At 36.5% G+C, this 72,089-nt stretch overlaps 1 protein-coding gene, 1 long non-coding RNA gene and 1 pseudogene across 2 annotated transcripts; all 3 read right to left on the bottom strand.

Moving 5' to 3' along the window:
* LOC121259747 overlaps nucleotides 1-13,665 on the bottom strand; it is a 14,201-nt pseudogene extending 536 nt beyond the window's left edge.
* A 21,460-nt stretch (nucleotides 13,666-35,125) lies between these two features.
* Nucleotides 35,126-63,294, bottom strand: LOC121268452 (U-box domain-containing protein 33-like). Its single transcript, XM_041172744.1, is given in 10 exon segments — nucleotides 35,126-35,451; nucleotides 35,454-35,964; nucleotides 36,109-36,543; nucleotides 36,662-36,778; nucleotides 37,269-37,701; nucleotides 59,880-59,930; nucleotides 60,720-60,824; nucleotides 62,100-62,221; nucleotides 62,522-62,646; nucleotides 62,959-63,294. Coding segments are annotated over 10 exon segments (2,277 nt in total). The 5' UTR covers nucleotides 63,161-63,294; the 3' UTR covers nucleotides 35,126-35,275.
* Nucleotides 46,209-50,026, bottom strand: LOC121268474. The gene is made up of 3 exons (XR_005941165.1): nucleotides 49,810-50,026; nucleotides 49,588-49,649; nucleotides 46,209-46,229 (listed from the first exon to the last, which is right to left on the bottom strand). It is a non-coding gene; the product is annotated as an uncharacterized LOC121268474 (long non-coding RNA).
* Nucleotides 63,295-72,089: the final 8,795 nt, after the last annotated feature.

Below are 72,089 nucleotides of genomic sequence, written 5' to 3'. Positions count from 1 at the left end.
ATTAACTATTTTTTTACAAGAATAATGTTATTATTTTGTCTCATTTTATTTTTTTATTTTGACTGTTTATATATTTAATTTTTTTTTTTTTACTTACTGAAGTTATTGTTAATGTATTGATTTTTTTATATTTTTTAAAAAATATTAAAAAATATGAAAAAAAAAAAATTTTACTTTAAGGGCACGCCGAGCGATTGCTGCTAGGCGGCACCTTATAGCACTCCCTATTCTATATTATAATTATAATTAATATTAATATTAATTTTTGTGGGGACATAACTTTGGGATTCTATTTAATAATTTAAAACATGGTTCGGATACCATTCGTGAATAAAATACGTCAATATTGATAAGGGTTCATCAGAGGGGACAAAAAATCCCCCGAGGATTAGAAAATAAATGGCTTACGAAAAAAATGACGGCTAATTATGTCTCATTATGTTTGTATTATTGTTAAAAAATAATTTATTTTTCTCTAATGTCAATATATATGATCTTGTGATTAAAAATTAGAAACATAAACAATATATGCATTGCTTGTTCAATAAGAAATTAGAAGTTTGGATGCTCTATGAGACTCGTTTGGATAGTGAGATGAAATGAAATGATTTTAGATGAGTTGAATAAAATATTATTAGAATAATATTTTTTTAATATTATTATTATTTTAGAATTTAAAAAAGTTGAATTATTTATTATATTTTATTTAGAAATTTAAAAAAATTATAATAATAAAATAAAATGATTTCTATATCCAAACGTTATATAATCTCACAAAAACACCGTTAATTCTTTCTATTTTGTTGTCTTTCGGAAATCTCTAGTAATTTATCAGAGCTTATGCATGCACAACAAAATGATAATAACAAAGTCCAAAAACTGCAACAAAACCAGATTCCACACCAAAATAAGCCCAAACAGGTGTTACTCTAGTAAAATTATAAGCTCCGCCAAAGAATGAAAAGACATGGATCGGTGCAATAGAGATACCTATTTATATATATTTCAGCCGAATCTTTTAAACAAAAGGTGTAAACAAGCTGGATAGGTGTGTGTGTAAGTGAAAAAAAACAAAGAGAAATTAATAGGTGCAAGATCTCACAATATTTCAATTTGTTATGCCTGTTTTGCCATTCCTGGATAGTAGATCGAAGAGAATAATTTGATACAAGATTGCAGTATTCATGTAAGGCCCAAGTGTTGTGAGGCCCGGACCGTGTGCAAGGGCCCAACCCTTTCCTTGGAGGAGTGCGAAACGGCGTCATTTGGGGGTAAGTTTCCCTTCTCTCTCAGCTTCCCCGATTCCTTCTCCCCCTCTTTCTCTTTCAGTTTCTTTTCTTTTTTATATTTCCCTTGTTCAAACGTCTCTCTCACACATAACCCACATTTCACTTCCTGATTTCATCTTTCCCTTTTGTTTGGTCTGTGTTCGTGAGTCCAAATTCCATGCCCTAACTTTTCTTCATTTTCTTTTCCCTCACTTTCGGTTTTCTCTCAAAGTCGACGTCTCTCTCTTGCATTCCTCCATCACTGTAGTTTAGCATTTCTCTCTTCAAACTCGTCTCTTTTCTCCCTCTTACGCAGTGTAGTCATCTTCAGGTATCTCCCTTTCCTCTCAAGTCGACGCCTTTCCTTTTATTTTTATTTTATTTTTTTTTCTTCATTTTATCCTCTGTTTCAATGCGCTGCCGCGTGGGGTTTTTTCCTGGTGGTGTTGATGCGTTCACTCCCTACTGGTAGTTTGGCTTTTAGATGCTCACCCACTCTCGCTTCTCTTTTGTTCTATCCTGTCTGTGAAGTGGTTAATCTCCTCGCCATAGTGTTGACGCCGAGCTCTGTCAAACGGGTAAGGAAACCGAGTGCTGTTTTACATTCCCTTTTCATGGTATGAATCTGGGGCTTTTAATGCTATGATCATTGGAAAATTTCTACTGTTTATAATCAAATTTGGGGGCTTTGTAATCTGATGGTGTTTTGTTGTTGAAGAAGAATTATAAAGGGTGGCTATTGGGTTTTGACGAGATGGTTTGGGAGGAGTTCTGAAATTGTATAATGTTGTTTTGGTTAAATTGTTAGTGGTTGCTTAGGGTTATGAGCTGCTGAAATGAGTGTGAATTATTGATTATTTGAGTTGACATTGGTTTTGGTGGGCGTATAGGACAATATCAAGATTAGTATATGGTATTTTGGGTTGAAGTGCGAGCTGTCCAGATTACAATATGTTTGTCTTAGTGAGTTGTTTTCGCTATAATATGGTTTGAGATTATGGGTTTTAATTATTTAGATGGAAGTTGTGTCAATTGTCTTTTAACATTCAGTGTATATTTATTTTTTATCAATAGGTGACGAGATATTTAGAGGTCGAATTCAAGATATAGATAATACGCTGCAGGAGTCAGATAAGCGGAGTTTCTATGCTAGGTTTTATACAAGTTAATAAGACTGAGGTTGACTTTATGAAAACTTGCATATTTGTGATGTAATGGGAACTTGGGAAAACAAAGATCAACCTCGGTCACTTATTTGCATTATTCATGAAATCTGTGTGAAAAAAGAAAAATATGTTCTGACATGCATTGTGTAGACATGAGCTAAATTCTGTCATGTGATTTCTGAAATCTGAAAAAGGAGCAATATTGAGAATCTGAAAAATTGTGCTTTTATTTAGAAAGATGTTCTAGCTTTTGTTTTCAGTGTGTGTAAACTGGCTGATTCTATTTTGGTATTCTGTATTATTTTGATATAACATCTGAAAACCTTTGGCATGGTGTATTGGTTTTTGTATCTGACTCTGTCTCTGCTTTGCTCTGTTATGCTCTGTTCTGTTTGGGTTGGTACCAATTTCTCTGTCTCTGAGTGCACCCACTTTGAAAACAAAGTGGTTTTATTGTGATCTTTCCTGTGTGCATACTTGGGGCTCCGAGAAGAATAAAGGAAAGATTCACCTTTGTCTCTACTTGGTTTGGCCACCGGGGTTAGTACAACCCTACCACTGGGGTGAAACATGGTCTCTGCTCTGTGTGATGCTCTGTTTTGATGTGATGATGATACTCAGTTTATGTTATGCCAAAGTACTACAGGTTTTATTTGTCTTAAAACCATCGCTCTGTTACTTTTGAAAAATATATTTTGTTCTACAAAATAACTTTGTAAAATATTTTATTCTGTATACTGAATTTTGTAAATGCTCATGTTTGCATGCTAGCATATGTCTCACGCTTACCGAGTTGTTGAAAACCCACCCCCTTTCTTCATAATATTTTCAGATGATGTGGATAGTCTAACTAAGGATCGAGATTAGTTTGGTGAGCATGATTAAGCTGAGGAGAGGATGTTAAAAGAAGGAATTCTAATGTCCTTCAGATTTAATGTCTCTTAGATTTAATTTTATCTTGAGTTTAGTAAGACTTGTTAAGTTATTAGTTTAGTTTGTTATGACTACCGGGAGATTGTGGACTCCTTAGTTTATTTTTGTCCTGTTGCGGTAATGACTTTGTGGAATTTTCAAGGTATTTGTTTAGAAGGCATGAGATTAAGTTTTGCTAATAAAGATTTTTTTGGAGATTTATTTTAGTTGTGTTAGGAAATATGTTTATAAGTGAAAGGTAATAATTCTCCAAGCCACTCGGGTTTGGAGGCGTTACAGTTCAAACTTAAGATTTGTCATGGGTGAAGTATAATGACCACTTTCCAGACATTTTCTCAAAGCCACTGCTTTATAAGTATAACCATCTGCCATCACAATATCAAAGCTATCTTCTTCACAGATTAACATGCAAGTTGTAAGAAAGGGGCACCTATAGTGGACACCCCTTCACCTTTTCTTGGATGTTATGAAGTGGTTCTTAAACTACTTCATGAAACTTGATGGCTTGCCATTAAGGGCCAGTTGGGGGTTACACTTAGAGGGGCTACTCTCTCCTTAGTATGACTTACTTGCATCAAGAACGATCTCTTTCTCAAATGGTTCTCTTTAGTCACGATATTTAGGCTGTGAAACGTGTGAGTATTGCTCTAGTATTACCGTGCAGCAGACTCCACCATCGATGTAAAAATTGTGGATGAACAATGATACTGGAGAATCCGTAGAACAATCGCACTAGATCTGATATATTTCCGACCAAGTAATATCGCTTCTGCTGTACATTCTAATATAATATTTTTAATATTGGTATCAGAGCATAATGATCGGTAGTTCCCGATTTATGACTTGTCGTGCTGTTTTTCTTTTTTAGGAATATTTTTTCTATGATGTGAATTTGTATTCCTATGATTTGTAACCATTGCTGTCAAGGTTGGTCGTTGCAGTGGTAGCGTCACTGCATAAGCAATGGCTGTAACCACCCACGCAAAGCAGCGTGGACCCCTACACGTGGAGGCTCTCCAGATCTCTTCACCGCACCATACGAGGCAGTAGTGTGCGCTTCAGGGTGCTACAAGCACCCTGAAGCGCTGCAAGAGGCAGCAGGGCGCACCGCTTGGGTGTTGCGACACGGGTACCGTGTTTACAGTCTCGGTGCAGCGATCACCATAGGTGTAGGGATGCAGTTCTACGTTGACAGGGCAAAGCTGCACGCTGCCATAAGGGGAAGCGTTGGCCGTTGAAAGCAGCGAGACCACGTGCGCACAGAGCCACAGAACAACCATGCACGACGAGTTCTGTTGTGAGCAGTGCCGCACACCAGGGCGCGAGCTGCTACCTTGAGCGTAGAACTGTGCTCACTACCGTGCGCATGACAGGTGAAACTCTACCACGAGGTAGCGAATCCCATCGGCACGGTGCAACACGCAACGTCGTGCGCCTCACGACCATGCGCAGCGAAATTTGCTCCGCCCGAGCAGTGGCGTACGTGGTGCTGCGTGATGAGCAGCACCGCACATGATGCTGTGAGCCAGACCTGCACCGTTGAGGTGCAGGGCGCACAAGGAGCAACGAGCACCAGGTGCTGCGCACACCAGTGAGAGGCGGGAGCCCCTCAGAATGAAGCTGAAAGGGTGGTCCCGACAGTTCGTCGGAAATCATGCACGGCGATGGTTAATATGTTGGCGGCGGTTACTTCCAAAAATTATTTTTTCTTCCATTACATTGAAGAACAACTGTAACGTGAGGAAGAAGATGAATAGTTCCTTAGTTTGTGGTGGAGTTTGGGCTAAGATTTAAAGGGAGTTGGATCTACTTTTTTAAAACCAAGTTTTGGGTCCGGCTCATGTTTTTTGTTTTAGCAAAATCCTTCTGTTTTAATTAAAGGAAAACAGTTTGGTTTAAATTATTTACGGGCTGTGGGCGGCAAATCTATTGGTTTTATTTCGGCTGAAACACTTCGGCGATCTTTAAAAAAAAAAGGCCAACTATTTTGTTTCATTTCGGTTGAAAAAGAAAATGGCCTAGCTCATTTTTTTTATAAAAACAAAAAGAGGCCACTAGGAGATTTGGGCCATGAGCCCAGTAGGCAAAGGCCTGCTTTGCAGTTGGGCGCCCAAGAAGTTGCAGCCTATTGGCTGTCCAAGAACAGTGACATAAATTGTTTTTTGACAAAATGTTTAGGTGGTATTTTAAACCCAAGACCTCACACACAAGGACTATAAGTTTAACCATTTGGGCTAGAGCTTATTAATAGTAAGTTGATTTTAGTTATTTATTCAGAATGTTATTGTGGCATAAATTTTTTTTTGAAATATTTTTGCATGTGATTATGATTATTAAATACATGCTTGCCATGATATTATTTTTGTCACATTTGTTTGGCATTTTATTTTTTGTTATAAATTTATTTTATCACTTGTATTGTTAGATTATTTTTAAGAATTGTCTTCAATTTTTTAAAATGTGATAAACTGGAGGATTAAGTGACTCGAGTTTGATTAGTCCATGCTTCTGATTGGCTCAAATGAATTTCTTCGAGTTGAGAAGAATTTGTTTTTTTAATGTGACTAACTCGGTAGATTGCTTATCCTAGTGGGAGTATGGTTGAGATTGATTTGGAATTAATCTCCTATACGATATAAATTTGTGCAAAAATTAAGTTAGAAATTAATAATTAGATATTGAGGCGTAAGAGATGATTAGGAAGCTCAACGAATTTTCGATCTTGTGACATGTATTAATTATGTTTGTTCTGACTTAGATTAACGCAGCAAATTTCTTAGTTGTGTGTGCAATTAAATGCGCATAGTTTAGTAACTTTGAGATAACTATGAAGAAAATCTAGAGATTATTTATACGACTTAATCGTCGCATTAATCTTCTCCATGAGCAGTAGTTGAAAACGAATAAAGATTATCGTGAGTGTTAGATAGTCTTAAACCATCATCATTGTGAAACCTCTAAAAGGTCTAGTGTAAAATTGGAAGTGCGCGTAGGACGCATACACTACAATTTTTATAGAAGTTGATGGGATCACATGTCAGATAAAGCTAAGCCATTATTTAACTTTTGAATTTTGTGGGTAATAACAGAAGTTGCGTGTTGTTTTATAACATAAAGATTAATTGCTGCTATATTTAAGGTTGAGCATTATAATCTTGAAGCAACTTAGATTAACTCACAGATAAGCACATACTCTCTCTACTTGCTAGTATGTCTGGCAAGTAAGGACATTAAAATTTGAGTGTGCAAGAGTGTTGGGGACATTCTTGATTGACACATTCATTTTTTTTTTTAAATTTTTTATCAGTGCACCTTTATGTGGTATTAACATTGGTAATCTTGCTCAAGTTTTATTTCACTCTAACGAGAACAAATAGGTTTTTGCAGAAATATGAACTTAGGAGCACCCCTTGAGAGTAATACCAAGCACCTTGGTGGTTTGTATGGTAACTATGGCAAAAAAAAAAAAACTTGAATAATTAGGTATGACTTAATTAAGTCTAAAAATCTTGTCCGTGGTTGCACTGATGCAAGATAGGTTTTAGGCTAAGATAATTTCTCGTAAAGTTTTTTCTTTTTTCTCCTATAGTAGATTGGAGAATATGAAAAATATTGAGTATGTAAGAAATAAGGATATATCGCTAGTTAGCAGCTAAAACGTCACATACTGCATTTGTTGCACAAAACGATATTTTTATTAGCACTTTTAATGCAATATTAATGAAGTCTATACCTAATTTGATTAAAGACTCATTGAAAATAGTGGTGTTAGTGAGAATTTCTGGAGGTTTAGAAATTGGATGGTCACTCATTGACTTAGTGATATTATTTCTCGGGTGGGGAAATGATATACTAAAATATGTCATGGAGGCATAGGATGATGGGTGTGAAGCTTGAGAAATTGAAGATTTTCTCGCTAATGAGATTCCTCTCCTTGTTTAGAAGAGTCAAAGAGAAAAAGACAATATGATCATTTTCTATGTGAAAGTTCCTATACATGCACACTAAAGATTTAGATAATAAAAATATTGTTTCATCATATAAATACGATCCAAATTTTTTTTAGCAAAATATATTTTTCGGTTAAAATATTTTCAAAATCGCAATCATATGAGTTATATGATGAGAACAATTATCTCGTAGTTTATTGACTTGCTGAGAATGGTGTTGTTGGTGCAAAACAGTTGTTACATCATACTTGGGTTGATGTAATATGGGGTTGCGGCTGTAATTCTTATTTGTCGTCCTTAGATTGAGTTCATTCCTTTTTTAGAAAGGTTGAGTGATTATTTTATGCAAATTTGAATTCTATTAAAAATCCAGATGATCTAAGTTTGATCATTTTTTTGAGTCAAGAAAATTACTCTTATATTCAGCCAGGGTGGAGAATTGTGGATTTTTTTATAAACACTTATTTTTGGAAAGAACGTTTTCATCACGTTGCATTCCTCATTACTTTAAGAACGTTTTCATCATGTTGCATTCCACATTACCTTAACGTTAATATTTTCAAATTTTTTCTTAAAGATCGCCGAAAACAGTGGGAGTAATTCAACAACTAGTGTGGGTATACATTTGAGTCATGGTGTATCACTAGTGATAGTGACTCCAAAAATTCATAGAATATAAGGATATTCATAAATAGCGTGGTAGATTTACATCAATATTCTCCCGTCGTTTAGAGAGTAAAAGAGATCTATTTGTAATATGGCTCTGCTAAAGGTTTTGAGTTCACAAAGTAGGAATCCCAACGTACAATCTTAGATTCGCTTCACTTACATGATCCAACCTGTGATTGTTGATCTAATTGACAGAAGAAAAGTAAAGTTAATAGAGGTATAGATCCATCTCTTAGCACTAATTGAGTTGTATTTAGATAACTATTGATCGCATATTTATTGAAACTTTTCTTAAAAAAATTAAATAGCTGATTCTCATAAGAGAATTAGATGGATAGCTTTTGTGATGTTTATGCATGAAATACTCCGAGCGCATGATTGTTGCTAGTACTATTTTGGTACAGAAAGCGAATGAATGTTGCTGGTGCTATTTACATGCGGCCTAAACAAACCATCTATTCAAAGATACCCAATGTACCTAATCGGTTTTTTTTATTAAACGACTTATTGAATAAAATGAGATTCTTTGAACGTTGTTGACAATATTAGAAAAGTGTCATCATAAGAGATATTGTGAACTGATTGTCTTAAATAATTAATTGTCGCCTAATAAGAGGTTTTCCATATTACGAGGTGATGGACATGGGTTTGTGAAAAGGCTCAGTCTTCATGTCTTGTGAGACTGTTTATGAGAAAAACAGTTTCTAGGAGCTCTTGATCAAAATCCATAGACAATGAATTAGATAGAAAATACTAAAGAATCTAATTTTGCCTATACTATTTGGTATTTCCATTATGGTTTGCTCATAGGAATTAGAGGTTAAGTTTTTGTTAGAGGGTATATATGGCTTACTTGATTAAGTGAGTTTGTGATGCGATTGTCGTTAAAAGTAATGACTAGACTATTATGATTGTCTTTGGGGGTAAAGACCCTAATCGCTTTACCCTTAATGAAAAATAAATTATGGTTATCTCACATGCTTTTGTTGAGTACAAGATATTTATATGAAACCTTGAAGTGACAAATTAAGTTTGCTGAATGATTTTTTTTGGTCACCTTGTAGGTTCTTAAAAATACCAGTTGGACTTGCTGACTAGAATTTAAAGTTTATGTTGTGAATTTGACCTTAAATAAGATTTGAGATAAGTCGTCGCTGACTTCATAATTGTGCAAATAATTTTTATATATAAAAGCAAAGTCTCTTGGTAGGCACATGTTTTGGAAAGTTAATACACATAAAAATGCGCACGGAGAGAAATAGTCCTAAAACTTCACTTGAGAGTTGTGATGTGATTGTTTTTAGTTGACCATGTAATTTCTCTCCGTCATGGTTTTGCTCGTTGTGCACATGACACTGATATGTTCTATAATCATGTGGCATGGCTGGAAGCATTTTTTGGTAAGCACAACATAGTCACTATAAATTTGTAAGTTATGGTGAAAAATGTATATTGATAGGCTTAGATCGGCTCACTCACACTAGCAATCGCCTTTGGTACTACAAAGAGGTAGCGAAAAAAAATGAGACAATGTGTCATTCGGTACTTATCCAGAGAGGGATAAGTTGGAAGACACAAAAGATATGTCGCCTTAGTGGGAGTTAAGATGGTGTGTAAGGATCGTGCATGGTTACCCACAATCCATGTAGCTTGTGATTTAGACAGATGTGAGACCCTCTTTGACGCTTTGGATAGCGAGCAAATGGAGGGACTCGGGTTAGGCGCTGAGATAGCGACTAGACTAAGATCTGTACGGTGTATTGAGATTAAATATACGCTCTTTCTTCAGAAAGAGAACTCCACCGTAACATGTATTTCATACTACGTGTACTTTTGCGACCAATAGTAGAGGTGAGTGAATGGTTTTCTGCTTCCTCACTGTGTGAGTCCTGTAGGTCATAATTGATGACTTTAATTTATTTATGCTCTTAGGAGACCTTTGACTATGTCACAAGGGTGATGTTTTAGTGTCTGCTACTTTGGCGTGTTATCTATGGCCATGAATGATGCGGTCTAAAGAGGCATTGCTTGGAAAGTGACTGGACTGAAACTAAATGACATAAGCGCAAATGGAAGACTATTTGGTAACACATCGATAATGGTGTATGCTCACTGTTGGCAAGTTATGTTGCTTCTTGGAAGTTGCAACATAGCTATGAGTACATCATGTTTTATGGAGATTGAGCATTGCTCTGAGTTATTCAGACTCGGGAGGGATTAGGGATGCTTAATCTGATGTGACAAAATGAGTTGGGGCATAATAAGACCCTTTTAGGGATGTTGCTATGCTGGTCATCTCTTCGAGAGATTTGGTGTAGTGCTCCCATTTTCTTTTACAGCTATGCTCAATGGTCACACGACCTATTTGCTAGTATGAACAAGATTGAGAACATATCAAGAGATGCAGACCTGAGGTCTTGCCCACTATGTGTGAGTGGGAGATGTAAGAAAGGGGCACCCATAGTGGACACCCCTTCACCTTCTCTTGGATGTTATGAAGTGGTTCTTAAACCATTTCATGAGACTTGATGGCTAGCCATCAAGAGCCAGTTGGGGGTTACACTGAGAGGATAGTCCTTCTCCCCTTAGTATGACTTACTTGCATAAAAAATGATCTCTCTCTCAAATGGTTCTCTCTAGTCACGGCATCTAGACTGTGAAACGTGTGAGTGTTGCTCTGGTATTACCGCGTAGTACACTCCACAATCGATGTGAAGTTCGTGGATGAACAACGACGCTGGAGAATCTGTGGAAAAACTGCACTAGATCCGAGATATTTTCGACGAGGTAATATCGCTTCCGCTGTACATTCTGATATAGTATTTCTAACACAAGTTCATAAGAATCTTTGAGACTTAAGATGATAAATATTTAACTAACTTATAGGTACCTACGTGGATTCCTTTAGATTATTGGTATTAGTCATCTAAGGATTATTTAAGTTCTCAAATGGGGTTGGGGTCTAGATTATGACTCAAACTCAACCTGAGAGAGTCCCTATGACTTCTTGTCATCTAGGCCTCTCCTGTTCAGTTCTCAACGGATAGAGTGCTAATATGGCACGCCTAGGTAGAGGCTACCTCTAACTAATTTATCCTACTCTTTTTACAGATAAAAAAAAAAAAAAGGAAGAAGAAGAAAAAAAAAAAAAGAAAAAGAAAAAAAAAGGAAACTTCTTGGATACTTATATTATAGTGGAGAACTATTAGGTCTACAAAAAGGAAAAAAAAGAAAAATTACAATTAACATGGTGTGATGCTAGACACCGTATCTACTTTACAATAAAAAAAAGAAAGTTTTACATACCACATAAAGTGGCTTTAGTTTGTAAAGAGATTTTTTTGTAATTAAAATATTTCTCATTTAAGAAAGAAGAGAGAAATAGCCGGGAAATGGGACAGATAAGATATGGAGGAGGTTTAGGATGCTCTTCTGCAGATCCCACTTGGGTTGTTGGGGTTGGACCTCCACAAGAATACCTCATTGGTTCAAGCAATGTCCAGACCTCTGACTCAAGATCTGGTTTGTTCTTTTGCTTAGGAGCACAACACCTCAATGCCAAGTGAGCAACCTGTTCAGCCTGCTCCAATGGCCAATCACCAGCCAAAGGATCTAGGACCTCTTTCAATTTATCTACATCTAATGCATGCTTCACTTCTTTTATTATTCTCAAGGCTGACCTTCCTGTCAACAACTGCAGCAATATGATACCCAATGAATAAACATCTGACTTCAAAGTAAGCTCTTCTATTGAAAGGAACTCAGGATCCATGTATGCAAAAGTTCCCTGGTTTGTATTCTTTGAACTTTGATCATGCGGTAGAAGATGGCAGATTCCAAAGTCAGCAAGTTTGCTACCCAAGTTTGCATCAAGGAGGATACTGCAGGGTGTCAAATCACCATGCAATATGCCTATAGGTTTGGAGGAGTGAAGAAAGATGAGGACAGAGCACAGCTCTGCCGCTATGCTTATTCGAGTTTGCCATGATAATGGGGGAGTCTTGTCCTTGTTGGGGTATATGTGGAGACTGATTTAGAGCTGAAAAAGTATTTGTTGAAGTTGGCTTGACTGTTGGCTCGAGCCAAGGTTCGCTCAACAGACCGCTCGAGCAAAGACAAGTCAGAGAGAGTTCGCTCGAGTCCCGCTCGACACTCCGCTCGAGCTAGACACAAACCCTAGTGTTCGCTTGATACTTCGCTTGAGTCAATGTTTATTTGGCTGTTCGCTCGAGTAGCGCTCGACACTCCGCTCGAGCTAAGTGTGCAGTTTTTGCCTTATTAGGGTTTCCAGCTCCATTCACTATAAATATATCATATTAGACTTGTGTTGGATGACCTCAAGCATATTTTGAGAGAGAACAATTGTCTAGTGAGTGCATATTGTGTAAGAGAGCAAAAAGTCCTAGAGAGTGTGAGTTGAGATTGAGTGATTGTAATCTCCTCTGGTTAATAAGATTTCTGCAGCTCCTGTGGACGTAGGCAATTTGCCGAACCACGTATATTGTGTGTCGTGTTCTTGATTGTGTTGCTTTTACTTTATTTGCCATCGTTGGTGTGTATGCTTTGCATAGTATTTCACAACAGTCCTTGCGTCTGAGTCGATCGTTAAGGCTTCCATTGGGTAGATACTCGTAGATGAGGGCAGATGCTTCTTAACAGGATCCAATCAGTGTGACAAGATTTGGATGCCTCAGCTTACTCAAAATATCAACCTGCAAATTTACACCCAATTACTGCTGTGAGGCAATGAGGATGGATACTAATAGAATTTATTTATTTCAAGAATGAATTTCAATTCTATTACCATAATTTCTTTTAAGAATTTGGGTAACCATAATGTATGCGAGTCCTACAATAAAACTTCTGTTTCTTTTGTATAGCTATAAATTTTGATTCATCATGTACCATTACATCTTTTAAAGTTATGTTATATACTGCACTTCTATACTACACCGAACTTCAGAAGCCATACCAATTTGAGCATAGGATTGAGTAAAACCTGACAACTAAAATGCATTCCTGATAATTTAGATTTTCTTACTTTTGAATAGATATAAAGTTTATGAACCATGATATGATTTAGAAGAATTATTCAACTTGATTCTCATCTTAATACCCTTGCTGGAGATAGTCATCCTACCTCCCGATGTAATCCTAAGGATGCCTGCAAGCTTCAATTGTGTAGCATCTTTATAGCCACTTGGGTGTGATGCAAGAGACCTTTGTAAATGCTCTTAGACCTTCCTTCGCCAATTTTCATTGATGGATCAAAATTTTGAGTTGCTTCCTTGATCTCTGAGTATGGGAACTCAGAAACGAAGTGAGGCACAGCTGTACCTAAGATTTCTCCTTGTTTTCTTCTCAGCTATTCAACTTGTTTTAAAGCATTGTCATGCTCTATCTGCACCTCATCTCGGTTTTTCCTGAAAGTTTGCAGCAGTTCCTCTGCAGAGGTAATTCTCATCCCCAGACCTTTTACCATCTCATCAGTTTCTGCAATTTGGTTCTCTTGTAATGATTTTTGATCTAGGGCGACATGGAGTTTTCCATTACTTCATCTTCTTGTTTCTTCATCATTTCAAGTTTTTCATTTTCTTTTGCTAGCATTTCCTGTATTTCTTTTCTTTGTTTCGACTCCTTAGTATGGAAGCCTTCCAACACTTTAGTGCTTCTTGACATAATTTTCATCAAGATGAACATGAATGTGTTATGAATGCTAACTTACTCAAGGGGATCATCTGTGCAGGCTGATGAACATGAATGAAGCAAAATCATTTTTCCTCCAGAGTTTTGTAATGTCCACAACAGGATTGCTCTGCTCTCTTTCACATTTTCTCCCACTGCAACATACAATGTATTTTCCATCTCTTCGATCCACAGCTATAGAATGAACAATGATAGTCTCTACAACTCTCTTAAAATCTTTTGCTTAGAAGAACTTGAGGTGACAGTTTTTGAGAAGAACATAGGAAACAAATTCCCAAAGGAAATGACAGATTTGAAAGCCTGAATTGAGGCAACTTTAGCGAAGAGATTTCTTTATAATTTATATAAGTGGTCCAGATGATGCCACATCATGTATGCAAAATGGTTACTCTCAACAGTGACTTCTATCTATATTTATTCATATATATATATACATATGTATAAGAGTGTCTATATATAATACGTTAGTTATGACTTTCAAAGCTGTATTATATTCATGATTGATCTCAAGAGTAACAATTACGAATTTACGAGGCTACAAGAAGAATAAAGATGGGAAGTTTGGGTTGTAAAGTGATTTTTTTTTAAGAGAAATGTTTTTTTTTTTTTTTTGTTTTAAATACATTTAGGGAAGGAGGTTTTAAATTCAAGACTTTCATTTTAGAGGCTGGAGTTTATGTCAATTAGGTTAAAGCCTTTGACAAGAGAAATGATTTCTTCAATGAAGAAAATGATAACGCTCTAATTAGAAATTGTATTTATTATGACAAAATGTACATTTTATTTGCAAAATTAGAAAAGAAATCATTGGTATTTATTAAAATTGAGAAAATCATGTTATCCATACTCTAAAAATATCTAATAATTTTCCTTTTAAGTAAATGAGAAATGTATCTACGTAAGCTCTGGAATTTATGTTTTTGAAATTATTTTATTATTAAGTCCGAATATAAAACATTTTATTCATATAATTTAAATAGTAAAATTTGATTTATAAAATTTATATTTTAAAATTTATATTTTAAATTAAATTATATTATGTAAGTAATTTACTAGGTATTCTTTAAATACCGCATACAAATAGAATTTTTCATACTTTGAGTAATATATATATATATATATATATATATATATATATATATTTATATAAATATTGTCATCTGGACAGATTTTTCTCGACACAAAAATTAATGAGAAAATGGATCGATCTTGATAGTATGGTATCAAGAGATGGTATATACTATATCGACTGAATAAAGAGGGAGAAAATATACTAAAAACAATGTTTTTTGTGCAAATAATAATAAAGGGAAAAAAAAAAAGAAAAAAAAAAAAAGAAACCTAAAAAAGAGAGCACCGAAAAGGGGCCGTGGCATCTGGTGGGCCAACCTATGGGGGTTTATTCTTGATCATTTCCTCACGTAGGCACTCTACATTTGTGCACCTCAACCAGACAGAAGTAGTTGACTTCTTAAGAAAACGAATTGGAGGTTTGTTGAAGACCGAAAAATAAAAAATTTCCAATAAAAAGGAAACTAAATTTTAATAATGAAATATTGTTCTCGCCCATATTGTCTGTGTGCAGCGTGCTGGATGACGTCGTAGCATCTCCTTTGAAGAGGTTTTGACCATCTAAAATACGTTACTTTAAACAAATTAGGTCAATTGGTTTACTTTTTTCCCCCCTACAAACAAACGATATACAGAAAGAAAATACAGAGTAGCTAATACAGAGTACTAAACAAAACTATGGGGAATCAAATCCAGAGTGAGTCCAATACAAAGAATCATGAGTAGCAGGATCCTAAGTGATGCTGTTGCACTAGAGTGAATTAGGAACCCTTTGAGCAAGCTCATATGTGCTGTCTGGTTGGCACTTCGGGAGACATATAAAGCTCTCCAATTTATAGTCCTCTATGATGGTTTGGATTGGCCAGTCTACATCTTCAGTATAACCACTGATTGCTTTGTAGACTAGCAGCGAGTCACCTTCAAGATAAATAGAATGAACATTAAGTGCCAATCTCTTTAATTGCTAGTAATGTTGTTTGTGCTTCTCCATAGAGTGGGGTAGATGCTTGAATTCTTTTTGCCCATGACTTGAGAATATCACCTCCAGAGTTGCTTATAAACCTGCAATGATGGTGAAGTTTTCCCAAATGGCGGCATTGTAATTTGTTTTCATGGAACCAATAGGAGGGGTTGTCCAGTTGGCCACATGGGAGTTATTGGTTTTTGTTGCCAAGCTAGGGAATGTTCTTTGAAAAGGCGATTGACCAGCTTTGGAATTTCTACAGAGGAGGGGATGGTTTGCCCATGGTTAGCTTTGTTTCGAAACATCCATATTTGATCCATAGCTATCGATGCAAAAATTTGGAATGTATGTATTGAATCAAGTGAGAGGTTTAGAGTGGGGTTGGGGGAGATGATGATGTTGATCCAATTTTGGATGGGTTGAATGGAGAAGGTTTCAATATAGAGAGGCCAAGGGGATTGGTGCCAAAAACATGAGATACATGGCTTCCAAAGAAGGTATGTTATAATGTGTCAGGGGATGATTGGTAAAGAGGGCACGAGATATCCGTTGTGGATGGAAGGTGGATGCGGGAGGCAATTATGCTTTTTGTTAGGAGAGAGTTATCAAGTGATTTTCCAGAGTAAGAGTTTGAGGCTAGCTTGAGTTTGAGTTTCCAAAGATTTTTTTCATTGGGTTGTGAAATGGTTTGAGTTTTGAGAGGCAGAAGAATGTTTGGAGATGAGCTTGTATGCAAATTTGATGGAGAACTTGCCAGAGAGGGATGGGGCCCAGATGAGTTTGTCACTATTGTTATGTTAAGGAAGATGGATGTTGAGGATTGAGTTGGCAATGTTGGGTTCAAAGGATGAGTAAATTTTATGTCTATCCCACTGTTTTGGATTGGCCTGGATGTAATTGGAAACAAGAGTTGAGTCATCAAGGTTGGTGTTAGGGATAATTGAGGGGTGGTGGGGGATCTAACTATGAGTTAAGTCTTTGATGGATGGCCCATTCTTAACAATGAAAAAAGCTCATTGAGAGATGACATATTTTGTTTTGCATAGTCCTTTCCCAACCAAGAATCCCAAGGTCTCACTTAAGAGTCTAGAAAGGGGGCATTTCTCATGTATTTGGATTTAATGTTGGTGGCCTAGAGACTATTGGAGCCTATAAAAAGTTTCCTACTGAGGTTGGAGACGAGAGCAAGGTTTAGGTCGTGCATCTTTTGGATGCCAGATTGAGTCCCTACTTTTTAAGAAAATGTGCTTCTCATTATCCAATTTGAATTTCCACCAGAATTTCATTAGCATGGTGTCCAAAGTATTACAAAATTTTTTGAGAGAAGAAACGAGGACAAACTATAGGTAGGAATAGTTGAAGCCACTGAAGTGATGAGTGTGGTTTTGGTGGCTTGGGAGTGAAGTTTTGCTTGCCAACTTTCAACTTTTGTGGTAATACGATTTTTATGGCTTTGAAAGCTTCAGTTTTATTTTTTGTAATGATGAGGGGGTAGTCCGAGGTGTTTAGTTTTGGTGGGTAATCTTTTCATATGCAAGGTGTCGAGAAGGGATAAGGTTGTCTGATGGGGTGTATTCTTGTAGATGAAGGCAATGGATTTACTATGGTTGATGTTTTGTCCTGACCATGCCATGTAAGTAGTGAGAGTGGATTGGATTGTGTGCGCTTCTTGTAGGTCAGATTTTGAGAAGAGAATGAGGTTGTCAGCAAATAGGAGATGAGTGATTGGAGAGCAAGAGGGTATTATTTTGATTCCATGTAGGAGGTTTGAGTTTTCGGCATTGTTGAGCGAACGAGACTTCGGTTCCCAAGATAAAAGGTAAGGGGGATAATGGGTCCCCTTACTGAAGACCTCACATGGGGGAGAAGAAACCAAAAAAGGAAACCATTGAGGAGAATTGAGTATTTCGGAGTGGTGATGCATTCTTTGATCAGTGGTATCCATTTTTGATTAAAACCATTGCAATTTTTGACATAGAGAATGAGATCCCATTTTAGCCAGTTTTCCCCTGTTTTTGGTGAATCTTGTGAAAGATTTTATGAGCAATAATGAAGTTTTCTTGAATGATTCTCCCCGAAACAAAGACAGCTTGCAAATGAGAAATTATTTTCTGAACCACTGTTAAGAAGGACTTTTGAAATGATTTTATAGGTGACATTACATAACCTAATGGGTCTGTAGTTACTCATAGTGGTTGGAGCTTCATTCTTGGGGATGAGTGCTATATGGGTGTGGTTTATCTCTCAAAGAAGATGGCTATCTTGAAAGAAGTATTTCACAGTTGCTGTGATCTCTTTGCTTGTAATCTGCCAACTCATTTTGAATAAATTTGCTGTCATACCATTCGGTCTAGGGACTTTATACGCACCTAGGGAAAATAATGCCTCTTTTATCTTAGGCTCTTCAAGGATGCTACAAAGGAAAATATTGTCAGATGGTCAATAACTGGGGGTAGAGATTGGAGAGGTCTAGAGAAAAAATTGGGCTGCTTGATGTACATATCTTTTTGAAGTGATTCAAAAAGAGTTCTCCAATATTTGTCCAACTTGATCTCCAGTTACCATCTTGAACCTTTAGCATATCGATGGAGTTCTTGCAACATCTAATTACCGTGCTAGTATGGAAATATTTAGTGTTGAGATCATTAGAGGAAAGCCATTGCTGTCGTGATTTTTATTTCCATAATAATTCTTCTCTCTTTAGCTGTTCATGGAGTGCTGTGTATAAAGCATCATCTCTTGTTTTGTTATCACCTGTAAGGGCTAGAAGTTGAACACTTTTTATTTCTAAGTTGAGCGATTTGATAATCTGTTTTAAATGACCAAAGTGCTTGTAGTTCCAGTCCTTAATGAATTTTTTGACCACCTTTATTTTTTGAGTGAGAATGTCGATCGAGGATCCATGACACGTGCAGTTCCAAGCAGCAAAGATGGTTTTTAAAGAACTTGGGTCTTCAAATTTGAAGGGTTTGTGAAGGTTTGCAAGTGTGTCATTGGTGTTGAGGAGGAAGGGGTGGTGGTCAGAGAAGGTGGCTGGGAGATGGGTAATGCAAGCATTGGGAAAACGAATTCTCCATTGATCATTGGCTAATAACCCTCTGTCTAGCCTCTCATGGATGTTTGCCTTCCCCTCTCGTTTCTTAGACCAAGTATAAGGGCCCCCTGAAAACCTAGGTCGATTAGACCTTCTTTGTGGATGAATTCCGTAAGATGATTTTGAATAATGGATGGGGAGGGGTGCCCCTCTCTTTTCATTCATGTCTCCTATACATATCCAAGGTCCTAAGTTGAAATTGGAGATGATTGACATATTTTTCCAAATATTTTCTTCCAGTTGCTAGTAGCTAGGCCATAAACAAGAGACATTATGTAACTAGAAAAATTTACACCATAGTACATCCAAATATTGATAACATTACTAGAGATATTATTAACATCAAAGTGGAGTTTAGGTCTCCATGTAAACAAAAGTCCTCATTTTCTATTGGGAATGGTGTATTTAATAGAGTGAAAACTTGTGCTTTTTACAAGCTTTTCAATATTCTTACCTGTGGTTTTGGTTTCACTAAAAAAGATTGCATTTGGATCATAGTTTTTAATTGTAGCTTTTAGCGATTTGGTTGCCGAGGAGCGAGCTAGTCCTCGACAATTCCAGGAGAGTAACTTCATGTTGATGTTGGGGCCTTTTTTTTGGCTTGCCCTGACCACTTCTTCAGTAATTTTCCATTCCATTGTAGTCCCCGGCTTGAGAGTATGTGTTGTTGCTTTATTAGTCCTTTGAGTTCTATGGGTATGCTTTTTCCTAGCCCCACTTTTCTTCTTTGCAATATTATTTTTGATATTCTGAAGGAGAGAATCCAATGGGGTGTTTTCGAGTTCAACTTCATCCGATTCCAACTTGCATTTATTCCTAGCTGGTTGAAAGTTCTATTCCTTTGGTTTATATCGTTTTTTAGTTTTTTGGATAATGCTCTTCTCACGGAAGCAGGTTCATTCATTGTGAGGATGTGTGTTGCTCTTAAAGAAAAAGGAAGGTGGTCTATTATTTTTCGAGGAGGGTTATCAAAGATTTCCATAATTGAAAGATGGGAAAGGCCTTGGGGTGATTGGACTAAGGGGATGAAAGGATGGTGAAGGATGGGTGCGCTAGATGAAAGGCTTTGCTGGTTAGAAAAAAAAGGATGGGTTCTCCTCCTGAGTATGAGTTGGGTCGTGGGATAAAATTTTGGGTCAAGAGTAAGGTTGGTACCTATGTGAGCGAGAGACAACATTTTTGGCATTGAGTGGGGGATATTTTGGGAATTTTGTTTTGCTTCGCTTCCTTGAGGAGGGACCAGAAGGACTGGGTCTTTGTACTTGTGTCAGTGATGGGCATAATCTATCTCGTGAGAAAGTAGAAGGCCAGTCTACATGCTTCATCAAAGACTTTTGTTCTATTTTACCATAGATGTGCCAGTTGTCATGTGTACATTGGATGTGTGTATCGACATATTTTTACTGGCATTAATGAGAGGGAAAAAGTGACTCATTGAGTTTGAGGAGAGGGACTTGAGTTGGGCGACGAGCTTAGTCATGGTTTCTGTAGCGTTGCACTTCTCCTTTCTTTTGGTCTTCTCCAGCAATGGCTCTTGCCTTTTTGGCATGCAATAATTGCTTTGTACATTGATGGGACCATCCTTTGACTTTATTGGGGCTTTGTTTCAAAAGTAGGTTCTCTGGGATCGATTTTGACAAAAGTGGTATCTCCATATTTGTTGGCTTGAGATGGACTGAGGGATTGGAGGTTGTTGCAAAGTGGCTATGATGATTTGTTTCTACCAGATCCTTCTACTCTCATCCATGGGCCAAGTTCACCTTCGTTAGTAGGGAAAGATTCTTTCAGTAGATGTTTAATGCGTGCCCTAGACAACCATAGTTAAAGCAAAAATTTGAGAGCCTTTCGTTCTTGAATTCAATCCAGACTGGGAGTTTTTCAATTCTTGGTAGCAAAATCATTACTCTAGTAGTTTGTCTAAGCTGATTTCTACTTGACTCTAAGATGGGGCCTACTATGCATTTCAAGGGGGTCCATGCTTCCATCTACCTCCATTGTTGTGCCCATACAACTACCAAAATGGGTGGCATTTTCTGGGGTCATTTTTTTTCTTGACAGTCCATGGATTTGTATCCAAAATTGTATTGTGGAAAAATATGACTCATTAAACGTGGCATCAGGGGGGCCATTCTCGTAGGATCAAGGGATAGCCTTTGATATTCCATGGGGAGATGGAGATGATTTTTTCCTTATCTTTTTCTCCAAGGCAAAGTGGAACAATAGTTTGTTGGCATCGATTTATTCTATATGCAAATTTTTCACAAATTGCCAAAATGATCTGATTGTATTGCAAATCGTGGGTTTTGGAGGAATTTTTTGTGAGATGATCTTGCCAACAGGGTTATGTTGTAGGCTATGGTGGCTTTTTCTCTATTAGTTTCGAGTTTAAAAGGGAGGTCTGTTCATGATAGTGATTTTGTCTTTTCTATGATGATGCCTATATCCTTGTTTGTATCCATGGGATTAAAACTGGGAGGGGGATGATTAGAGAGAAGACATAATGACGATTAGGAGGACAAAAGTTAAGGACTTAAGAAAAGAGGAAGATGTAAGAGACTTGAGAGAGAAACATGTCGTCTCAGGGAGTCTCTAGAGAGAGAGAGAGAGAGAGAGAGTGGTGTTGAGGTGTAATTCGGAATTTGCTTGTCACTAGTCAATTGGTTTACTTGAGTCTAGAGTTTCTCCGTTGTAAAATTATTCGTTAAAAATAATCTCTTATGCTAAGTTTTTTTTAGAGAAGCTCATACTAGGCTGTTATATATTTGCATAAGACATTACAAGATGTTTGATACAATCTAAAACCCTGTCTAGAAATATAGAATCACTAGGTGCAGAAATTGCTGTTTTAGCTAAGAGATGAGCTACATGGTTAACATCTATTGGAACATAACAGAAGTCCCAACCAGAGAAGACAAACAACAAAGCAAGAACATTTTGTATGAGATGACCGCAAGAACATCTTGTATAAGATGACCACAAGAAGAATATAAACCAAAAGTAGTTTTAATATAAGCCACAAGAAGAACATCTTGACAATAGGGGCTGCCAAACCTGAACAGGAGCTTGCTCTTGCATAATATTATGAAATGAAGATTGAATAGTTAGCTAGAACTCTTCCAAAGAAAAATTAGCCATCTAAAATAACTGAGAGGGATGCTGGAAAACACCATCATACAAAAGTTTATTACGTCTCAACCATAAAAGTCTAGCAATAACTAAGAATAATTCAAAGTTTGTAGTGTCTAAATACTATGCCATAGTTAGCACCATGCCCATGAAAATAAGAGCAAAAAGACTACACTTTTGAAGTTTTTTACAACAAAGAGCCCACACATCCTTAGTAAAAGGCATCCCCAAAGAATATGTGGCACAATTTCCACTTCAGTTACACAAATAGGACATAAGTCCTCATGCAGCACATGCTTGAGTTTAAGATTGCTTTGAGTAGGAAGTATATGACAAGCCTTCAAAATAAAAGATTTCACCATTGGTGGTGTGTTAGAATTCCAAACTTTCAGCCACATGTTATCAAACACAGTAACTTGAGAAGGGAGCATGAAAAGCTGGAATTTAAGTCGAGTTGAAGATAATATGCACTCTTAACATAAAATCTCCCACCATTAGTACACATCCATACCATTCTATCTTCACTTGCCAAAGGACTACATATTAAGAATCATTTTAGCATCATCTTCATTAAAAATAGTCTGCACCAAAGACTTATTCCAAATAGTTGTACCTGGAAGAATAAGTGTTGAAACCAAATCATTTTCACCAAGCTTAGAAATTGGGGATTGAACCTTATAAGTAATAGGTTTTGGAAGCCATTTATCTTTCCATATTCTAATACTATTACCATTCCCAACTCTCCACCACAAACCTTTATTCAATAAGTTCCTAACTAAAAAAAATACTTTTCCAAGCATAGGAAGCATAGTCGGGTAACACCGCCTCAAAAAGGATGAATTAGGAAAATACTTAGGTTTGAGAATCTCAGTAGATAAAGATGAAGGTTATTTTAATATTTTTCATAATTGCTTAGCTAACATAGCTGTGTTGAAAGCCTCCATCCAAGTCCCTAAACCCCAAACCTCTAGATCTTTTTGAAGGACTCATTCTTTTTCAACTCAACCAATGTATCTTATGATCATTTTCTTGATGACCCCAAAAGAATTTCTGCATCATTTGATCAATCTGACATCAGAGTCTTGGGTAGTCGAAATAAACCAATAAAATAGCCTGGAAGAGCTTGAATGATAGCTTTTAGTGATATTTCTTTTCCAGCCTGGGATAAAAACTTAGATTTCTAGCTATTGAGCTTACCCCAAATTCTATCAACAATACCTTTGAAATCAATAGTTTTGTTTCTACCAACTATTGATGGTAAACTAAGTTATTTCTCCAAACATCCAGTTGATCAAAGCCCAGACATCTATTTTATAGTGTGTTACACCAGTTAAAGAGCCATGCATATGAGCATGTGAGAAAAGACCAACACAAAGAATAAATAAGTATAGGGTAAGGGGTCCCCCTGTTTAAGATCCCTTGAAGGTTGGAGATTTTGTTGTGGTTCACCATTCACTAAAACTGAGTACGAAACAGAAGAGACATATTTCATAATCAAACTTACCCATCTCTGCCCAAAGCCCATTTTTTCCATCAAACTTAAGAAAAACCTCATTCAACCCTATCATAAGCATTACTCATATCAAGTTTCACAGCCATAAAATCCTCTTTCCCTTTTAAACAAAAACTTATGGTATGAATTGTTCATAGGCAGCCAACATATTATTAGTAATTAGACGACCAGGAATGAAAGCACTCTGACAAATAGAAACAATCTGAGGGTGTGTAAGTTTGAGTCTATTGGCTAAAACTTTAGATATTATTTTATATACTACATTACACAAGTTGGTAGGGTAAAAATCTATCACTTTAGTAGGCTTTTTAAGCTTAGGAATAAGGGTTATATAGGTTTGATTAATAGAGGTTATAGAAGTACTAGAATTTAGAAATCTCATCACCATATTACACACCTTGGCTCCAATAGTTTCCTAATGGATTTGGAAAAAAAAAAAAAGGCAGAATAACCATCCGGGCTTGTGATTTATAAGGAGACATTTGAAAAAGAACCTGCTTAACATCATTCTATATGAAAGGCTTAAGCAAAATAGAATTCATATAAGCTATCGCCATCTCTTCCAAAACTGATAAACAAGCAGAAGCTCCCTCAGGATTTGATGAAGTAAAATGAGTAGAGAAATATTGAGTAAAAGCAGCTTTGATGTTATTATCATCTTGCAAAAGCCTCCCAAATTCTGATTCAAATTCCTTTATAAAGTTAATACTTCTCCTCTGGTTGACACATGAAGGATAAAACTTGGCGTTTCAATCACCAAATCTAAGCCAATTAACCTTAGCCCTCTGCTTCCACCTACTATCATCCTTCTCCAATAATATATTCTTCGCTAATGGCAATACCTTCAATTAATTCCAATATACCTTAGTACATGCATTCTGTAGAGCCTCCATCCTTGCTTCTATTTTCTATAGGTCTTTCCTTTAATTGACCATTCTATTTTTACTCCACCCTTGCAAAGCTACTCAACAGTTTTGCAATGAATTATTAAGTCTGCTAAATTATCACAAGATGAAATACCAATATTCCAACCACGTTTAATAACTTCCTTACAATCAGCATCCAGATTTCAACTAGCTTAAAATCTCGTAGTTTCCTTTGAAAAGAAGAAGCCTGAACATAAATTGAAAAGTAACATAAAATAGAAGCATGATCTGAACAAGAGTTTGTCAGAATCTAGTTTGTCAGAATCTGTGCAGGAGTTCTTCCAAATAAATTAAGCCACTCATTATTAGCAAGACTTCTATCCAATCTCTCCAATGTAAAATTATCATCCATTCCATTATTGCACCATGTAAATTTAGAGCCCTTATAACCCATATCACACAAACCACTATCCAATAAAGAATGCTGAAGAATCTTCCATCTGTTTCATAAATCCTTTGGCTCCACCTTTCTTATTAGAGAATGACAAGATTTCGTTAAAATCACCCATGAAAATCCAAGGGGAAGAAATATCTTGACTTAAAAATCTTAGTAAGTCCCAATTGAAATTAGCAAAAACAAATTCGATAACCATCAAAATCAGCAAAAAACCAACTGGGGCTACTGCTGTGATGTGCAACTCGAACATGAATATGTCATAAAGAATAATTAATAAAACTGACATCAACATTATCATCCCAAAATAATGCTATACCACCACCAATTCCTACACTGTCAACACTTTCTTGCATGGTAAATAACTCCACAGCGAAAGTAGATTTGTGGTTGCTGTTCATACTGAAAGGGAATCCATATGGAATTTCCTTGTATGATCACAATTCTTCCTTCAGATAAGGGTTGGGTTACAATTAAAAGAACTTTAACCTGTAGATACTTACCCTAGCTAGTACCACTTTCATCGACATCAACTGGTTGAACAATCCCAGCCATAGAGCCAATTTGTTCCCAACAGTTTGGTTAAAACAACCTAGAGGTAAATCATGAAGTTGAATAAGAAAAGAAACCAAGCTAAACTAACGTCTTTCGGAGAAGTAAGACCTTCAAAAACGTGAATACTGAATAAAATTCTGTCAAACAGCCATGGATAGCCCAGTAAAACCTTATCACGATTAGTAACATTAGCAAATTCAATAAGGAAGAGATTGGATCCAACAACAGTAAAAGACAGATCATCTGAGAGTCGCCACACTTTGCACATAGTGGTCTGGACGATATTCTTATGCATAATTTTATTAGTGAATAATTTACCAAGCAGACAGTAGTGACTTTTATACAAAGTATCCGCAATCACCTTTTCTGGAATAACCAGGCCATTTCGTTCGTCCTCCATCAAAGACAAATTGCAACACAAGTAGGATAAATCATCGGCCATTACAAGAAAAATTGTCGTTTACCCAAACTTAATCAAAAAAAAAAAAAAACTTGCCCAAAAGCGTACAATAACCCTCACGACAATGTTATGGCTTAAGGAATTTTGTAAAGTTTGCAATGTAAATATGTAGGCACTTCGAGGGGCTTGGCCTCCACTTTGTACTCGTATGGTAATGGAAAATCTGAATACCTCTTTCATTCATCATGAACATATAAATAAACTACAGTTGAGACTAGGTCAAAGTATTAACCCATGGACTCAGTAGCCTTAGACCCACTAACTCATAACAGACTCAATATAGGGAAATAACTGACTCATAATGGACATAAAATGCTGACTCACGTGGCAAATCTAAGTACAATCTAGAACCACTAAAATGGACTCAGTCAACAACTTAAATACTGGACTCAACGACTTAAATAGACCCTAGGACTTATGGCCCAGACAGGCCCATTTGGCACAACTCGATCCACACGAAGCTTCAGACATTAACCCTAAGGATTAGGGTTCCTCTTCAACGGCTCATAACATACTTCCCTTTTTCAGAAGACCTTGCCTTCAAGGTCAGGGAAACGGCGTTGCAACTCCTCTCTATCCACCTTTGTAGCATCTTCTCCCGCCATGCCCTTCCATTGTACCAACATCTCAACCCCCACCTTCCGCCCTTTCTTGAGTAAACGCCGATTGAGGATCATTTCAGGCTCGGGTTCTAGGGCTCCTTCCATTGTGACCCTAGATAACTTTGTTAATGGTTGAATCTGTTCTCTGAGTGTCGTTTTGAGGCACGAAACATGACATATCAGGTAGATCTGCGATTCCTTGGGTAGATCTAACCGATACGCCACCTTGCCGATTTTTTGCACCACCGTGTACGGCCGTAGCATCTAAGAGATAGCTTGAGGTTTCTTCGTACTGCAACTGACATTTGCTGATATGGCCTTAACTGAAGGTAAACTCTATCTCCTTGTTGGAACTCTCGATCTGTTCATTTTCGATATGCATAAAGTTTCATTTTTCTTGAGTTTCCTTCAAGTTTTCTCAGACTAACTTGTTAATGAGCTCCCGATTTTGAAGTTCTTCATCTACTGCTTGCACTTTTGTTGACCCCAGTTTGTATGGCATCATTCTTGAGGGTGGTTGTCCATACACTACCTTGTATGGCGAGATCTTCGTAGAGGTATGTTCAGAGGTATTGTATGCATATTCTACGAAAGCCAACCACCATGTCTAGTCACGGGGTCTGTCTCCTGAAAAACTCCTCAGGTAGCCTTCCAACCCTTTGTTTACTATCTCTATTTGGCCGTCTATTTGGGGATGGTAGGCTGAGTTAAGTAATAACTCAGTACCACTGATCTTGAATAGTTCTCTCCAGAACTGACTAGTAAACACTGGGTCCCTGTCTGTGAGATCCCTAATTTTTATGTGTTTTATTTTTTATAGTATTATTTATTTTTAATTATTTATTTGTGTTATTTTATTTTTAGTGTTTTATTTTTTGGGGCTTGTTTATTGTAGTGCTTTCATTTAGGCTGTGTGTGAGTTGTGTGTGTGTTTTATTTGAACCCAACTAGTGTTTTTAAGCCCAACCTTTGAGTGCTGACCCAACACGTGTGGCTTCAAGGTCCAACCTGTGTGCATTAAGGGCCTAGCCCATGCGGATTGTAACCCAGCCCTCCCCTTTATTCCAAACGGTGTCGTTTCGGTCAGGAACTTAGGGTTCCACATTGTTTTCTCCTGCGCCGCTCAGCTTCTTCTTCCTCCTTATTCTTCTATTTTCTTCCATCTTCTTCTTCTACCTTCTGGTTTCTTCTTTTCCTAGCAACTGCCGAAGCCGTTTTCTTCCTCCAATCGGACCATTGCCACGTTTTGCAACCCGTGTCGCTACCACCACCACCTTTTCTCCACCTTTTGGAAGCCCCGTGTCTTTCGGTAGTGACTCCGCATCACTCCACGCGGCCACCTGCTTTCTTCGTGAGCAGCTCTGTGTCGACCGGCAGTGAGCCCTGTGTTGCGCTGTCAGCTGCCGCGCCATTCGTCCGCACGAAATCACATCTCCTCCACGACTTGAGCTGCCGATTTCACCATTCTTTCACCCGTGTGACACGCGGCCCCTCCAACCGCCATATTTGGCTTATAAATAGGCCACGACTTCTGCTATAAAACTGGCCGAGATCCTTTTTCTCTTTCTCTCATTCAAGTTATTTCATTTTGGCGTTTGAGTTTTAAAACTGTAATTTTGTTTGTGAATCCGAAAGCTTGAGGCTTTGGCCGTGCTTTGTTTTGTTCTAAAAATTGTGGAAATTCAATCGGTTTGTTTTAGTAAATTGTTGGTAATTGCCGTGTGCCGCCACCTTGAGCAATGCCCTTTCGAGTGATCTTTCAGAATTTTCCTAACTTCGTGCGTATGTAATTTTACATCGCGAATCAAGTGATTTAAATTGACGTTATTATAATTGTGTTGAATTATTGATCTGTTAGTTTTGTTGGGAATTGGGCCTTGGGCCTTTGAAATGTTAGGTTGTAATTGTTAATTAGAGTTGTTGGAATTAGGCCTTGGGCTAGATTGGAGGTTGGGATTATGCGTGTATTTGTGAAACTGTATAATTGTAAATGGAGAATTATTTTATTGTAAATGAGATATTTAATATGTCATCCAATAAATTGTCGTCATGCACATTTATCGTCTTTAATAAATTGTGCTGTGAAGTCACGTTGTCTGTTTGGAATTGAGGCTGTTGTTATTAATAGTGTTGGTGCATGTGTATCACGACCCCAAGCCGAGATGGGGCATTATCTCAGTGGAGCTCCTCTGGTCACTCGGGAGCATAACAGACTGACGTGACTTTCCCTGAGTTGTTGCAGGGCGACAACTGGAACGGACGAGACGGTAACGCTCTCGTATCGATTCCGTGACCTTTTGGCTAGCGGGGTTAGAGGATACTTGGCCATATACACGTTGGGTGAGGAACTAGGCATTGCTCGTTACGAAGTTTCATGCACGGACGTTACCCGTGGTGTGACGATGAGAGCCAGGGTGTGCAGAAGGTCCAAAAGGGAGACCGTGGTGCATGCATAATAAAATAATGGTTATGATTGGGCCAAAAATGGGATTTTTGGCGTGAGTTGTTAAAAGGGTATTTTTGGAAAAAAGAATGTGGTTTCATTTTCTGCAATATTTGTCCGTTTGGGGACATGTGATTATATTAATGTGTTTTAAATCTCTTGGATGTTGTTTTGGTTAATTACTTGTTGAGATGTCATAATCTCACTGTGGTGTTTTACCTACGGTTCCATCTTTTGGTGCCATAGAGTCTGACGCAGAGCCTGAGTATGAACCCGAGTGATTAGTTCCGCTGGAGGTTTGAGTTGCTGATATATTGATCAGCGTTATGGGATTTGTTTCCTTTATGTTATTTCTTGTCTTTAATTTTATTTGTCGGATGACTGTATAAATCTTGTAATAGTATTTTACTGTTTTTGAACAATTCTGGTACTTAATAAAAAAATACCTTTTCATTTCTCTGCTGCGAATATTATTTTGTACACTTATTGCATTTTGTACACACTCTGAGCATTGGTCGTTGGGGTGCGTGATCCGTGTGATCAACATCCCGATGTCACGAACTCTACAAAAATAACACATGGGGGTCGGGGGCGCCACACTGTCACTCACAATTGTTAGTGGAAAATCATGTAATTTGAATATGTTATCAAGAAATACCATTGCCACCATGGCTGCTGTGTGAGGGTGGGATAGAGCCATGAAGTGAGCATATTTGCTTAGTCTGTCTACTACCACCATTATCACTATACGCCCTCCCGATGGTGGTAGACCTTTAATGAAATCCATACTTATATCATTACAGTTCCTTGTAGGAATTGGTGAAGGCTGGAGCAGGCCTGCTGGGTGGATGTTTTCCACTTTGTTTCTCTGGCATATATTACATTCACGGATGAAGGCCCTGACATCCCTTTTTAAACCAGGCCATAAAAACTCTTTTTGACTCTTGCATATGTTTTAAACACCCTTGTGTGGCCCCCTAATGGACTACTGTGGAACTATTGCAGGATCTCATGTTGGAAGACCACCAAATTCCCAAGGTGCAACCTACCTTTGTAAAGAAGCAGGCCATCTTTGGTTTGGTACTGGGATTGGTCCAAGAGACCCTGATGGTAGTTGCTTAAAATCTCCTGCAACTGAGAATTTTGGGGGTAAGCTTTTTTTAACTCTTCTACCCAGTGAGTTTGTAAAAGGCTTATGGCTTGGATGTTGGCTTGTTGGGTTTGTGTTTGGTGGATTGTGGATTCTGGTTTTGGTGGATGGTTATGGGTGGTAGGGTTGGTGTCTGGTTTGGTGGATTGAGTTTTTGTTTTTGGTTTTTCTGTGATGGGTAATCTGGATAAGGCATCAGCTAATTTATTTGTTTTGCCACTCTTGTATTCGACTGAAAAATCATATACCAACAATTTTGAGACCCATTTTTGTGCGCTGGAGTACCCACTCTTTGTTCTAGTAGATATTTTAAGGCTTGTTGATCCGTTTTGACCTTAAAGTGGTGCCCCAATAAGTAATGTCTCCACTTTCTGATTGCCATAACTAATGCTAGGAGCTCTTTTTCGTATGTAGACATCATGAGACTTCTCCTCTTTAAGCCTTGACTTAAAAAAGTTATGGGTTTTCCTTCCTGCATAAGCACAACTCCCAGTCCTTCTCCTGAAGCATCACATTCAACCATAAATTCTTTAGTGAAATCTGGTAAATGTAGTACATGGGGGCTTACCATTACTGTTTTAAGCTTCTCAAAGGCCTCTTGTGCCTTGTTTGTCCATATAAAAGCATTTTTTTTCTTAATAGGACAGTCAATGGAGATGCAATGGCTCCATAATCTTTTACAAACTTCCTGTAATACCCTGTTAACCCTAGATTTCAAACTCTTGGACAGGGGCCACTCTTGCATAATTGAAATTTTATGTGGGTCAGCTTTCACTCCTTCCTTGGAGATTAGGTGACCTAAATACTCCACTTTATAACAGCCAAACACACAATGGGACTTCTTTGCATAAAACTGATGGGATCTCAAGGTTTCTAGGACAATATGCAAATGTTGTAAATGTTCCTCCAAAGATTTGCTGTAAATCAGAAGAGTAATGCTACTTTTCATCCCAACTTCTATCATCCTGCCATCATCTTATGATGTGGCAATAAGTGATTGGAAATTATTTATTACATTTCACTTGTAAACCTATCATTTAATGGCACATCATGGGATGATGGGAGTTGGGATAATGAATAGATTTTTTCAAATCAGAATATCATCAGAAAAGACCAAAATAAACTTTCTTAAGTAAAGCCTAAAGACCTCATTCATCAACCCTTGAAGAGTTGATGGGGCATTAGTAAGCCCAAAAGGCATTACCATAAATTCATAGTGACCCTCGTGGGTTCTAAATGCTGTTTTATGTATGTCTCCTTCATGCATTCTAATTTGATGATAACCTGAACTCAAATCTACTTTAGAAAAGATTTCTACCCCATAAAGTTCATCAAGTAACTCATCAATGTTAGGGATAGAGAACTTATCTTTCACTGTATTCTTGTTTAGTGCACGGTAGTCTACACACATATTCCAACTTCCATCTGCCTTTCTAACCAACAACACTGGGGATGAATAGGGGCTTTGGCTTCCTCTAATTATCCCACTCTTCTTCATCTCAGTCACCAACTTTTCTATCTCTGTTTTTTGATAGTATGGATATCTATATGGGTGTACACAAGCTGGTTTTGATCCCTCCAATAGCTCAATCTTATGGTCATGACTCCGAGGTGGAGGCAAGCCACAAGGTTTAGCAAACACATCTTCCAAATCTTTAATAACCTATTCGAAAATAGGCTCTTTTTCCCATTCAATCTGCATATTTTCTTCTCCAATCAAGTGCAGCCATATTCCTTTCATAGACCCTTTCATTAAATTTGAAACATGTTCCTCTTCTGCCAATGCATTAATTGGTGGCTGTAACCCCTATAATTTAACCTTAGCACCCCTAAAATCAAAATGCATGGTAAGATCAGAAAAATTCCATAAAATTGATCCCAAATTTCTCAACCAATCCACTCCCAAAACCACATCACAACCTCCTAAAGTTAATAAATAGAGGTTAGCCATAACCTCAAATTTTGTAGATTACAGGAACTGCCCTACAATAACCTTGGCAAGGTAGACTATCTCCACTGGCTACTTTAATTGTCAGCTGGCTTTCTCCCACTAGTAGTTTTGACTTCCTTGCTACATATAGATCCACAAAATTGTGCGTGCTACCTGTGTCAATAACGATCAAAACTTTTTGATGATTAATAAAGCCTTCCACCCTCATGGTTTTAGGAGATAATGAGCCTGCAATGGCATGTAATGATATACTTAATAGTTCACCTATCTCTTTTTCTTCCCTTTCAACTCCTGAGGCTCCATGATTGCTAAATTTCCTTCATTAATCTCGGTCTCCTCTCCTTCCTCCCCTTCTATCCCTTCTAACAGGAACAACTTGGGTCTACTACATTTGTGGCCAAGGTGAAACTTTTCATCACAATAATAGCAGAGTCCATTCTCCCTCATTTCCTGCATTTGGGTTGGGGTGATCCCTTTTATGGGAATGGTGGGCCTTCTATTTGGATTGTAGGTGTTGATAGGGATTCTGTTTTCAAGCCTTGGTGGTGGTGGTGGTAATGAGTATGGGTGGTGGTCCAAGTAGCTTGGGAATATATGGATGATTGGTTAAATTATGGCTTTGGTTTCTGTTTGGCATCCCTTTGTTCCTCCTAGCCACTTCTTCCTCCTGTAACTTAGCCAAACCAAAAGCAGCTGAGATTGTATCAGGTTTAAGCATGGTTACCATAATTTTTAAATCATCCCTCAAGCCAGTAATAAATGTACTAATGCGAAATGCTTCTGTAAGCCCTTTAATCTTATTAGATAGAGTCTCAAACTCAGTTTGATATTCTTCTATTGTGGCTATTTGTCTTAGTTTGGTGAATGATCCAATTGGGTCCTCATAAGTTGAGGGTCCAAATCATTCTCTAAGTGCTGCAATAAAATGCTCCCATTCTCCTATAGGACCTGAATCCCTTAGCCAAGAATACCAAGACAGTGCCTTCCCTTCCATATGGAAGAAGGCAATCTGTAATTTTTGATCATTAGGTGTCTCAAAATACTCAAAGAATTGTTCAGCTTTAAGAATCCATTCCATGGGCTCTAACCCATCAAACTTAGGGAAATCCAACTTAAGAGTTCTAACATGTATGCCCCCATTCCCTTCAAATAATGGATTATTTTTGAACTGACCTTTTGGATTGGATGATGCTTCTCCCATGTGTGGATTACCTAATTGTACTACTAATTGCTCATAGTTGGCTGCTAAATTGTTGAGTTACTGCAACACAACTTCCAACATATGTTTCTGTTTGCTTTATTCTTCACGCAAGTGCACAGTCTCTCCTTTTAGTGTGGCAACAGCTTCTGCCAATTGAGCGTGGCATGTACCTTCAGCCATGGCGCAGGAACACGGCTTTGATGCCACTGTTATGGCTTAAGGAATTTTGTAAAATTTGCAATGTAAATATGTAGGCACTTCGAGGGGCCTAGCCTCCACTTTGTACTTGTATGATAATGGAAAATCTGAATACCTCTTTCTTTCATCATGAACATATAAATAAACTGCAATTGAGACTAGGTCAAAGTATTAACCCACGGGTTCGGCAACCTTAGACCCACTAACTCATAACAGACTCAATACAGGGAAATAACTGAACTCAATACAGGGAAATAACTGACTCATAATGGACATAAAATACTGATTCACGTGGCCTATCTAGGTACAATCTGGAACCACTAAAATGGACTCAGTCAATAACTTAAATACTGGACTCAATGACTTAAATAGACCCTAGGACTTATGGCCCAGACAGGCCCATTTGGCACAACCCGATCCACACGAAGCTTCAGACATTAACCCTAAGGATTAGGGTTCCTCTTCGACGGCTCATAACAGACATCATAAGAGAGAGAGAGAGCTCTTGGCAAACAGTTCCTCTCGCCTTAGAGACCCAAAAGAAACGGTTTCTAAAAATAACTGCTTCCTAAATCACCGAGCAAAAGAAAGTTGTAGGGAAGATAGCTCGTATTTTTTGGGTATCCCAGCATTTGGTATCCATATTTATTAGAAAATCCACAGTTTTAGGCAACTCAACATTCTGTTCCACCATATTTTATTCATGAACTAAATTTCTATATCCCGAAATCCATGGATCATGCCAAATTCTTATTATCTTTCCATCCCCTACTCTCTTTTGACAACCCTGCAACATTTTTTAACTTAACGTCTCTTTACAGGAGATCCCACAACCTTTTTTAACATTCCATAAATATATTTAAACTCATTTTAATATCTAAGTACATTTAAACTCATCTTAGGTGAGGCCCACAAAACTCACTCCACCATCTCAACTCACTATTATTCTAAATCTCACAATATTATCCATCATTAGGAGTTGTATTCCTAAGAGTTTTTATCGAATTTTAAAATCTAGAATAGGAAAAAGACAAACGTATAAGGTGGGCTTTACAATATTTATGATATAGCTCTACCTGAATAAGTTTCTAGAGCAGCAACGAATAGATAATAAATACTATAGAGTTTGATCATTGAAGATCTTTAGTCTTATCGTTACTTCTTAACTACAATATAAATATCATGGTTCAAATAGCTTTCTACCAAGAAAAAGAAAAAAGAAAGAGAGACACCAAGAAGGATCCATGGTCGTGGCTCCTTAGGTGGCCCTCGAAGCCACCATTTTCTCTCTTAAGGCCCACTTTTTCTAGTGAAGGGTAACTGTTTTATTTTTAGTACAAATGAGGATAGCACCGGCCACTTTTACTACCAATCCAATTCAGGCCCAAGGTTGGCAACCCACTTTGTTTAATTTTTTGGATACTAGCACTTCCATGTATCCCAACAGCATCACAAACACAGAACAGGGCAAAAGCCAACAAACCAAAGGTGCAACAAACAAACGCAAGATGCAACAAATGATCATAGCGCCATAACTTAATTTCCTACCTCAAACAAATGATAATGTGATTATGATAGGCAGCACCAAATCTACCACCAAGAAAAACAATTTACATGACCTTTCACCAAACAACAAAGACAACAAACATTCAATCCCGTAATATCACACAAAGCATATTCACATCATGTTAAAAGTCAAGTGAGGAATAAGATAGTCGAAAAGAAGGTGAGTGGTACAGTTCCTTCAACCAAAGCGCAGCCATGCCTCTAAAACCAACATATATATAGCTATACAACCCTTGTATATATAGACGATATAATAAACAACACGAAATAAATGTACAAATATGAACTAAGTGTGGTTGAAATATAAGGCCTATTTTTATACTCAACAACAGTACTTTTACAAACATCTTACCCAAGTTGTGATCATCATCAAGATGAATCCCTCATTGATTCAAGCTTTCCCAAAACATCTGACCCAAGTTCTGGCTGGTTTTTTTGGTTCCTATCACAACACCACAATGCCAATTCAGCCAAGCTTTGTGCAACCACAATTGGCCAATCCCCAGCAGATGGATCCAAGACAGCTTGCAAACTCATGGTACCTCGGCATATTTCACTTCATTTGCTATGGAGATGGCGGAACGATTAGTCAACAATTGTAGTAACATGATTCCAAACGAATAAACATATGACTTCATAGTAAGCTTTCCTGTTTCAAGGAACTCAGGATCTACATAACCTAGGGTGCCCTTTGGGACAGTTATACGACATAGTGTTGTGTTGTTGTTTGAACATTGATCATGGCATAACACACGGCAAATCCCAAGGTCGCTAAGTTTTGAAACAACGTTGGCATCAAGGAGGATATTGGATGGTTTTAGATCACCATGTACGATGCTGTGAGGTTTACTGGAATGGAGATACACAAGGACAAAGCACAACTCTGCAGCAATACAAATACGAGTTTTCCATAACAATGCCGGACTCTTGTCCCTACATCTGGGTCGATCTTCAAGGCTTCCATTGGGCAGATACTCATATATGAGTGCAAATTCTTCTGGGCAAGATCCAATAAGTCTCACAAGATTCGGATGACTTAGCCGACTCAATACACGAACCTAATCATACACAAAGAAGTGATAAGATCAATAGAATGTTTTCTAATAACTTATGCAAACTTTCTAATGCGCTAATCTAGAAAACCAACCAATCTTTCCCTACCATTGACATTTTATTCAAATGCTTTTAAAAGAATTACATACCTCCATTTGGAACTCTGAGGGGCCTTGCCCGCAATCAGAATGTAAGTTCTGAGAATGTAGCCTCTTTATGGCAACCTCGATTTGGTGCAAATACCCTTTGTATATGTTTCCATATCCTCCTCCTCCAATTTTCAGGGATTCATGAAAGTTTTGAGTTGCTTTCTTAATCTCTGAGAGTGAGAACTCAGCAAACTGAGCATTATTCCAGCTAATTGAGCTTTCTCCTTGTTTATTTCTCAGCTCTTCAGCTTCTTTCACTGCGTTATCCCGTTCCATCTGCAACTCTACAATTTGATTCTTTAATGATGTTTCACGTTCTTGGAAAATCTTGAACTTTTCCATGAGTTGGTCTATCTGATTTTTCATCGTTTCAATTTCTCTCTCTTTTGTTTTCCCTTCCTCAATTTCTCTTCTGAGTATCAACTCTTCTTGGGCCTGTGATGGATTTTAGGCAATTTGCAGCTGATTTTAGAACTTTAGAAGTTATATAGCTAGAAGTTTTAAGAATTATTGTAACAATCAAGATGTGATAAATAACCAATTAAAGCTTTACCTTGCTCATAGCCTCACCAAGCTCTCTTGCTACTTTTTGCTGCAAGAGTGTCAATTTTTCCGCATATACCATCACTTGTTGTAGTTTCTCATAATGTGGATTATCTAAACTCTTGTCCTGCTAGGATCAATTCAGATGAATATTAACATCGTTTGTAGAAAAACTCATTTGATCTTTTATAAAGTTATAAAGAGTCATAACTCTTTTATTTTTTAATATTTTAAAATTTTAACTAATTTTAATGTTTAAAAAGTTACCTTATATTATTTATATTTTCGAATAGGATAGCTATTGGAATTTAACTATGCCTTCGGCCTCCTGTTAAAAAGTTGTGAACTTAATTTTTTTTTTTAAGTAGTGTAAATTCGTTTTACAACTACCAGTCTACTACATATATATTAGAGTAATGTTAGATACAAGTTTAGAGTGTGGAAGTTTCATGGATATATACCATTTAAAAAAAAAAACAAGAACCCACCATAAAAGAAGTATTTTCTGTTTTAATGAAATCTGCAGGAGACTTGCATATATACCTACCCTAGATCTGTACAAATCATTCTCCTATATATAACCACATAAATGATTTTTATTATGTTTTTGCACATACCGCAACACTTCGAGCTTCGTTAGAAGATGCAACGTCCACAACAGAAGAGCTGCCTGGTGAGAATGGAGAACTCTGCATGAACTCGAACCCCTCCCACATTGGAGTACTTGGTTTCAGTACTAATGGACTTAGAGTTAAATCAAGAACTCCTTTAGGAGAGTATGTTGAAGGACTTGAACCTGAAGGACTCCTTAATGATAACACATCCGATTCATGACCAGAAGTGGTACTATTGTGTTCTGCCTCAGACCTGCTCTTCGGGGAACTTGAAGGCTCTTTGGTGCCTCCTCGGAACATAGCATTGAAGAAACTCTTTACGATATTTCTATCGTCCCTTATATGATTTTGTGCAACAGATTGTGATCTGAACAAGTTTGAGCTTCCATTTTGAGCCACAATATTCATATTGTTCCCAGAAGGAACTGATCGTGATGTCGTCAAGAGATTAGAAATAAAGGGAGACATAACAAAAAGGGTGCTGGAGAGGGCTGAGTAGGAGAAAGGGTCACAAAGGTCTACTCTGGCGCCAAAAAAATAATTTAAAGTGTTTGCTATTTGGAGGGTCAAGTGTAAAATTGTTCCCAAAAAGCAATCAGCGAAGGAGTTAATCAAGCTAATTAAGCTGGTATGGATAAGATGCCCTTTGCAGATAAACTGTATGAAACACGTACAGTACACAAGTGCTCGTTCGCACACATATTTTGCTTTTCTAGACTTGAGGTCCATCATGTTTCTGCAATGTCAACCAATACAAAATCAATCATTTCAAAGGTGATTGGATTTAACTAATTCCCTAATAAATTTCATTCCATTTAAAAATTAATAATATTAATCCAAAGCTAGAAAAAACATGTGAAATTGGCACTTTTCAGTTCATGATTTATTTATCTATTGATTACTACTTTAAATAGTTGTTTTAAGTTTTAAGCATTACTTTACAATTAATTACTAAATTCTGACAGTACTGTATATATATATATATATATATATATATATATATATATATACCAATAATAAGTAATTACTTATAATTTGAATATCATTCATGAAATGATTCCTAAAAAACAATAAAAAATAGGGCGACCCATTAATATTATAAGTAGCTAGCTAGGGACCTACTCAATTGCACTGACATACCATTCTACTGTACCTGAACGTTGCTGATTTCACTCCTAAAATCTTTGCTTATAATTTTATAAATACTTGTTCTTGATCTTCGGTTGTCTCATCAATATATATATAAAATTCTTGTGAAAACGAGGAAAAAGACAGTAAATGAATCACAATTAATTGTGGGCATCATCATACACCATCACCATCAGATCATATCTATCCACAGTGCATATAATATATATATATATGTATATACACGTGACATACACCAAGAAAATGAACATGAGGCCGTATGAAAAGGAGATGGTTTTCAGCCAAGCCAGCGCATGTTGGATAGCAAACACAGTGGAAAAGTGCGCACTATCGGAGGGAAGGAAAGATTTTTTCAAGGCATATCGCATTGGGACTACGACATTGGTTGCTCATTGACGGGCCAATGCTATTGGACACTACTTGGAAATCACTGATTATGGTGATAGAGGACGTCGAGGACTAATAGTGATACCGGAAGGGATGGAAGGCAAGGGTTGGAAAAGCATTTCTAAGGAGATAAAACATGCTTTGTCCATTTCATTAGCATATAAGGTCCCTATGGTGACTCGGGGAGATGGCAAGGGGAAGGAGATGGGAAGATAGACCAAAACGTACGCAAAGGTGGCTATGGGCGGTGGTGAAGGAAGAAGGGTGGCGGTACATGGTACAAGTCAAAGCTTGGCGCTACAACAAGGAGAAAAGGACAAAAAGAAATGGTAGACGGGGAGTGTACAACCAGAGAGATATTGTCGTTGTGCTATACATGAAAGAGGTGGTGGAGGCTTGTCTGATGTCTGCCTAGTCGAAAGTGAGGAGCAGAGGGTACTATTTGGAAGGAGAAAATCACGGTTGTGAAAGGGGAGATAAGTTTACTAAAGAAGGCTGTAGAAGATTTGATAAGTAGAGTGGACAAGGGCTTGAATTCTGATTTGGGCCTAGGCTTAGGCCAAGGTGCTAAAAACAAAGATGGGTTTGGGTTAAGGACTGATACAGGAAAGCCAAACTTGGCTTGGGCTTGGGTTGTACAGGCCTATCTTGCTCACCCAAAACGGGATGGTGCCTGAAATGGATTGGGCTTATGCCCAATCAGGCCCAAAGGGCTTCCCAATTTGAAGTGGGATCTTCATCCACTTTTGGGCCCACGACGCCGTCGGCACTGCGAATAGAGATGTCGTTGACCACCTTGTCGGTGAGGTCTGGGGGAGTTTGCTGCAATGTCTATGTTGGAGACCTAAAGCTGAGACTGACGAATGTGGAAGGGCACTGGGAGACACGGTAAGGCACGACGATTCATTGGGAGGGCCGATGCTTTGTTGGCTGTCGCAGATCATGCTGGTGACCTTTGGGCTACATTCTAGCACCATGACAGCGAGACGGACACACTCGATGGAAATAGAGATTATTCCTTAGTGTTTGGAGGATGTGAGGGTTGCAATGTCGTCAAGAGATTAGAAATAAAGGGAGACATAACAAAAAGGGTGCTGGAGAGGGCTGAGTAGGAGAAAGGGTCACAAAGGTCTACTCTGGCGCCAAAAAAATAATTTAAAGTGTTTGCTATTTGGAGGGTCAAGTGTAAAATTGTTCCCAAAAAGCAATCAGCGAAGGAGTTAATCAAGCTAATTAAGCTGGTATGGATAAGATGCCCTTTGCAGATAAACTGTATGAAACACGTACAGTACACAAGTGCTCGTTCGCACACATATTTTGCTTTTCTAGACTTGAGGTCCATCATGTTTCTGCAATGTCAACCAATACAAAATCAATCATTTCAAAGGTGATTGGATTTTAACTAATTCCCTAATAAATTTCATTCCATTTAAAAATTAATAATATTAATCCAAAGCCAAAAAAAACATGTGAAATTGGCACTTTTCAGTTCATGATTTATTTATCTATTGATTACTACTTTAAATAGTTGTTTTAAGTTTTAAGCATTACTTTACAATTAATTACTAAATTCTGACAGTACTGTATATATATATATATATATATATATATATACCAATAATAAGTAATTACTTATAATTTGAATATCATTCATGAAATGATTCCTAAAAAACAATAAAAAATAGGGCGACCCATTAATATTATAAGTAGCTAGCTAGGGACCTACTCAATTGCACTGACATACCATTCTACTGTACCTGAACGTTGCTGATTTCACTCCTAAAATCTTTGCTTATAATTTTATAAATACTTGTTCTTGATCTTCGGTTGTCTCATCAATATATATATAAAATTCTTGTGAAAACGAGGAAAAAGACAGTAAATGAATCACAATTAATTGTGGGCATCATCATACACCATCACCATCAGATCATATCTATCCACAGTGCATATAATATATATATATATATATATATATGTATATACACGTGACATACACCAAGAAAATGAACATGAGGCCGTATGATAAGGTGATTGTTTTCAGCCAAGCCAGCGCATGTTGGATAGCAAACACAATGGAAAAGTGCGCACTATCGGAGGGAAGGAAAGATTTTTTCAAGGCATATCGCATTGGGACTACGACATTGGTTGCTCATTGACGGGCCAATGCTATTGGACACTACTTGGAAATCACTGATTATGGTGATAGAGGACGTCGAGGACTAATAGTGATACCGGAAGGGATGAAAGGCAAGGGTTGGAAAAGCATTTCTAAGGAGATAAAACATGCTTTGTCCCTTTCATTAGCATATAAGGTCCCTATGGTGACTCGGGGAGATGGCAAGGGGAAGGAGATGGGAAGATAGACCAAAACGTACGCAAAGGTGGCTATGGGCGGTGGTGAAGGAAGAAGGGTGGCGGTACATGGTACAAGTCAAAGCTTGGCGCTACAACAAGGAGAAAATGACAAAAAGAAATGGTAGACGGGGAGTGTACAACCAGAGAGATATTGTCGTTGTGCTATACATGAAAGAGGTGGTGGAGGCTTGTCTGATGTCTGCCTAGTCGAAAGTGAGGAGCAGAGGGTACTATTTGGAAGGAGAAAATCACGGTTGTGAAAGGGGAGATACGTTTACTAAAGAAGGCTGTAGAAGATTTGATAAGTAGAGTGGACAAGGGCTTGAATTCTGATTTGGGCCTAGGCTTAGGCCAAGGTGCTAAAAACAAAGATGGGTTTGGGTTAAGGACTGATACAGGAAAGCCAAACTTGGCTTGGGCTTGGGTTGTACAGGCCTATCTTGCTCACCCAAAACGGGATGGTGCCTGAAATGGATTGGGCTTATGCCCAATCAGGCCCAAAGGGCTTCCCAATTTGAAGTGGGATCTTCATCCACTTTTGGGCCCACGACGCCGCCGGCACTGCGAATAGAGATGTCGTTGACCACCTTGTCGGTGAGGTCTGGGGGAGTTTGCTGCAATGTCTATGTTGGAGACCTAGAGCTGAGAATGACGAATGTGGAAGGGCACTGGGAGACACGGTAAGGCACGACGATTCATTGGGAGGGCCGATGCTTTGTTGGCTGTCGCAGATCATGCTGGTGACCTTTGGGCTACATTCTAGCACCATGACAGCGAGAGGGACACACTCGATGGAAATAGAGATTACTCCTTAGTGTTTGGAGGATGTGAGGGTTGCAATGTCGTCAAGAGATTAGAAATAAAGGGAGACATAACAAAAAGGGTGCTGGAGAGGGCTGAGTAGGAGAAAGGGTCACAAAGGTCTACTCTGGCGCCAAAAAAATAATTTAAAGTGTTTGCTATTTGGAGGGTCAAGTGTAAAATTGTTCCCAAAAAGCAATCAGCGAAGGAGTTAATCAAGCTAATTAAGCTGGTATGGATAAGATGCCCTTTGCAGATAAACTGTATGAAACACGTACAGTACACAAGTGCTCGTTCGCACACATATTTTGCTTTTCTAGACTTGAGGTCCATCATGTTTCTGCAATGTCAACCAATACAAAATCAATCATTTCAAAGGTGATTGGATTTTAACTAATTTCCTAATAAATTTCAATCCATTTAAAAATTAATAATATTAATCCAAAGCCAGAAAAAACATGTGAAATTGGCACTTTTCAGTTCATGATTTATTTATCTATTGATTACTACTTTAAATAGTTGTTTTAAGTTTTAAGCATTACTTTACAATTAATTACTAAATTCTGACAGTACTCTATATATATATATATATATATATATATATATACCAATAATAAGTAATTACTTATAATTTGAATATCATTCATGAAATGATTCCTAAAAAACCATAAAAAATAGGGCGACCCATTAATATTATAAGTAGCTAGCTAGGGACCTACTCAATTGCACTGACATACCATTCTACTGTACCTGAACGTTGCTGATTTCACTCCTAAAATCTTTGCTTATAATTTTATAAATACTTGTTCTTGATCTTCGGCTGTCTCATCAATATATATATAAAATTCTTGTGAAAACGAGGAAAAAGACAGTAAATGAATCACAATTAATTGTGGGCATCATCATACACCATCACCATCAGATCATATCTATCCACAGTGCATATAATATATATATATAGATGTATATACACGTGACATACACCAAGAAAATGAACATGAGGCCGTATGATATTGAAAAATTTGTTATGCAAGTTGTACCTTTTGTAGTGTCTTTCGGCAGCTGCTCCCATGACAAGCCTCCTGACTCCATACTGAGTGATCAGTTTCACAATCCCCTCTTCAATAGTACTTTCCGTTTCAGTTTGTAGTCTTTCAGCCCGTACCTAGATTTAAAAACCGCAATGCCAATTGTATTTGAAAAACTTAGCCAATTTTTCCGAATCCAAGATCTCAAAATGAATTCTTTGGATTAATTAGTTGGCAAAAGCTTTCAAATTTGAGTTTTCATGACTTCAAACAGCTTGTTCCTCACTTCTTCTTGTCGATCGACTTTAGTGAACGTGTGGTATGCGTAAAAAGTGAAGATCTTGCTTTGCAATTGTGAGTTCCATTCCACGTACAATTGGAATGTGAAAAGAATTTAGTAAATTAAAGAGAAAGATCGAAGAAGGATTTGTACGTACCCCCATTTTGCCACAAAAATGATCATATTTATGGAGGATCTCGTGCATATTTAGTCTCTCTTTGTCCTGGGATTCTCTTACCAATGCTTCGTTCACGTACTCTGCTGGAGTTTCCGCAGGACCCACTGCAAAAGCAATAAAAAAAAACTCTAGTGCCGACAATTTCTCAATTTTCCAAAATTTATTTTCAATGGGATCATCAACAGTGAATGATCTATGGAAATGCAACGTGCAATTCGTATATATATAGTAACCATAATCAAAACACAGAATAATTAATAATCAACGTCACTCCATACATTCATCACGAAGACATGCATATATGGGAGATGGGATTGTTTCATATCATCATTTTATGCAAGTACGTCGTACGCCTATCATGGATGTACGTACATATATATAGATGTACATTAATTAATTCGTGAATAGTTGGCTTACGAGTATGTCGGATCAGATTTGGAGGGTGATGAACGTGAAGGATACAAATCTTCCTTCCTCCAGAGTTATGGAACGCCCACAAAAGAATCGATTTGCCCTCCTCCACATCTTTTCCCACTGCTGCGCATATCGTATTCTCACTGATCAATTCGTGTGCCGGCACCGAATCCTCCAAAGCCTTCTCCGGCCTGCTGCTTCCCATGCTTCCGGCCCGGAAACCTGGAAAGTAGAAGTACTAGAAACTAGCTACAAGCCAAGACAGGATCAAGAGGTACGTACGGGAAAAGTCTGTCCTAAAGAAAGCAAAAGGAAAAAAGCCCTATTCCGAGGCAGTACTAGTAGAGTTGCTCCGGCCCCTTGTGTACGTTGTAGAAACTGTTTGATCTGAACTTCCGATCCACAACCTCTCGCTCTTGATCATCTTTCTTAATTCAAAAATTCCACTTACAACCGGTTTGGGGAACCGGTTGCGGAACCGTGTCCTACGTGGCGGTAACGGCGTTGTTTGCAACTTGAGGATGGGAATTTGTTTTCCTGCCTAATTAGAATTTTCACATTTCACATTCCCATCCTCCCGCTCGATTTCTTCCCTCTTCCCCATTCCCATCCTCCCCAATCCCATCGCATCGTCTTCCTCTGCACTGGTTCGGTCAGCATCGAAACTAGTAAGCCGGCACCCTCTTCTCCCCATTCCCATCCACCAGTTCCACGAACCCACTTCGTCTTCTCCAACAGAGCCACGAAGCCAGTTCGTCTTCTCCACCATATCAGCAATCCGAAGCCCTACGGAGCAGGTAGGCACTTCTACTCCTCTACTCCTCGAACCCAACACACACAAACCCTGCTATCTCAGGGTCTTACCACATATTTGAACCCAGGAAGCGCTGTCGTTTTCGAACACCAGATCTGAAATGTGAAGCCCGCAGAGCATTGAATCCCTAACCCTAACCCTAACCCGTAACCCTAACCCGTAACACTAACCCTAACCCGTAACCCTAACCCGTAACACTAACCCCAAATAATTTGGCATAATCATCAATCAGGCCGATTTTCAAAATTAGTTTAGTTCTCTGATTGTTATATTTTCTTTTCTATTTTTGAGGTCCGATTAAGAACTTCACTTTAAATCCCTGTGAAGAATCATAAGAAAAATTAGAAGTAGTGGATTGACTTTGTTGGACTTTTTATTTGTATATCAGTTTTTGCGTTACTTTAGTGTTCACTCTGTTGCAAGTATTAATCTCATAGTGCTCGAGAGGCAAGTAATCTTATTCAAGAAGAGGTAGTACTCATATATATACTTATTTAAAAAAAAAAATTATTTGCAAGTCTGTTTATTCACAAACGTTTTAGTAACTTTATATAATGGGTGATCACATCATCCATGATAATTGATGTTTTATCTACCAACTTATAAATAGTACTAGAATATGGGCATTTCACTCAAACTCTTCATCGGCATCTACCAATATTATTCTCTTTCCTTTTCTTTTTTTTTTTTTTTAATTCCATTAGGCTTAAACCCTCTTCAACTTTTTAATATCTTTACCTAGCTGTCATGTGACTTACTTCAACCCTAAATGATTAACCTGATCCCACCCTAAGTTAAGCAAACTTTCAACTAAAGTTTGAGTACTCCTAGTACTATGCATGCACTTGGTTTCAGCCTCAGCATATATAAAGCATGAAAATAACTTGGAAAACGAAAAAAAATTGCATTATTTGACGTCCTTGCAGCCTGCCCCATTTTAGACAAAGTACTTGTGTGCAAGTGTCGAACACTTTCTTTAAAAAAAAAAAATAGGTAAATGTAGGATTCCCATGGAAAAAATGTATTTTTTTAGCAATGAATCACATTCTTTTTCATAAAACTTTGAGATTTGAGTTTTGAATTTTAGCATAAATATAAACTTATGAACTTCATAATATTTAAAAAAATGTGTTTAATATTTATAATTCTTAAGAGGTAGAGATGTGTTATATAACATTTTACAATAATTGGTAAGGGGGAGGGGGGTTTTCTAAATTTTTGGAGGTGGATATTTTCTCTACCAATTGTGGAATTGGGTTCAAGATCCTTAGATATTGTAGACAACACCCTAGCCCTAAAATATTTATGGGTTGGATTAGGGTTGACTAATAGGTTTGGATCGGGTTGAACTAATAGTATCATGTATTAAATATTTTTGGTTTGGATCGGGTTGAACTAATATGACATCTTCATTCTCTCTTTATGTGCATATCCCTTATTAAATATTTCTAGCGCATTCTTGAATTTATAGCTGTCCTTAGTTTTTTATGAAAATCAAGTGCCTTATCTTCATTGCCCCAAACTTCTATGGGAGAACAACATTCAAAACACGCACCTTTATTTTTAATAAAATTCAGAATACAGACCTTGATGTGCACTTGAGTGACTCAATCAATATGGTGATCCTAAATATTGTGAAGTCATTATAATTTCTATCAATAAACCCCACTAAGACTTCTAAAAATGGGTATAGACTTTGTTGGACTTTTTTGTCTGTGTTTGTTGGGGGGGGGGGGGGGGGGGGATCTCATAATGGTGATTTAGTTTTTAAGTTCCTAAGTAAGTTCATTTTAGTTCCGTATCCCACTCTTGTTTCTTCGACGCTTCTTTAATGATGGCCTGACTTCACTCAGTTTCAATGATAAATGACTTTGTTTGTTTGTGTAGTTAATAATAATTTGTGAAGAAGTATGTTTTCCTTGTTTTGGCTGTATTTATCTTCATTTGTTTTTTATCCTGATATGCTAGTGTACTGCAGAACAAATATGTTTAGAGAAAATGAAAGAAAAAACGCCCTAACGTATTATTTTAGGGCTAGGTTATTGGCTTTGCTTATCAATTTTAAATATGCATTGACTAATACAAGGGATCCATGGCTTGGTTTTTTAGAATCACGCATGGCATCATCCCAATAATGATGATGTCATAATTAACTTGGGAGTTTATACTGTGTGCAGGGAGATGTGATGTGTGAATTCTTTGTATGGGCGGATATATTTCAGTTGCTAGAGGAGAACATTTTATCAAGAGAGAATAAGGTTTCGAAGACGTGAGATGATGTATTAAAGCGCGAGTATGCCGTTCGCAAAAGGGAAGATAAAGTGAGAGAGATGGTGAAGAATCTAAGAAAGGAAAAGCGAAAGTTATTGTGTTTGTATTGAGTTGTCACCTTTGTAATAATATTCGCTTGGTTCGGATAAATTTCATGTAAAAAGTCCTTTTGTTGGATTAGATCATTAATCCATGTAGAGGTTCATTTTGGCTGGTTTATATAACTAGGTATTTGGGTTTGTTTTTTGTTTTGCTCATCTTGTGAACTTGTTTTGTAAATAATTTGTGAAACCTGTGTAAAAATGGGACGTTATTGTTAGTTTGTAAATTATTTGTGAAACCTGTTTTCTTTTACTGTTATTTTTCGTTTATTGTTAGTTTTGAAAAATCAAAGCCATGTACAAGCTGAATATATGGAGTACTGTGACAAACTATCTCTTTGTGTTTACTGTCTACGTAGTAATGAAATCTCTGGAGTAATTTCCCATGTAACGTACAGGTGCATAGACGTAAAACCAACTGTAATTTCCCATGTAATTTCCCATGTAATGTCCCATTACAAATCAAAGCCAAAAATAAAACCAACTGCATTCATACATAGATGTCCTGGAGAAGTTCTTCACACTATATGAACCTACAGTTCTAAGATTGCATAAGTCAGTATACATTTTAAGATAGATCAAATACATAGCCATAATTCTTGAAGGGAAAAAAACTGCTTGGTAGGCATCAGAATACAAGCCATGACTCCCAGCTGTATGCTACTTTGGCTCATCAAGGACTCAAAACTCCTTGGGTTTAGGTGACTGCTTCCAGTCTTCATGCTTACTTATCTGTCAACACAATCAATAAAAACTTATCTGTCAACACAATCAATAAAAGCTACCTCAAATACCGAACAAACCACTAAATAACCAAACAATATATGCCATCAATAAAATCAATATAGGCAACTTTATTGGTGGTAAAATTATTGCTGCTTTCAAACATTGAGATTGTTTAATTCCCATTTACCCAGAATATTATCCAACCAACCACAATATTTATATAGATAGATATATATACGTTATGGGTAGCTGCCATTTACCAAGAATATTATCCAACCAACAACAATATATATATATATATATATATATATATATATATATATCCACGTTATGGGTAGCTGCCATTTATTTATCTTTTTACATGTAGTAGTTGGTGCATGCAGAAGTACCATGCAGAATATAAACAACTACTGCACATTAAACCAAAACAAACTTGACACTGAAATTTAAAAGATTATCCGACTTGGCCTGATAGAGTGAAGCGAGAGACCAAATATGCAACTTCCAATGCTTGTGAATTAGACCTAAATCAGGATGGTAGCGATTCAATCTACATATAAGTCTTCTCAGCAAACAAGAATTAGTCATTAAATCAAAAAATATACATACCCACGATGATCATATCATTGTCGTGGTTGTGATCCATCAAATCTAAATTGCATTTGTAAAAAATATTAACTCATATTAATGTACTGTCGACTAATATGATCATTAAAATACCGTTATAGTTTCGATCCACTTACGCTTTCTTGACTTTGAGACACTGACTCTGTTCATTTATTTATCCACCCATTAGTTTGGCAAAAATAAACTATCCAATTAATTACTACAAAGCAATAAATGCACGGCTTGAATTAAAGGCCAAATGCACTTACCTGTGACTTCACCTTTTGTATAAGTTCTGTTTTTTGCTTCTCCAACTGCCTGCCGTAGCTACTGAGTTTCACAATCGTTTCCTTCAAATCTCTTATTTCTAAATCTTTCTTTCTGCAGGCAACTACTTTATCTCGTACCAAGCACCTTGGAAAGGAAGGGAAAGAAAAGGTTTAGCTAAAATAAGGAGTTTTATTGTTAAACAATACCAACCTTAAACTCTAAGTAAGAAATGGAAAACTTTTTGACTCCAACTAAAGAGTTCCTACCTAGAGGAGGATGCTAAATTTAGAGGTATAGCTAGCTGGTCCTAATGGCCGACTGATACCATGATAAAGCTATAAAAACAGAGTTCTTGGTTCAGAGAACTGGAGCTAGTGGTGCATTGCAATCACATGTTTTTATAAGCATTGCAACCACTTTTTGCAACTATATTTGATTTGTCAGCAATATTAGAATCAAGTGTTGAGTTTAACATCTTTTTACTTTCCAAATAATGAAAATACAAGTCAACTAATTTTTTGAAGTAAGACGAGAGTGTTCTGCTCTAGCATTGGTTGCTAATATTTCTTTCACGCACCTTATCAAACAGGTAAAATGCAAGAGCTCGGGTACAAGCTCCAACATTACAACAAGCAAGTATATAAGGCGGTTCGAAATCAGGTTGGATAGGCAACATAAACTTCACTTCGCATTGCATACATTGAGGTTGGAACGAAGCCTGAAGTGGTTTGTTTTGGAAAATACTCACGACTTCACGTGATTTTATGAACTCTCTAGGTTTAGGTGCGTATCCAAATAATTCTGCAGGACCATTTGTAACCCTTGTCCCTTGTGTCAAATACTGGCATTTATTTTTTGGGTTATCGAGATTGCATTAAACGTATAAAACAGATACAAAAGGAGTGTGTCAAGCTTCAACAAACATTATCTTCGACGAACACGAAGAAGTAAAAACAAACAATGCAGTGCAAAAAAGAAAATCCAAGTCTGAGAAATAAACACTCTTCCCGAGCATTTGAACTAAATCCTGGTAAAGTGATGCATACACTTCTGAAAGCTTTTCCACCTGGAAATTATGTAGGAACAATTTCCTTACCTTTTCTATTTGGCATTGATTTTAAGCGGAGGAGAGAGTAATCCATAAAGTTTCATGAACGTAACTTTGCTCACCTCCTCACTCAGTGACCAGTGTGCTTTCGGAGCCGTAAAGAAGGCGACGAGGGCGAGACCAGTCTGGTCCACGGTGGCGACCACGAACTCTTGGTTCAGAGAAAACAAATCGGAGGTTCACTTTTTGTTTTTGCTTTCCCTCCACTTCTCCAGCATATTTCACTCACTCGGTTTGAGTTTTTTTTTTTTTTTTTTAATAAATTAGCAGCTGACGGGTTTCTGCCCGGCGGTTGCATACAGAAGAACTATTCTTAATTTACAGGTACTTATTCGCCAATTAGTAAACAATATCATCTGATGTCACTTTCTGAGAAGACCAGAATATCTCTAAGAATCTTTGAAACTTTCTGAGAAGACCAGAATATCTCTAAGAATCTTTGAAAAAATGGAAAAGTTCTTGGTAAGAAGGTTCTGGGAAGTTTCTGATTTCTATTTTGTTTGATTCTGTGAATTAAAGCGATTGCTTGGCATTGACCAGCTGGCAGACCATGGGTTCCTTGTATATAGCTGATAAAGTTGAAAAATTAATTTGATATATGTTTAGGAAAAGATGGTACTGCACATTAATTAATTATATATCTTTTTTTTACATTTTTTTAATGTTCTTTTAAATAAAGTGTAGTTATATATAAATTTAAAATAAAATAATAAAAAGAATAAACTGTTTTAAACCCTGCAAAAGAATTAATTTATAACCACAGATCTTTAACTCCGTCGACAAATGAAAAGTCCATGAAAAAATGATCATACAACTACTCTAACTTCTAGCACCGGCGTGACTCTCCAACAAAAGTATTTGGAATGAACGTATTAATCTCTGATTTCCTCTTTTGGACCTTTCCCAACATCCAACTACTTAAATTAATTTTCTTGTCACTATCACACATGAGTACAATATCATCATGGGCAGAGTAGTACTATTCTACATATTTTAAATGAAAGAACATCCATTGAATCATGAGGTCCCATGAGTACCATACAAATTAAGGTTAATTATAAATAAAATAATAAGCATTTCACAGCCACCGCCATAACGTAATTAGGGGATTAAATTAACCGTTCAATTCCAAAGATTAATTATATATATATTGACCAACAAAAACAAACCGATCAGTACCATATATCTTATATGTATATATATGTTCCCAACCTAATAAACACGTGGTACGTATTAATCATTAATATATCCTAAATTCGAATTATAATTGACGGCGTCAATTTTCTTAACCGTAAAAACGACTTTTTCTTATAGTTTAAAATCCTTAATTAATTGTACATCCAATATCATTTAATTATTACGTACGGTCATCGTCAAGATCGATGCATGAACGAATTTTTAGGCGTACTGTAAGATTTGAATCCCTCTCTTTTATATATCACAAGAAGTTTTCCGATCGGGATTTGTTGACAATTGTCATTAATAATGGAAATTTTCTTATTTCTGATTAAACGCAGCTGTAGGCATATATGCACGTTAATCCTAAGATAGAAAAACCTTATCATGTTGCCACTTGATAAATTAAAGTCTAGCTCAATAGTGTACTGTTCCTGATGATGAAGCATGACTACTGCACTGCACATGTCACTACAAGAAATTTGATTTTTAGAGACAAAATTTGTTAGGGACGAATGAAATTTCATCTCTAAAAGTTATTTTTGGAAACAAAATTTACATTTCGTCTCCAAAAATGTCTGAGCTACTAAATTCGTTTGAATGTAAAAATATCCATTCCAACAAGAAATTTTGTGACGAACAAAATCGTCTAAAAAAAAAAAAACCATTCAAACGGAACAAAATAGATTCGACTATGGAATTAATGTCTGTTCCAATAGCATATAATCTGTTCGAATAATAATATTGACAGAAAATTAATTTATTTTTTTCGGAAAAATTTGTTTGAACGGAAATTTTTCAATTAATTTTTTTATTAGTATGGATTTCTGAATATATTTTTTCCATTAAAGTAATAAATATTTTTTTCTATTACTTTATTATCATTTTCAAAATATAAAAATGTGTATATATTATATATTATGATTTCCAGTGAGTTAAAATATTTATAAATTCATAAATTAATTTTATGTAATTAACTTCAAAACTTTGTAGTGATTTCTTTTATGTTAAATTTATATACTACATTACACAACCTGATAGGGCAAAAATCTATCACTTTAGTAGGCTTTTTAAGCTTAGGAATAAGGGTTATATAGGTCATATTAATAGAGGTTAGAGAAGTACATTCAGAAATTTTAGCACCATATTACACACCTTAGCTCTAATAGTTTTCTAATGGATTTGGAAAAAAAGAGGCAGAATAACCATCCGGGCTTGTGATTTATAAGGAGACATTTGAAAAAGAGCCTGCTTAACATCATTATATGTGAAAGGCTTAAGCAAAATAGAATTCATATAAGCTATCACCATCTCTTCCAAAATTGATAAACAAGTAGAAGCACCCTCAAGATTTGATGAAGTAAAATGAGTAGAGAAATATTGAGTAAAAACAGCTTTGATGTCATTATCATCTTGCAAAAGCCTCCCAGATTCTGATTCAATTTCCTTTATAAAGTTAATACTTCTCCTCTGGTTCATACATGAAGGATAAAACTTGGTGTTTCTATCACCAAACCTAAGCCAATTAACCTTAGCCCTATGCTTTCACCTACTATCATCCTTCTCCAATAATAGATTCCTCACTACCGGCAATACCTTCAATTAATTCCAATATACCTTAGTACATACATTCTGTAGAGCCTCCATCCTTGCATCTATTTTCTGCAGGTCTTTCCTTTAATTAATCATTCTATTTTTACTCCACCTATTTTTACTCCACCCTTGCAAAGCTACTCAACAATTTTGTAATGAATTATTAAGTCTGCTAAATTATCACGAGATGAAATACCAATATTCCAACCACGTTTAATAACTTCCTTACAATCAACATCCATATTCCAACTAGCTTCAAATCTTCATAGTTTCCTTTGAAAAGAAGAAGCATGAACATAAACTGAAAAGTAACATAAAATAGGAGCATGATTTGAACAAGAGTTTGGCAGAATTTGTGCAGGAGTTCTTCCAAATAAGTTAAGCCACTCATTATTAGCAAGACTTCTATCCAGCCTCTCTAATGTAAAATTATCATCCATTCTATTATTGCACCATGTAAATCTAGAGCCCTTATAACCCATATCACACAAACCACTATCAAATAAAGAATGCTGAAACTGTTTCATAAATCTTCTGGCTCCACCTTTCTTATTAGAGAATTACAAGATTTTGTTAAAATCACCCATGACAATCCAAGGGGAAGAAATATCTTGACTTAAAAATCTTAGTAAGTCCCAACCCTCCATTCTATTACTAGTAATTGGATAACCATAAAAACCAGCAAAAAACCAACTGGGGCTATTGTTGTGATGTGCAACTCGAACATGAATATGTCGTAAAGAATAATTAATAAAACTAACATCAAGATTATCATCCCAAAAAAATGCTAAACCACCACCAATTCCCACATTGTCAATACTTTCTTGCATCATAAATAACTCCACAGCGAAAGTAGATTTGTGGTTACAGTTCATATTGAAAGGGAATCCATATGGAATTTCCTTGTATGATCACAATTATTCATTGAGATAAATGTTGGGTTACAACTAAAAGAACTTTAACCTGTAGATACTTACCCTAGCTAGTACCACTTTCATCGACATCAACCGGTTGAATAATCCCAGCCATAGAGCCAATTTGTTCCCCAACAGTTTGATTAATACAACCCAGAGGTAAATCGTGAAGTTGAATAAAAAAAAGAAACCAAGATAAAGTCGTCATCTTTTGGAGAAGTAAGACCTTCAAAAGTGTGAATACTAAATAAAATTCTGTCAAACAGCCATGGATAGCCCAGTTAAAACCTTATCACGATCAGTAACATTAGCAAATTCAATAAGGAAGAGATTGGATTCAATAACAGTAAAAGACACATCATCTGAGAGTCGCCACACTTTGCACATAGTGGTCTGGATGATATTCTTATGCATAATTTTATCACTGAATAATTTACCAAGCAGACAATAGTGACTTTTATACAAAGTATCCGCAATCGCCTCTTCTGGAATAACTAGGCCACTTCGTTCCTCCTTCGTCAAAGACAAATTGCAACACAAGTAGGATAAATCATTAGCCATTAGAAGAACATTTGTCGTTTATCCAAACTTAATCCAGAAAAAAACTTGCCCAAAAGCATACAATAACCCTCACGACAGTGAAAGAGAGAGAGAGAGCTCTTGGCAAAGAGTTCCTCTCACCTTAGAGACCCAAAATAAACGGTTTCCAAAAGTAATTGCTTCCTAAATCGCTGGAGCAAAAGAAAGTTGTAGTGAACATGGCATATATTATATCGATATCCCAATCATCTTATGCTAAGTTTAAGCAATAAAGAAGTTATTTTTTTTTTAAAATTTAGATCTTCTAAAGTTTTGATTCAAAATATGACATAGAAATGAAAGAGATAGATATATAAAGTGGATTCAACAATACTTATTGAGTAGTTAATATTGGCATAAAATTTCACTAAGACAACCATAATGCTCTCATTTTAGATCGTAGAATTCTAGTAGAAATTTTAAGCAATCCAAATTTGTTTTAGAAGGAATACTTGTGAGAATGAATTTGCAAATCAAAGCCCCAAATAAAAAAAAAATGTCAAATCATAGAAAGAGTCATTTCCAGGCCCCTATGGCTATTCGGACCTCGATCGGCATGGTTTGGAGCTTCCGGTAGCGGTCCAAGGCGGCTATACGGTGTTCGTACATATATCTATAGCAGTGAATATGAAATAAATGCAAGAAAAATAAATGGAGAAAGAGACACACAGATTTATGTGGTTCGGCTTTGAGCCTACGTCCACGGGTCGTTTGAAGAGAAAATTCACTATAATATGAGTACTTTACAGTCTCTCATGTTCTCTCATTTCTTACTGTATAATGGAAGCTAAAGATTTATTTGCTGGATGAGACTTTCTCACTGGAGCTCTCCTTGTGAGATTGAAGGAGGTGTTGAAGAAGTCGAAGAAGAAGCCCTGGCATCGTCTGGCCTCCCTTTTATCTGATCGATCCCTCCTTCTGCGTACCCCTCAGTAGTGGTGAGGGATGACAACATTTTTCCTCGCCAGTTTGACCTCCTCTATTTTCTCCACTTTCTCATTTTTGTTTTCCTTTCCATCTCTTCCTCCTTTTCCTCTAACAGCTTCTTTTCCCTTATCCTCTCATTGTCTCCCATTTCTCTCTCTTGTTGTTGTCTTTTAAAAGGGGCCATTTGATGAGCTGTGTTTGTGATATTTTATCCCCTTTAGAGAAATTACAAAATGAGGATGAAACTACTACAAACTTTAAATGAGCACACACTTTAGGCTTTGGAGATTGAGAATGAAAATGGTTGGGTTTTGATGATTTAGAGTGAAAAATGGTGGAAAAGCTGGGTTTTGTGATAGTGTATCAGAAAACTTGAATTATACTCATGACAACGTACTCGATCTATAAATCTTTTTTTGTTAGGGTTACTTCTAAATCAAATTGAAAAGTTAAAGGCCTGTTTGGAACTTGGATTGAATTGAGATCAACTCAGTTCAGTATAATTTTAAGGTGAGTCTATAATCCAAACTTTCAATTCTCAAATCACTAAACTCATCTCAATTTAAAACTTCTTTACAGGTGGGACCTACAATTTTTTTTAACTCAATACCTCTTTACAGGCGAGACCCACAACCTTTTTTAACTTTTCATAAATATATCTAAACTCATCTTAATATCCAAGCACATTTAAACTCATCTTAGGTGAGGCCCACAAAACTCACTCCATCATCTCAACTCAATATTATTCATAAAGAACTCAATTCATCTCAACATTCAAACATATCTAAATCTCACAATATTATCCATCATTAGGAGTTGGATTCCTAAGAGTTTTTATCGAATTTTAAAATCTAGAATAGGAAAAAGACTAACGTATGAGGTGGACTTTACAATATTTATGATATAGCTACCTGAATAAGTTTCTAGAGCAGCAACGAATAGATAATAAATACTATAAAGTCTTCTTCATATATATATCTCTCTCATTTTAAATCTTAGAGTTTGATCATTGAAGATCTTTATTCTTATCGTTACTTCTTAGTTACAATATAAATATCATGGTTCAAATAGCTTTCTACTAAGGGAAAAAAAAAAAAAAAAAAAAGACACCCAGAAGGATCCACGGTCGTGGCTCCTTAATTAGGTGGCCCTCGAAGCCACCATTTTCTCTCTTAAGGCCCACTTTTTCGAGTAAAGGGTAACTCTTTTATTTTTATTACAAATGAGGATAGCACCGACCACTTTTACTACCAATCCAATTCAGGCCCAAGGTTGGCAACCCACTTTTTTTAAATTTTTTGAGGTATGGTGATTATCTCATATAAGGGAAAAACCAAAAAAAAAAAAAAAAAAAAAAAAAAAAAAGCTTGTTACAAGCGTCTGGTGAAAACGGCGTGTAAATGAGGCTGACATGGAAACTACTCATTCCAAACCCTTTGAATTCGAAATACTACCGAGCTGTGAGAGAGAGCTGATGAGAGAGAAACCGAGCTGATGAGAGAGAGACGACCCGAACGACCCAAGGAGCGAGAGATAGATATAGTTGATGAGAGAGAGAGCGCTGATGAGAGAGAGAGCTGATGAGAAAGAACATGTGCATTTAGAGAAAGGAAAAAAATAATAATATGCATCTGACATGGCATTGACGATTGTACGCCACTTGTATCTAATGATTAAATATAGAAGAACTGAAAAAAAAATGGTTTGGGATTGACTACCCGAATCGGGGTTTTGTGCATAAAGATTCCATTGACATGTAAAAAGTGGGCCTAATCCAATGTGATAATACCTCGAAGAAATTATTCCATCGAATGTATTCTCTTCTGGATCTAGGAGTAGCGACATGGACTAAATGTCCTGTCCAAGCCAAGAAACTTACTCCGAATAGTCCTGACAAATATGTGCTCGACAACTCAAAGTTCGGTTCGACTCGATTACAACTACTTGAGCTCCAAAACATAATTTCAACTTCAACCTGAACTAACTATAGCTGATACCAGCACTTCCATGTATCCCAACAGCATCACAAACACAGAGAACAGGGGCAAAAGCCAACAAACCAAGGTGCAACAAACAAAAGCAAGATGGAACAAATGATAGCACCATAGCTTAATTTCCAACCGCAAACAAATGATAATGTGATTGTGATAGGCAGCACCAAATCTACCTCTAAGAGAAACAATTTACATGACCTTTCACCAAACAACAACAACAACAAACAATCAATTCCGTAATATCACACAAAGCAAATTCACATGTTAAAAGCCAAGTGAGGAATAAGATAGTCGAAAAGAAGGTGAGTGGTACAATTCCTTCAACCAAAGCGCAGCCATGCCTCTAAAACCAACATATATAGCTACACAACCCTTGTATATATAGACGAAATAATAAACTACACAAAATAAATATACAAATATGAACTAAGTGTGATTGAAATATAAGGCCTATTTTTTTTTTATACTCAACAACAGTACTTTTACAAACATCGTACCCAAGTTGTGATCATCATCATCAAGATGAGGCCCTCGCTGATTCAAGCTTTCCCAAAACATCTGACCCAAGTTCTGGCCGGTTTTTTTGGTTCCTATCACAACACCACAATGCCAATTCAGCCAAGCTTTGTGCAACCACAATTGGCCAATCCCCAGCAGATGGATCCAAGACAGCTTGCAAACTCATGGTACCTAAGGCATATTTCACTTCATTTGCTATGGAGATGGCGGAACGATTCGTCAACAATTGTAGTAATATGATTCCAAACGAATAAACATCTGACTTCATAGTAAGCTTTCCTGTTTCAAGGAACTCAGGATCTACATAACCTAGGGTGCCCTTTGGGACAGTTATACGACATAGTGTTGTGTTGTTGTTTGAACATTGATCATGGCATAACACACGGCAAATCCCAAAGTCGCTAAGTTTTGAAACAAAGTTGGCATCAAGGAGGATATTGGAGGGTTTTAGATCACCATGTACGATGCTGTGAGGTTTACTGGAATGGAGATACACAAGGACAGAACACAACTCTTCAGCAATACAAATACGAGTTTTCCATAACAATGGAGGACTCTTGCCCCTACATTTGAGTCGATCTTCAAGGCTTCCATTGGGCAGATACTCATATATGAGTGCAAATTCTTCTGGGCAAGATCCAATAAGTTTCACAAGATTCGGATGACTTAGCCGACTCAATACACGAACCTAATCATACACAAAGAAGTGATAAGATCAATAGAATGTTTTCTAATAACTTATGCAAACTTTCTAATGCGCTAATCTAGAAAACCAACCAATCTTTCCCTACCATTGACATTTTATTCAAATGCTTTTAAAAGAATTACATACCTCCATTTGGAACTCTGAGGGCCTTGCCCGCAATCAGAACGTAAGTTCTGAGAATGTAGCCTCTTTATAGCAACCTCGATTTGGTGCAAATACCCTTTGTATATGTTTCCATATCCTCCTCCTCCAATTTTCAGGGATTCATGAAAGTTTTGAGTTGCTTTCTTAATCTCTGAGAGTGAGAACTCAGCAAACTGAGCATTATTCCAGCTTGAGCTTTCTCCTTGTTTATTTCTCAGCTCTTCAGCTTCTTTCACTGCGTTATCCCGTTCCATCTGCAACTCTACAATTTGATTCTTTAATGATGTTTCACGTTCTTGGAAAATCTTGAACTTTTCCATGAGTTGGTCTATCTGATTTTTCATCGTTTCAATTTCTCTCTCTTTTGCTTTCCCTTCCTCAATTTCTCTTCTGAGTATCAACTCTTCTTGGGCCTGTGATGGATTTTAGGCAATTTGCAGCTGATTTTAGAACTTTAGAAGTTATATAGGTAGAAGTTTTAAGAATTATTGTAACAATCAAGATGTGATAAATAACCAATTAAAGCTTTACCTTGCTCATAGCCTCACCAAGCTCTCTTGCTACTTTTTGCTGCAAGAGTGTCAATTTTTCCGCATATACCATCACTTGTTGTAGTTTCTCATAATGTGGATTATCTAAACTCTTGTCCTGCTAGGATCAATTCAGATGAATATTAACATCGTTTGTAGAAAAACTCATTTGATCTTTTATAAAGTTATAAAGAGTCATAACTCTTTTATTTTTTAATATTTTAAAATTTTAACTAATTTTAATGTTTAAAAAGTTACCTTATATTATTTATATTTTCGAATAGGATAGCTATTGGAATTTAACTATGCCTTCGGCCTCCTGTTAAAAAGTTGTGAACTTAATTTTTTTTTTTAAGTAGTGTAAATTCGTTTTACAACTACCAGTCTACTACATATATATTAGAGTAATGTTAGATACAAGTTTAGAGTGTGGAAGTTTCATGCATATATACCATTTAAAAAAAAAAACAAGAACCCACCATAAAAGAAGTATTTTCTGTTTTAATGAAATCTGCAGGAGACTTGCATATATACCTACCCTAGATCTGTACAAATCATTCTCCTATATATAACCACATAAATGATTTTTATTATGTTTTTGCACATACCGCAACACTTCGAGCTTCGTTAGAAGATGCAACGTCCACAACAGAAGAGCTGCCTGGTGAGAATGGAGAACTCTGCATGAACTCGAACCCCTCCCACATTGGAGTACTTGGTTTCAGTACTAATGGACTTAGAGTTAAATCAAGAACTCCTTTAGGAGAGTATGTTGAAGGACTTGAACCTGAAGGACTCCTTAATGATAACACATCCGATTCATGATCAGAAGTAGTACTATTGTGTTCTGCCTCAGACCTGCTCTTCAGGGATCTTGAAGGCTCTTTGGTGCCTCCTCGGAACATAGCATTGAAGAAACTCTTTACAATATTTCTATTGTCCCTTATATGATTTTGTGCAACAGATTGTGATCTGAACAAGTTTGAGCTTCCATTTTGAGCCACAATATTCATATTGTTCCCAGAAGGAACTGATCGTGATCTTAACATCATGAGGCTTGATTCTTCATTTTCTGTGTCTGTACGTGGTTTCCTGTATCGAATATAGTACTTGAATTAAACAATATTTAATTTCAAGCATTTCAAGCAATGTTAGTGTCCATAAATACATTTAGGGCAACATATATTGTTTTTGGAGTTTTGTGGATAGATAAATATTTGTATCCACTTTAATTAGCTGTGTTAATATCATTAATATTATTACGATATCATTATATTTAATACTTGCCTCTAAGTAGAAAGGTAATTTCTTTTTCTTTTTTAAAACGACATTTCACTTTCCTCTCTCCCATCTTTAAATTTTGTGATTTGGATCTTTTTCTTTTTTATTTTTCAATTTTTTTAAAAAAATTAAAGATAAAAAATATATTTTAAAAGCCTTATTTAAATGACAAATAACAGTACTGTCATTCAAATCTTCGCAATAATGTTGGATAGAATAAGTAAAAATAATTATCTAATACAATCTTGACTAATATTAAATCTCTTTAAATTTTGGATATTAAAATCTTTTGAAAGTTTGAGAGCATCCTTATCATGAAAGGAAAATATTCTAGCTATAAAGAAATTATATATATAAAAGTAATTTTATATATTGATATAGTTTGATGTGGTTTGTCATATGGTAAAATTATTTTTATTGTAAAGTGGATCTGACAGCTCATATGAAGCTATATCGGTTTGTGATATTATTTTTTATATAATTATTTTGTAACTGCAGCACTCATCTTATTAATTTAAAGTGTTTGCTTATTGGAGGGTCAAGTGTAAAATTGTTCCCAATTAAAAGCAATCAGCGAAGGAGTTAATCAAGCTAATTAACCTGGTATGGATAAGATGCCCTTTGCAGATAAACTGTATGAAACAGTACACAGGTGCTCGTTCGCACACATATTTTGCTTTTCTAGACTTGAGGTCCATCATGTTTCTGCAATGTCAACCGATACAAAATCAATCATTTCAAAGGTGATTGATTTTAACTAATTCCCTAATAAATTCCATTCCATTTAAAAATTAATAATATTAATCCAAAGCCAGAAAAAAACATATGAAATTGGCAGTTTTCAGTTCATGATTTATTTATCTATTGATTATTACTTTAAATATATAGTTGTTTTAATTTTTAAGCATTACATTAATTACAAATTACTAAATTCTGACACTGTATATGCCAAAAATAAGTAATTACTTATAATTTGAATATCATTCATGAAATGATTCCTAAAAAACCATAAAAAACAGGGCGACCCATTAATATTACAAATAGCTAGCTAGGGACCTACTCAATTGCACTGTTTTGAAACCTTAGCATGCAAACTCATCATGACATACCATTCTACTCTGAACGTTGTTGATTTCCCTCCTAAAATCTTTGCTTATAATTTTATAAATAGAGCCCAATTAATAAGCAGCTTGTAGTCAAATATTTAATTAGCAACTCTCTCTCTGAAGGAGTTGACAATAAAGGTGAATGATTTCTCACCAAAAAGGGTCCATCTATTTGGAATTTAGTTCTAGATTAGTGTTTAGACTATGTCGAAGACACATAGTGCAAGAACACCATGCATATTCTTAGCTAGTCCTTTTAGAGTACTGTTTTACTTGAGAAAATCATGTTTTCTCTACATGAAGTGTGTCTCACGCAAGTCTAGCGAACTCAAAGTCTCAAGTTTCACTCAACTAATGTATAGCGAACTTGTTCAAAGTTTGGCTATATTGTGAGGGTCTCACTTCTATCTCCGGAGTATCTAGCAAAATGAGGGTCTAGTGAATTTACAAGTCTTGTTTCATCATGTACTCTTGAAGTAGTACTAGACTGATGATCTAGTACCCAACTTTATAACAAGTCAATTGGATAATGAGATTGAATATGCATGCATGCCAACATAATATTTTTTAATTTAACAATTTATGTATTTACTTATTTGTTAGTTTTTTTTAGAAAATTTACTACCGAAGTACTTGTTCTTGATCTTCGGCTGTCTCATCAATATATATATAAAAATCTTGTGAAAACGAGGAAAAAGACAGTAAATGAATCACAATTAATTGTGGGCATCATCATACACCATCACCATCAGATCATATCTATCCACAGTGCATATAATATATATATATATATATGTATATATACACACGACATACACCAAGAAAATGAACATGAGGCCGTATGATATTGAAAAATTTGTTATGCAAGTTGTACCTTTTGTAGTGCGTTTTGGCAGCTGCTCCCATGAGAAGCCTCCTGACTCCATACTGAGTGATGAGTTTCACAATCCCCTCTTCAATAGTTTCCGTTTCAGTTTGTAGTCTTTCAGCCCGTACCTAGATTTAAAAACCGCAATGCCAATTGTATTTGAAAAACTTAGCCAATTTTTCCGAATCCAAGATCTCAAAATGAATTCTTTGGATTAATTAGTTGGCAAAAACTTTCAAATTTGAGTTTTCATGACTTCAAACAGCTTGTTCCTCACCTCTTCTTGTCGATCGACTTTAGTGAACGTGTGGTATGCGTAAAAAGTGAAGATCTTGCTTTGCAATTGTGAGTTCCATTCCACGTACAATTGGAATGTGAAAAGAATTTAGTAAATTAAAGAGAAAGATCGAAGAAGGATTTGTACGTACCCCCATTTTGCCACAAAAATGATCATATTTATGGAGGATCTCGTGCATATTTTGTCTCTCTTTGTCCTGGGATTCTCTTACCAATGCTTCGTTCACGTACTCTGCTGGAGTTTGCGCAGGACCCACTGCAAAAGCAATAAAAAAAAAAACTCTAGTGCCGACAATTTCTCAATTTTCCAAAATTTATTTTCAATGGGATCATCAACAGTGAATGATCTATGGAAATGCAACGTGCAATTCGTATATATATAGTAACCATAATCAAAACACAGAATAATTAATAATCAACGTCACTCCATACATTCATCACGAAGACATGCATATATGGGAGATGGGATTGTTTCATATCATCATTTTATGCAAGTACGTACGCCTATCATGGATTTACGTACATATATATAGATGTACATTAATTAATTCGTGAATAGTTGGCTTACGAGGATGTCGGATCAGATTTGGAGGGTGATGAACGTGAAGGATACAAATCTTCCTTCCTCCAGAGTTATGGAAAGCCCACAAAAGAATCGATTTGCCCTCCTCCACATCTTTTCCCACTGCTGCGCATATCGTATTCTCACTGATCAATTCGTGTGCCGGCACCGAATCCTCCAAAGCCTTCTCCGGCCTGCTGCTTCCCATGCTTCCGGCCCGGAAACCTAGAAAGTAGTAGTACTAGAAACTAGCTACAAGCCAAGACAGGAACAGGTACGTACGGGAAAAGTCTGTCCTAAAGAAAGCAAAAGGGAAAAACCCTATACCAAGGCAGTATTCGCCAATTAGTAAACAATATCATCTGATCTCACTTTCTGAGAGGATCAGAATATCTCTAAGAATCTTTGAAAAAATGGAGAAGTTCTTGTTAAGAATGGTTCTGGGAAGTTTCTGATTTTGTTTCTGTTTGATTCTGTGAATTAAAGGGATTGCTTGGCATTGACCAGCTGGCAGACTATGGGTTCCATGTATATAGCTGATAAAGTTGAAAATTTGATACATGTATAGGAAAAGATGGTACTGCACATTAATTATATATATAATTTTTTACATATTTTTAATGTTCTTTTAAATAGAGTGTAGTTATATATAAATTTAAAATAAAATAATAAAAAGAATAAACTGTTTTAAACCATCCAAAAGAATTAATTTATAACCACAGAACTTTAATTCCGTCGACACATGAAAAATCCATAAAAAAAATTATCATACAACTGCATATAAACGTTGTGATTTGGCTTTGAATTTGAGGAAAGCAAATTCATCAAGTTAATTAATTTGGAAGCCTTCCATACACCAACATATTTAAGCCAATAAAAATTGCACTCTATTTAATTCCCAACACCGACTAGATATTATTCCCGCGTGCAGCTTCCTGTTCCTTTCTCGGCAGATTACAATAGATATGGGTCTACGTTTCCTAGATAGCTATCTAGCTTCTCATGTGTAGTATTCTTAGCCACACGTACAATGCAGGTTTTGTCGTTGATCGAGAGATTGATGAACTTGTATACATGAACAAGAACAAAAATATTTGGAATGTAGTATTCTCTGATTTTAATTCTCTCTTGGACCTCTCCCAACATCCAACTACTTCAATTAATTTTATTGTCTCTGTGATTAATTTTCTTGTCACGATCACACATCATGCAGAGTACAATATCATCATGTGTAGAGTAAGTATTATACGTATTTTAAATGAAAGAACATCCATTGAACGAGGTCCCATGAATATCATACAAATTATAACTCTTTTCAGAGTGTAGCACTGTTTTTTATAAAATGTGTGAATGTTTTTTAGGTATGAAGCGGTGAATAATAATTGAATTTTTTATAAATAAAATAATAAGCATTTCACAGCCACGAGGTCTCTACTCATACGTACTACTGCTGCTTATAAATTTGTGAAGATGTTTATTTATGTAGTACTCTTTAACTTTTGTGGAAGTTGATTTACGAGAATATTGTACAACCGCCAATGATAGCCGGTCGGGTGCCTATCCTATTTTTACATCCGCGAATGACACTCTGCCACGTAAGAGGTGTAGGAAACTCCATTTTACACCTGCATGCATGAGAAAAAAAAAGTTCACAACATCTTCTCCCCTCTTTCTCGCGCTCCTTCCACCCACCTTGACGCCCACTCTTCCCCCTCTTTCTTGTTGTTGGAAGGCGACACTATTGATAGGATATCTGGTTGCCATGTCCTCAACAACTGATCTAATAGATCTTCAAAGCCCATTGATGGTTTTACAATTTCAAGCTTGAGATCGCAAACTGGAGGAAATAAGATTTCTCTCAATTCTTCGTGAATAATGATATTCTTTTTACAGCGGACAACCAATTTTAATCCATTGGAGTGCTTGAGCTTTGTGAGAAATCGTCTCAATCTATCAAACCATAAAGCATAGCTACGAACCCATCTCTATCAATAGATTTTGAACCCATTTGATTTAGGTAAATTTCAAAGTTGGATCTGGGTTGTCGTTTTAGCTCACATGCTCCCGTGCCCATTCGCTTTTTTTCTATTCATAAGTGGAAGACAGCATGATAAAACCAAAGAGAATCAAGCCCCATGTTTTAATAATTTCTGGCTATCATATATCATGGGAGCTAAAACGCTTGAAATGGACAAGGGAAGAGGAAATAGCTGCTGGGGAGAGGAAGACGGCACGGGGAGAGGAGAAAGGAGAGAGGGATACACAAGGGAGAGGGGAGAGCATCGAGAGAGGTGACAAGTGAAATTTCTTTTTTATCATGCATGCGGGTGTAGAATGAATTTCCTGCACCTCCTACGTGGCAAAGCAACATTAACTGGTGTAAAAATTGGGAAGCACCCGTCCGGCCTCGAGCTTTTTCTTTGGAATGTACGTTGTATTCTCTGATTTTCTCTTTTGGATCTCTCCCAACTTCCAACTACTAAAATTAATTTTCTTGTCTCGTTGATTAATTTTCTTGTCACGATCACACGAGTACAATATCATCATGTGTAGAGTAGCACTTTTCTACATATTTTAAATGAAAGAACATCCATTGAATCATGTGGTCCCATGAGTACCATACAAATTAAGGTTAATTATAAATAAAATAACAAGCCTTTTACAGCCATGAGGTCTCTACTCGTACGTACTAGGTCTGCAGAAATTTTCAGTTGAAAAGATCAGGATCGAGAAGCCACCGCCATCTATAACGTAATTAGGGTATTAAATTAACCGTTCAATTCCAAAGATTAATTACATATATTGACCAACAAAAACAGACCGATCACCATATATTTATAATTGTAAATTATGTAATTATTACATAATTATTTAAAAATATAAATAAAATATGTAATTTATATAAAAAAATTAATTTTTTAATAATAAATTTTACTCTTTTTCAAAATAATTATACGTCGTTTATGCACTTTAAGATTGTATATAAAATTATTCATATATATATATATATTTCCAACCTAACAACCACGTGGTACGTATTTGATAGAGTTATTATTCTATTATTATCCATGATCTACTACTCAAGTCTATTTTTTTTATTTTTTTTATTATTTTTTAAGTATTTTTTTAACTTACTTAATTATTAAGAAAAAATTAAAAAATAAATATAATTTTATTAATATTCACTTTTTTAAACATTAAGTAAAATAAAAAATTAAATAAAATTAAATAAAAAATAATAATAAATCAGTAGTAGTATTATCATTATTTAATCGTTAATATATCCTAAATTCGAATTATAATTGACGGCGTCAATTTTTTTAACCGTAAAAACGACTTTTTCTTATAGTGCAAAATCCTTAATTAATTGTACATCCAACGTCATTTAATTACTACATACGGCCATCATCAAGATCGATGCATGAACGAATTTTTAAGCGTACTGTAAGAGATTTGAATCCCTCTCTTTTATATATCCCAAGAAGTTTTCCTATCGGGATTTGTTGACAATTGTCATTAATGGGAATTTTCTTATTTCTAATTAAACGCAGCTGCTATATGCACGTTAATCCTTCGATAGAAAAACCTTATCATGTTGCCACTTGATAAATTAAAGTTTAGCTCAATAGTACTGTTCCTGATAATGAAGCATGACTACTACGCCCCACATGTTTTTTTTTTTTGAGAAAAGCTTCCTTCATTGATAATAAGAAGATTACAAGATGTGATGAAACAATAGAGTTTCCTCCATGTTAACAATGTAATCCGATACATATAAAGCAACCTTAGCTAGATTATGGGCAACATAATTGCCTTTCCTGTGCACATGACTGAATCTCTCTCTCTACTATATATATATATATATATATATATAAACCATTCTTCACTGGAGCCAATTAGCATGACTACTGCACCGCACATAATAACATTGTGGTCAATCGTCACTCGAGCCATAAGTCAAGCGCTTCGAGTGAAATCTCTATCAACACTTTAGCTCAAGTTATATGTTAACTGAGTGTCGAGCGAAATCTTTATATGAGCGTCACTCGAGCAACTAATCGAGTGAACTTTTGTATGAGATCCGCTCAAGCTACTGGATGACACTACAACAAAAATTCATTTTTGGAATTATTTTTGTTTGAGATGAAATGAAAATCATCCAAAAAAAAATGAGATGTAGGAACGAAATCAATTTCGTTCTTAAAAAATGACGAAAGGTGTTTACCGTTCGAACAGTATATGTAGGAATGAAAAATTTCGTCCCTAATAAAATAACCGTTTGAACATCAACCAATAATGTTCGAACAAAATAAAACAAAAATTTGAACGGATATTATATATGGTCGAACGAGAATTTGAAGCGTTCAGTGACAAAATTTAGCGGGACATTGACTTACCGTTCGAACAACATACAACAACGTTTGAACGTCAAAGCTAATAATGTTCGAACATATATTATATATGATCATTAAGAAATTGACAGGTTAAGTTAATAAATTTAGTAGGACATTGACTTACCATTCGAATAGATTATGATACCGTTCGAATGAATACGTTAATTAATAATCTTCAAACGTAAGATAAAAGAGTTTGAACGAAAATTTATTGCAGAAATCTCTAAAGGGAATGGAGAAACGTTAGAACATGATATATTCCGTTTGAATGGTTATAGAATTTTTACAATTATTGATGGCAATAAAATACCCTATTTAATTATGGATAAATATTTAATTTATATAAAAATTAGCAATTAAATAATAGAAATAATATAAATCAATAATTAATTTAGAAAAGACAAAAAAAATTTGATTCAAAATTAAATTAAATTTACAAAACAACAAATATTGTTCATACTAAAAACAAAAAACATGTAAATAAAAAATACAAACTACTAAGATCTCAACTCTCTACACACCTCATTGACTGTAGCTAGGTGTTTCTCTAGCTATGTCAGTCGAGTACTGATCGTGAGTTGACTCGTAGACATGGCATCAATCTTTGTACGTAAGTCAGAGATAATAACATTAATCTTTATACGTAAGTCAGACATGACAGTATGGATCTCTGTATGCACTGCATCGATCACTGCTGATATCTGCACGCACTATATCTGCCATCTCCTCACGAGTAGCTGTGTGTGATGCCTCGGCCTGCGTGAATGTCACACTAGCCGATACTCCTCGATCTCTCAGGTGTACATCTCTTTGAGTATCAATTGGGTCTGAAATAGGACCACGAAGACGAAATCTTGATTGTCCCGTGCTTTGTGCTAGAGTGGAGGAGTTGATCGGCCTCATCAGCTCCTGGACACGCTTAGCAATATCTGGCAGGACCCCGGCATATAGTAGAAATCATGTGATCAGGATTCCGAATGGCAATATATCCGTTGTAATGTATCGGGCCTCTAATCGAATCCTATAGAATATATAACCCACTAGCTCGATAGGAATGCCACGAGCGATGCATATCATAAACTTCACCCGATCCATGCCAACATCTATCTTGTGTTGTTGATGATTAATGTTGTTGGTGATGATCAAGTTCATGAACTTGAAGAAGCCAGATAAATCTGCATGTTTGATGCTTTTCATCGCATCATAGTGAGGAGCATATGGACCAACAACCAACTACCTCATGATTAGAGAGGCCAACAAGTTCATCTGCATAAGATCCCTTGTCCTCAGTCGTCTCCCCATCACCCGAAATTGGAGACTCTCTAGGCACCACGTTCGGATATGTAGTGCGTAATCGAGAAATATCAATAAAATCAGTGAGTCTATCCGCTGAAAATATAACTAAAGCTCATTGGACAGAGATCGTGTATGCCTCAACGCCATATGGGTTGGCACCACCGAGCTCTTTATAGAACTCAGAGACGATGTCAATATAAAAAAAGAGGTTCCATACTTCATCTTTCTGGTCGAGGATTGATGTCCAACCACGATCAATGAATACTTATGTCAAGGAATGACCCTTCTAGATAAGAGTCAGAAAGTCAGAAATCTTCACCTGACACTTAATAAAATAGCTATCTCTCGAACAATTTCGATGGAAGGCTGCCCTAGTCTACCATGCTTACGTTTGCTATAAAACATTATCAACCTGAAATTTAAAAAATAAAATATATATGCAACATTAGTTATAAAATATAATACATGAATATTCACAAAATTATATACTAATTAAAACAATGAGAAACTATTTTCTATTATATCGTTCAATCAAATCCCTAACTGTTCTAACATTATAATTTTTACATCATCGTTCAAACGTGAAACATGTATATTCGAACACTAAAATTAAATTCAGTTTGAACGTATGGTGAACCGATCAACCGTTCGACATTTGAGTTCCTACCGTTCAAACTCATACGAAAGCATTCGAATAGTAACGTTCCAATGCAATCATGGCTGAGTCAACTTAGCGGCCATGAAAATGAAAGGAATCCATTGATTCCTTTTGTTCTTCCACAAATAACAAGTACACAACAGTTGGTAAATAGCCTATGGTGGATTCTCGGCCGCCTATGGTGGATTCTCGGCCACCTATGGTGGCCATCGATGAAAAAAACCATGTTTTCCTTTTTTTTTTTTTCAAATAATCTAACAAAACCTATATAAATAAACCATTATTCGAATGTAAGGATTGTACATCTTGAAAGAAATGAGTCTTTGATGTGGCGGTGACAACTTCAGCGATGACGGCGTTCAACTGAGTTGATGATAAAAATTCCTTAACTATTCAATATTTTATTTGAATAATACCAAAAATATATTCAACTAATAACTCCATATCTCTATGTGAATTTAACAAATTGGAGACTCATTATGTTTTTTTGATTTTTCTTGAAAATCACACTAGTCGTGGTAAAGCATCTCTACTTTCGCTCAACTAATTGTGTTTAATTCTAGAGTTTTAATCACAAATCACCTCTCGGTCTCATTGCAATCCAAAAGATCGAACAATAGTTAGCTAGAAAATTATAAGCATTAAGAATAATGAATAAACACTCAATCATAAAAATATTGAAAATAAAATAACTTAGAATATAAAATGTGTGTTCAAAGCTAGGCTACATCAAAACTCTAGAGAATAGAATTAGTTCATAATGAAACTGAAAAGAAAAACGATAAAAATACTGTTCTTTGTTGGAGTCAGTTGATGAAATATGCAGCTCATGCCTCTACTTCCCTAGATCTGCCTCCTTGAAAGAAACTTAAAGAAATAATCTATGGAATAATATTCAACTCTACAACTCTGCCCTCCCTTTTTGACTTAGACTCCACTCTCTTTATGGAAGAAATTCTTCCTCGTCCTCGTTGACCCCTTTCTTTCTTATATTTGTTTTTCTCTTTTCCAACCGAAAACACGGTTCCGGATTCCCGTTGAGTGATTCCACCAGCCAACTTTTCTTCCCTTTCAATTCTTTCTTTTCCTATATTCCTGCTTGCCTTTTTCATCCAACTTCTCTAAAATGGAAGATTTAATGATATGCGGCTTGATTTATAGTGTTCAGGATTTGGTGGTCAGTAGCAGATTGATCCCAGTTGGGAGGAATTATCCCATCGGGTAGATGTTGTATGTGCTGAATAAAACTGGTCTTCTTGCCTACCGAGTAAATCGACTGCCAATTGGGATTATAGAACCCTCTTGCCGACCTATCGAGCGGTAAAGCTGCTCGCCTTTTGTCTCGTTATTGCCCATGATGTCGTTTAGATTGGTTGGTTAGACTAGTCGTCCAATCAAACCGCCTAGAGCCTTGTCGCCCAGTCTTCCCGCCTTCTGGTTGCGAGTTTTCTCGCCTACCGAGAAGTATGTCTTCTCGCCTTTGGGTAAGAGAACTCTCTTTGCTGCCTACGGGACAAGGCTCTTTACCCAAATCTCATCGGCTCTCTTCAGATCTCACTGCCTTTCATCGGTCTGGATTCGTAGGCTATTATTTTGTATCAAAATACTCTCATTTCGCACTAAATCAATCAACAAAATTGAAGGAAAACTGAAACTTTTCATAATTAAAAGAGTAAAGAAAAATACATTTATCATATAGTACTATACAGTATGTGTTATATCTCTATAGTATATAGTCATATAACAAGTTATATACATGTTATATCACTATATCACTTGATATACATCATGATATACTATAGTGATATAGTGATTATACATGTTATATCACTATATCACTACACTATAGTATCATTGATATATTAACAAGTTATACTATACCTTAATTAATATACTAAACTAAACTATAATACACTATACTATACTATATAATACTATCATAAAATAATATACCTTTTTTTTTTTATTTTTTTTTTAATAACGGACCAAATTTCATTCATTAAAAGAGGACATGCAAAGTTGACTTAAAAACAAGTCTGTTACAAACCTTAATAGCTTCCCAGCACACTTTTATGGTTGACATGGTCTAGTATAGACAGTAGATTTCTAAAGATCTAAGTCTAAAGATAGCACAACTCTGTCCACGACAGAGTTAACAGTAACCAGGTGACAAAACCGCATACCCCGACTAAGCAGAGCAGGGTGCACCAACCCCACCATAGGCACTGCCTAAGTGGAGGGGGGACCACTCCATTCGAACTAAGGTCTGAAGACACTATTTGTTTGGATTTTTATTTTTCTAAAGAGTCAAACAGGACACGAAATAAAATACAATGGGAAAACACTACGAAAATAAAAAAATAGTGCTCCAAGAGGCTGCTGTGGCGCACACAATACACGCGCCACTCTGGGAGGAAAACCGACGGTTGATCTTGGAAGTCCCAGACTCACAGACCCCAGAAGCGCCGGAAGAAGGCTTCCAGGTGGCGCGTGAGAGCCACGCGCCGAACATCTCCTAGAAGTTCAACCAGCGGGTGCGGGTTACTGGTCGCTCCGTTTGGTGTCACATTCGGTGGTCCTAAAGATCGGCTGCTGGGCAACACCATGGAGGGGCGCGTGCTGGTCTATGGTAGCCATAAAGTTCCAGATCTGTGATTCTCCTTTATTTGGCCTAAAAAAAATACAAAAATACAAAACAGAGCACTATATAGAGGGGGAGGGAAGGGGAAGAGAGGGAGGGAGGGGGAAGGGAGCCGGAGCTCCCACCTCCTCTAGCCGAATCTATAGTG

Source organism: Juglans microcarpa x Juglans regia, chromosome 1D, assembly GCF_004785595.1.
Source record: "Juglans microcarpa x Juglans regia isolate MS1-56 chromosome 1D, Jm3101_v1.0, whole genome shotgun sequence".
NCBI lineage: Eukaryota > Viridiplantae > Streptophyta > Magnoliopsida > Fagales > Juglandaceae > Juglans > Juglans microcarpa x Juglans regia.
The sequence above is the reverse complement of the archived record's forward strand: the minus strand, read 5'-3'. Positions and strand labels throughout refer to the sequence as shown.